At 47.6% G+C, this 72089-nt stretch overlaps 1 protein-coding gene and 1 non-coding gene across 2 annotated transcripts; both read left to right on the forward strand.

Annotated features, from left to right (window-relative positions):
• The first annotated feature begins 9529 nt into the window (after nucleotides 1–9529).
• On the forward strand, nucleotides 9530–33139 carry SAC3C (SAC3/GANP/Nin1/mts3/eIF-3 p25 family). Its single transcript, XM_048714821.2, has 8 exons — nucleotides 9530–9834; nucleotides 10023–10123; nucleotides 28305–28526; nucleotides 29091–29312; nucleotides 29420–29505; nucleotides 29735–29831; nucleotides 32615–32707; nucleotides 32816–33139. The coding sequence occupies exons 1-8, from the start codon at nucleotides 9639–9641 to the stop codon at nucleotides 32969–32971; spliced, it is 1173 nt and encodes a 390-aa protein (XP_048570778.1). The 5' UTR covers nucleotides 9530–9638; the 3' UTR covers nucleotides 32972–33139.
• A 2076-nt stretch (nucleotides 33140–35215) lies between these two features.
• LOC125555163 (small nucleolar RNA snoR99) lies at nucleotides 35216–35316 on the forward strand. The gene has a single exon (XR_007304593.1). It is a non-coding gene; the product is annotated as a small nucleolar RNA snoR99 (small nucleolar RNA).
• The last annotated feature ends 36773 nt before the right edge of the window (nucleotides 35317–72089 follow it).

A 72089-nucleotide genomic window follows, 5' to 3' on the forward strand; every position in this document is an offset into this window, starting at 1 on the left:
AACAGTGGCATCCGAGCCTAGGTTTTATGCGTTGATGCAATATGCACGAGTAGAACACAAGTGAATTGTGGGCGATATAAGTCATACTGCTTACCAGCATGCCATACTTTGGTTCGGCGGTATTGTTGGATGAAGCGGCCCGGACCGACATTACGCGTACGCTTATGCGAGACTGGTTTTACCGCCGTGCTATTCACACAGGTGACTAGCGGGTGTTAGTTTCTCCAACTTTAGTTGAACCGAGTGTGGCTACGCCCGGTCCTTGCGAAGGTTAAAACAGCACCAACTTGACAAACTATCATTGTGGTTTTGATGCGTAGGTAAGAACGGTTCTTGCTCAGCCCGTAGCAGCCACGTAAAACTTGCAGCAACAAAGTAGAGGACGTCTAACTTTTTTTTGCAGGGCATGTTGTGATGTGATATGGTCAAGACGTGATGAGATATAAGTTGTTGTATGAGATGATCATGTTTTGTTGAAGTTATCGGCAACAGGCGGAAGCCTTATGGTTATCTCTCTATTGCATAAGATGCAAGCGCCAAATAATTGCTTTACTTTATCCCTATGCGATAGCAATAGTTGCAAGAGCAATTGTTGGCAAGACAACCATGTGATGACACATTGATATAGATCAAGATGATGGAGATCATGGTGTCATGCCGGTGACGATGGAGATCATGACGATGCTTTGGAGATGGAGATCAAAGGCACAAGATGATGATGGCCATATCATGTCACATATTTTGATTGCATGTGATATTTATCTTTTATACATCTTATTTTGCTTAGTTCGACGGTAGCTTTATAAGATGATCTCTCACTAATTATCAAGGTACAAGTGTTCTCCCTGAGTATGCACCGTTGCGAAAGTTCTTCGTGCTGAGACACCACGTGATGATCGGGTGTGATAGGCTCTACGTTCAAATACAACGGGTGCAAAACAGTTGCACACGCGGAATACTCAGGTTAAACTTGACGAGCCTAGCATATAACAGATATGGCCTCGAAACACGGAGACCGAAAGGTCGAGCGTGAATCATATAGTAGATATGATCAACATAGTGATGTTCACCATTGAAACTACTCCATCTCACGTGATGATCGGACATGGTTTAGTTGATATGGATCACGTGATCACTTAGAAGATTAGAGGGATGTCTGTCTAAGTGGGAGTTCTTGAGTAATATGATTAATTGAACTTTAATTTATCATGAACTTAGTCCTGGTAGTATTAGCATATCTATGTTGTAGATCAATAGCTCGCGATGTTGCTCCCCGTTTAATTTTTATATGTTCCTAGAGAAAACTAAGTTGAAAATGTTAGTAGAAATGATGCGGATTGGATCCGTGATCTGAGGATTATCCTCATTGCTGCACAAAAGAATTATGTACTTAATGCACCGCTAGGTGACAGACCTATTGCAGGAGCAGATGCGGACGTTCTGAACGTTTGGCTAGCTCAATATGATGACTACTTGATAGTTTAGTGCACCATGCTTAACGGCTTAGAATCAGGACTTCAAAGACGTTTTGAACGTCATGGACCATATGAGATGTTCCAGAAGTTGAAGTTAATATTTCAAGCAAATACCCGAGTTGAGAGATATGAAGTCTCCAAAAAGTTCTATAGCTAAAAGATGGAGGAGAATAGCTCAAGCAGTGAGCATGTGCTCAGATTGTCTGGGTACTACAATCGCTTGAATCAAGTGGGAGTTAATCTTCCAGATAAGACAGTGATTGGCAGAATTCTCTAGTCACCATCACCAAGTTAGTAGAACTTCGTGATGAACTATGATATGCAAGGGATAACGGAAACGATTCCCAAGCTCTTCGTAATGCTGAAATCAACGAAGGTAGAAATCAAGAAAAATATCAAGTGTTGATGGTAGACAAGACCACTAGTTTCAAGAAAAGGACAAAGGGAAGAAGGGGAACTTCAAGAAGAACGGCAAGCAAGTTGCTGCTCAAGTGAAGAAGCCCAAGTCTGGTCCTAAGCCTGAGACTAAGTACTTCTACTGCAAAGAGACTGGTCACTGGAAGCGGAACTGCCCCAAGTATTTGGTGGATAAGAAGGATGGCAAAGTGAACAAAGGTATATTTGATATACAGATTATTGATGTGTATTTCACTAGTGTTCGTAGCAACCCCTCGGTATTTGATACTGGTTCAGTTGCTAAGAGTAGTAACTCGAAACGGGAGTTGCAGAATGAACAGAGACTAGTTAAGGGTGAAGTGACAATGTGTGTTGGAAGTGGTTCCAAGATTGATATGATCATCATCGCACACTTCCTATACTTTTGGAATTAGTGTTGAACCTAAATAAGTGTTATTTGGTGTTTGCGTTGAGTATGAATATGATTTGATCATGTTTATTGCAATACGGTTATTCATTTAAGTAAGAGAATAAATTGTTGTTCTGTTTACATGAATAAAACCTTATATGGTTACACACCCAATGAAAATGGTTCGTTGGATCTCGATCGTAGTGATACACATATTCATAATATTGAAACCAAAAGATGCAAAGTTAATAATGATAGTGCAAAGTGCATGAAGAAACTCCATGCTGATGGAATTTTGGAATCACTTGATTATGAATCACTTGATGCTTGCGAACCATGCCTCATGGGCAAGATGACTAAGACTCCGTTCTCTGGAACAATGGAGCGAGCAACTGACTTATTGGAAATAATACATACTGATGTATGCGGTCGATGAGTGCTAAGGCTCACAGCAAGTATCGTTATTTTCTGACCTTCATAGATGATTTGAGCAGATATGGGTATATCTACTTAATGAAACACAAGTCTGAAACATTTGAAAAGTTCAAAGAATTCCAGAGTGAAGTGAAGAATCATCATAACAAGAAAATAAAAGTTTCTACGATATGATCGCAGAGGTAAAATATTTGAGTTAAGAGTTTGGCCTTCAGTTAAAACAATGGGAAATAGTTTCACTACTCACGCCACCTGGAACACCACAGTGTAATGGTGTGTCCGACCGTCATAACCGTACTTTATTAGATATGGTGCGACCTATGATGTCTCTTACCAATCTACCACTATCGTTTTGGGGTTATGCATTAGAGACAACTGCATTCACGTTAAATAGGGCACCATCTAAATCCGTTGAGACGACACCGTATGAACTATGGTTTGGCAAGAAACCTAGGATGTCGTTTCTTAAAGTTTGGGACTGCGATACTTATGTGAAAAAGTTTCAACATGATAAGCTCGAACCCAAATCGGAGAAGTAAATCTTCATAGGATACCCAAAAGAAATTGTTGGGTACACCTTCTATCATAGATCTGAAGGCAAGACATTCGTTGCTGAGAATGGATCCTTTCTAGAGAAGGAGTTTCTCTCGAAAGAAGTGAGTGGGAGGAAAGTGGAACTTGATAAGGTAACTTTACCTTCTCCCGAATTGGAAAATAGTTCATCACAGAAATCAGTTCCAGTGATGTCTACACCAAAAAGAGAGGAAGTTAATGATGATGATCATGAAACTTCAGATCAAGTTACTACAGAACTTTGTAGATCAACCAGAGTGAGATCCGCACCAGAGTGGTACGGTAATCCTATTCTGGAGGTCATGTTACTTGACCATGACGAACCTACGAACTATGAGGAAGCGATGATGAGCCCAGATTCCGCAAAATGGTTTAAGGCCATGAAATCTGAGATGGGATCCATATATATAAGAACAAAGTATGGACTTTGATTGACTTGCCCATTGATCGGCGAGCCATTGAGAATAAATGGATTTTCAAGAGGAAGACGGACGTTGATAGTAGTGTTACTATCTAGAAAGCTAGAATTGTCGCAAAAAGGTTTTCGACAAGTTCAAGGTGTTGACTACGATGAGAGTTTCTCACTCGTATCTATGCTTAAGTCTGTCTGAATCATGTTAGAAATTGCCGCATTTTATGAAATCTGGCAAATGGATAAACAAAACTGCATTCCTCAATGGATTTATTAAAGAAGAGTTGTATATGATGCAACCAGAAGGTTTTGTCAATCCTAAAGGTACTAACAAAATATGCAAGCTCCAGCGATCCATCTATGGACTGGTGCAAGCATCTTAGAGTTGGAATATACGCTTTGATAAGTTGATCAAAGCATATAGTTTTATACAGACTTGTGGTGAAGCCTGTATTTACAAGAAAGTAAGTGGGAGCACCACAACATTTCTGATAAGTATATGTGAATGACATATTGTTGATCGTAGATAATGTAGAATTATTCTGCAAAGCATAAAGGAATGTTTGAAAGGAGTTTTTCAAAGAAAGACCTCGGTGAAGTTGCTTACATATTGAGCATCAAGATCTATAGAGATAGATCAAGACGCTTGATAAGTTTTTCAATGAGTACATACCTTGACAAGATTTTGAAGTAGTTCAAAATGGAACAGTCAAAAAGGAGTTCTTGCCTGTGTTACAAGGTGTGAAGTTGAGTAAGACTCAAAACCCGACCACGGCACAAGATAGAGAGAGAATGAAAGTCATTCCTTATGCCTCAGCCATAGGTTCTATAAAGTATGCCATGCTGTGTACCAGACCTATTGTATACCCTGCCCTGAGTTTGGCAAGGGAGTACAATAGTGATCTAGGAGTAGATCACTGGACATTGGTCAAAATTATCCTTAGTGGAATAGGGATATGTTTCTCGATTATGGAGGTGACAAAAGGTTCATCGCAAAGGGTTACGTCGATGCAAGTTTTGACACTGATCCAGATGACTCTAAGTCTCAATCTGGATATATATTGGAAGTGGGAGCAATTAGCTAGAGTAGCTCCGTGCAGAGCATTGTTGACATAGAAATTTGCAAAATACGTACGGATCTGAATGTGGCAGGCCCGTTGACTAAACTTCTCTCACAAGCAAAACATGATCACGCTTTAGTACTCTTTGGGTGTTAATCACGTAGCGATGTGAACTAGATTATTGACTCTAGTAAACCCTTTGGGTGTTGGTCACATGTCGATGTGAACTATGGGTGTTAATCACATGGTGATGTGAACTATTGGTATTAAATCACATGGCGATGTGAACTAGATTATTGACTCTAGTGCAAGTGGGAGACTGAAGGAAATATGCCCTAGAGGCAATAATAAAATTATTATTTATTTCCTCATATCATGATAAATGTTTATTATTCATGCTAGAATTGTATTAACCGGAAACATGATACATGTGTGAATACATAGACAAACAGAGTGTCACTAGTATACCTCTACTTGACTAGCTCATTGATCAAAGATGGTTATGTTTCCTAACCATAGACATGAGTTGTCATTTGATTAACGGGATCACATCATTAGGAGAATGATGTGATTGACTTGACCCATTTCGTTAGCTTAGCACTTGATCGTTTAGTTTGTTGCTATTGCTTTCTTCATGACTTATACATGTTCCTATGACTATGAGATTATGCAACTCCCGTTTACTGGAGGAACACTTTGTGTGCCACCAAACACCACAACGTAACTGGGTGATTATAAATGTGCTCTACAGGTGTCTCCGAAGGTACTTATTGGGTTGGCGTATTTCGAGATTAGGATTTGTCACTCCGATTGTCGGAGAGGTATCTCTGGGCCCTCTCGATAATGCATATCACTTAAGCCTTGCAAGCATTGCAACTAATGAGTTAGTTGCGGGATGATGTATTACGGAACGAGTAAAGAGACTTGCCGGTAACGAGATTGAACTAGGTATTGAGATACCGACGATCGAATCTCGGGCAAGTAACATACCGATGACAAAGGGAACAACGTATGTTGTTATGCGGTTTGACCGATAAAGATCTTCGTAGAATATTGGGAGCCAATATGAGCATCCAGGTTCTGCTATTGGTTATTGACCGGAGACGTGTCTCGGTCATGTCTACATTGTTCTCGAACCCTTAGGGTCTGCACGCTTAAGGTTTCGATGACAGTTATATTATGAGTTTATGAGTTTTGATGTACCGAAGGAGTTCGGAGTCCCGGATGAGATCGGGGACATGACGAGGAGTCTCAAAATGGTCGAGACGTAAAGATCGATATATTCAACGACTATATTCGGACATCGGAAAGGTTCCGAGTGATTCGGGTATTTTTCGGAGTACCGGAGAGTTACGGGAATTCGCCGGGGAGTATATGGGCCTTATTGGGCCATACAGGAATAGAGGAGAGAGGCCAAAAGGAAGGAGGCACGCGCCCCCCCTCTGGTCCGAATTGGACAAGGGGTGCAGCCCCTTTCCTTGTTCCTCTCCCCCTCTTTCCTTCTCTCCTACTCCAGCAAGGGAAGGAGGAGTCCTACTCCGGGAGTAGGACTCCCCCCTTGGCGCACCCTCCTCCTAGGCCGGCCGTCTCCCCCCTTGCTCCTTTATATACGGGGGCAGGGGGCACCCCAGAGACACAACAATTGATCATTGATCTCTTAGCCGTGTGCGGTGCCCTCCCTCCACCATAATCCTCGATAATATTGTAGCGGTGCTTAGGCGAAGCCCTGCGACGATAGAACATCAAGATCGTCACCACGCCGTCATGCTGACGGAACTCTTCCCCGACATTCTGCTAGATCGGAGTTCGGGGATCGTCATCGAGCTGAACGTGTGCTAGAACTCGGAGGTGCCGTAGTTTCGGTGCTTGATCGGTCGGGCCATGAAGACGTACGACTACATCAACCGCGTTGTTATAACGCTTCCGCTTTCAGTCTACGAGGGTACGTGGACAACACTCTCCCCTCTCGTTGCTATGCATCACCATGATCTTGCGTGTGCGTAGGAATTTTTTTGAAATTGCTACGTTCCCCAACAGGGAGCGACCGAGCGGCCATCCCCTGCGTGAGCGTGCATGAGAGACAGAGAGTAAGGGAGAGGGAGGAATACGGGATGGGGTAGGGCACGAGGCTACGTGGTGGTGTCGGCGCTCGGACTCTTCGAGCGGTAGGGCAGGACGACGGAAATGAGATTAGGCGTCCACATTTGTTTGCGGCCATTGGATAATATTCGATTACAAATTAAATAGGTATATAAATACTTTAATAATAAGATAATGTTCCATTACAAATTAAGTAGGTACATAAATGCTTTAATAATGAGATTTCTTAAAATTGGTTATTTGTTTTCTAATTAATGTGATGAACTGCCCCGTAACGCAGTTCCCTGTGCAATACCTGGGTCTACCTCTCTCAATCCGCAAGCCGTCTTCGTCCAGCCTGCTGCCCATCGTGCTCAAGCTCGAGCGGAAGTTATCTACATGGCGCGCATCCATGCTCTCTTGTGGTGACCGGCTGGCTCTCGTTCGCCATGTCCTTTGCGCTATCCCTACTCACTTCCTCACGGCCATCGCCTTCAACCATACCATTCTCAAGAAGGTCAAGCGCATCATCCGTGGATTCCTCTGGGCCGGATGCAAGGATGCCAATGGCGGTCAATGTATGGTCAACTGGCAGCGAGTTTGCCGGCCTATTCATCTTGGCGGGCTGGGCGTTCGCGACCTACAGCGTGTGGGCATCGCCCTCCGTGCTCGCTGGCTTTGGCTTCAGGGCACCGATCCCTCGCGCCCCTGGAGCCACTTGCATATCCGGCACGATGCCACTGTCGGCGCCATCTTCCGTGCCTCGACCACTTGGAGCGTTGGCCGAGGTGACAAGTGCATGTTCTGGACTGACCACTGGATTGCCGGTCGTTCGGTCTCCGAGATCGCTCCTCAGCTCTTTCAACTGATCCCGAAGAGATGGCGCAAGATTTGCACGGTCCGAGATGGTCTATCCCAACGCTCCTGGGTTCATGACATCCACGACGCTCTCGATCCGAAGGCCATGGTGCAGTATGTGCAGCTTTGGCGGGCGCTTCGGCACTTTCAGCTTACCGACTCTCCGGACACCATCCGTTGGCGCTGGACCTCTTCAGGCACCTATTCTGCCAGCTCGTGCTACCAGGCCCTTTTCCGTGGTGCCTGTGAGGAACCACACTGGAAGCTCACGTGGAAATCATGGGCTCCGCTTCACGTCAAGTTCTTCATGTGGCTTGCCCTCCAAGATAGTGCTGGACGGCCGAACGTCTCGCGAGACATGGCCTGCCCCATGAGCCCGCCTGTGCCCTCTGCGACCAAGAAGATGAGATGATGCAACACCTGCTGGCTGGCTGCTCCTTCTCCCGCCAGGTGTGGTACGATGTTCTTGCTTGGGCTCGCTTCCCCGCTGATCTGCCGACCGGAGACACCGACTTCCTTACCTGGTGGGCCTCCTCTTGTGCTCTCGCGCCCGCGGCCATGCGAAAAGGACTATCCTCCCTCATCATCCTCACCGCTTGGTGGATCTGGAAGCATAGGAACAGATGCACCTTCGACGGGGACTGACCCTCTGTCTCCCACCTGTGCTCCACCATCAAGGACGAAGCGCGCCTCTGGGTCCAGGCCGGCGCCGCCGCGATCACCAACATCATCCCTGAGCGATAGGCTTGAGTTTTCTTGGGGATGAGCAACCCCGTCTGTTTGCTCGACGTCCACTTCCATGCCTCCCTTTTGTGTACATGGCATAGTGGGTCATCCTAATCTCATGCTGTAAACACTCTCCTTCTATCAATGCAAAGATACGCATCCTTAGCGTATTCGCGAAAAAAAATTAATGTGATGAAACGATTTAAGGTAATTAATTTAAATTTGATTTTTAGAGATTGATCGTGATTGATTCTTTCACATAAAGATATTACTTAAATAACTTACGTCGGTATGAAAAGTTCTGATCTATTCAGATTTTTTTCGTTGTGTGATAGGACATGCGAAACTAAACAAATAGAGTAGGGAAAGGACGAAAAAAATCAGCGAAATAAAATGGTTGAAAATGATGAAACGAAAATAAACCATGAATACTATTGAACCAACTCAAACATTAGAAATTAGAAATAGAGAGCAGTACACACACTCATGGTACTCGAGAAAAAGCTCGTCCGCGCCAGCGAGTTTTCGTCGCAACCACACACTACACTCAGTGCATGTACAATAATGCTATCTTAGGAGTGCCACGTAGGATAAATGATGAGGTGAAGGAGAGAGAACTCGTAAGAAAAGACTTGTCTTCTCTTATTTAAAATAAGACAAGAAATGATCTTTTAGCATAATTTGTCTCACCATGTTTCAAGGAATTGCTAGTTATTGAAGATAAGGCTAAGATATAACCCATTATAGACATACTTTTTTGTCATCTCTAAATTACATGCAAGACTTAAGATAAGATTGTCTTATCAACCACAGCCTGTTTGGTAAACACTTGGGCAAGGGAATGGGAGTTTGCACAAGAGTGTTTATGAAGGGATTAGGCATGAGAAGTAGATTTTTACTCCCATTCTCTTGTTTGGCATATGATGGAAATTGACGTGGGATAAACTCTCCTCACGAATTAACAAGGTACTCCCTGGAAAAAAATCGATGGAAATTGGCTTCCCCAACTCCCAGTCCCCTTCCCACTTAAACTCCCATTCCCTCTAATCAAACAGTGATTTTTTAATCTCCTTACTCCTTAATTCTCATTCGACATCTCTAATTCCCCTGAACCAAACACGCTGCCCTCAGCCAGCGTCGCGTTTCCATGGGTGACAAATTACCGAGCTATCCCCGAGATCGCGGCACGGGGCGAAGCTCCTTCTCAACCGAGCATGGATCGGCGCGACGGGGCGGGCAATCGGGGCCGGAGCTACGCGCGCGGCAACGCCCGAGGCCGAGGATGGCCGGGCCGGTGTGAAGACCGCGGCCGCCCCTCCACACAACCTCCTCCCTCCACCGCCCCCGCCGCCGCGGTCATCCCCAGCGACGCCCAGCCGATCGTGGGCACCTGTCCCGACATGTGCCCGGGTAACACCCTTCGTCCAATTTCTCTCAGCCTGCACGGAGCCGTTGACCTGTTCGGAGAACCGAAGCTCCCCACCGGGTTCTCGCGGAGCTGACGCGCACCATCTGTTCGACGAAATTACGCGATCAGTGGTCTAGCTTCATCAATTGGTTGACGTTTAAACTCATTGTTGCTAATGTTTCTGTTGCAGCTACAGAGAGAGCGCAGAGGGAGCGGCTCCGAGATCTGGCCGTGTTTGAGCGTGTGAGCAGCGACCCCATGCGCACGTCCCATTCCCTCGCCGTCAAGAAGGTGAGCCGTCCATGATCTCCAATTATCCATATACGCGTGGAGGTTATTCCTGATTTATACATGCTGTTGGTTCAGCCTGATGCTTTATGGGTAGTCCCTTTTGGTCCTTATGTGCTTGGATTGTTTCTATGATGCAAATGGTGAGATTAGTTTTGTTCCATGTGGTAGTTAGCCTGGCATGAAGTTTTGCTTAACTGAAAATTAGCGTTGGCAATGATAGGCTGCAGGTGAACAGTGGACTCTTTATGTTAGTTGTGTACAATTGCTGCGCACACCTGACCCGCATTCTTTTTGTCCAACCACTGCCGGAATACACACAGGCTGAATTTGCGATCGTCCTGAGATTGCGCCTGTAACACAGTTAGACTTGTACTCCCTCTAAAGAAATATAAGAGCGTTTAGATCTTTATGGAGGGAGTATTGTTGAGGGAAGTGCACATTACAATCCTGAACTCAATGCCGAGTTTAAGTTACAACCCCAAACTTCAAGGCTTGTTAATGTTAAGTATATTATATCTCCTCTTCCTATCAGATCGGTCTTGAGAGCGGTTTTTTGTAGCGCGAGCTACGCGGTACCCACTATCTTAGGCGTTCAATATGGGCCTCGATGCATAGAGATGTGTGCCCAGGAACGGAAGTTTAGAAGCTGTGTCTGGCGCTCAGCGCTTAATGGTCTGGCGCGAGTCAGGGTACTGTACACGACATGACGGGTCCGTCAGACTAGTCTGGCATGCTTTTGTCCATTCTTGTGTTGTTTGGACCCGTGGATTCCATCACGCAGTAATAAATGGAGTTGATCCTAAGAACGTTTCAGCGGGATCCTCTGTGAACCACATGAGAAGCCACATCGTCATCTAGAAAAAAATCATGGTCTCAAAATTACTGCTGCCTTATATCCCTTGCCTCCTCCCTCCGAGAGAGATATGTAGAGAGAGAGTTGGTATTGCATCATATATTTGACACAATAAATTGTGGGGATTTTATAATTTCTATTTAGCATATAAATTCAGTACATCATATATTAAGCATATAATTTATAATTTCTATTCGGGCATGTGGTGAGAGATGTAGAGGTAGACATTTGATTGTCAACATGAAACTTTTTTCCTCATTGTAATTTGCAACAAAATATTCAGATGATAACCTAGTCCAACTTCTCGTACAAAAGAATGAAGAAATGTGTTTTTCTTTTCTATAGAATGTGATACTCTAGTACAAAAGTATTATAATAGTTGCAACTTGCATGGGAGCTTGATGCTGGACATCAGGTCAACTAGTATGAGTTTGTCTCATAGCAAGAAAGCCTGCTGCTGCAGCAACGTTTCAGTTCACGGACATGACAAGACTGGACCGCATCAGCTAATGAAAGTGCAGCGAACAGCTGCGCGCTCGTGATTCTGCTTTCCTGCACAAATCCTGAGGCAAACGAACGGTAAAGATAAGAGGGACCGTGGAGGCCAAGCTAGGAAGGAACTTCGCGATCGGTCTTTCCTGCACATCGGCAAGCTCGACGACAGGAGCACTCCGGGAGTCTTCATCGGCTACGCGGAGGGCTCAAAGGCCTACCGCATCCTCGACCCAAAGACACAGCGTGTGCGCACGGCGCGAGACGTCGTGTTCAACGAAGGGCGAGGGTGGCAATGGGACAAGGCGGTGGACGACGGCGCGACGCCGACGTATGACGACTTCATTGTCGAGTACGCTCACTTCAAGGAAGCCGGGGGAGCAAGCAGCTCCTCTCCGCCGGGCACGTCTACCCCGGCCCCCAAAACTACATCGACTCCGGTGCCCGCTACGCCGACGGCACCACAACTGGCGACGCCGCATACTCCAGCCCCGGCGGTCACCACTCCGGGTTCATCTTCATCAGCACCAGCTCACGCAGAGCACAACCCGATGAAGTTTGCTTCCCCGCTCACTCACGACGAGGAGCGGGTCGACGCGTGGTATGGAGGCGAAAAGCTGCGGTATCGCACGATGGATGACCTACTCGGCGACCAGCCGGTGCCGGGACTGATGCCACGTGACCTGGAGGCGCAGCTACAACTCGCGTGTGAGGACGGCGAACCACGGTGCTTTGTAGAGGCCGAGAGAGATGCGGCATGGCGCGCCGCGATGCAGTTGGAGATGGATGCGGTCGAGCAAAACCGCACCTGGGAGCTCGCTGACTGGTCACCACGCAATCACCCTTAAGTGGGTGTTCAAGCTGAAGAGGGATGGAGCCGGCGCCATCATCAAGCACAAGGCTCGCCTGGTGGCCTGAGGCTTCTTGCAGCAGGAAGGAGTCGACTTCGACGACGCCTTCACTCCAGTGGCACGGATGGAGTCCGTGCGACTTCTCCTTGCGCTAGCTGCCCAGGAGGGCTGGCGTGTCCATCACATGGATGTCAAGTCGGCATTCCTCAACGGTGACTTGAAGGAGGAAGTCTACGTGCATCAGCCACCGCGTTTTGCGATTCCCGGCCAGGAGGGCAAGGTACTCTGCCTGCGCAAGGCCCTCTATGGCCTACGGCAGGCACCTAGGGCGTGGACGCCAAGCTGGACTCCACGCTGAAGAAGATGGGCTTCGAGTAAAGCCCGCATGAGGCCGCTGTCTACCGACGGGGCAGTGGAGGAAATGCCCTGCCGGTGGGCGTCTATGTTGACGACTTGGTGATCACCGGCACCAAAGATGCAGAGGTGGCGACATTCAAGGAAGACATGAAGGCCACCTTCCAGATGAGTGATCTAGGGCTCCTCTCCTTCTATCTAGGGATTGAGGTGCACCAGGATCACTCCGGGATCGCGCTTCGACAGTCCGCCTATGCCAAGCGCATCGTTGAGCTAGCTGGGCTCACCGGCTGCCATCCAGCTCTCACTCCGATGGAGGAGAGGCTGAAATTGAGCCGCGACAGCACGACGGAGGAAGTGGATGCTACGCAGTACCGACGCCTTGTGGGGAGCCTTCGCTACCTCACCCACACACGGCCGGACCTAGCATTCTCCGTCGGCTATGTCAGTCGGTTCATGGAGCGACCGACGTCGGAACACCAGCAGGCAGTGAAGAGGATCATCCGCTACATAGCAGGGACCCTCGACCACGGCCTCCACTACCCTAGGTGTCCGGGGGCAGCACACTTCGTCGCGTACAGCGACAGCGACCACGCCGGCGACATCGACACCAGCAAGAGCACGAGCGAGATCCTCTTCCTCGGCAAGTGTCTCGTGAGCTGGCAATCAGTCAAGCAGCAGGTGGTGGCCCTGTCTAGCTGTGAGGCTGAGTACATAGCGGCCTCCACCGCCTGCACTCAAGCGCTTTGGCTCGCTCGACTGCTTGGTGATCTTCTCGTTCAAGACACCAGAACGGTGCAGCTCCTGGTGGACAGCAAGTCCGCCCTGGCCCTGGCAAAGAACCCCGTGTTCCACGAACGGAGCAAGCACATCCGGCTGAGGTACCACTTCATCTGCAGCTGTGTGGAAGAAGGGAGCATCGAGGCGAGCTACATCAACACCAAGGATCGGCTCGCAGACCTGCTCACCAAGCCTCTTGGGAGGGTCAAGTTCCTCGAGCTTTGCTCCAGGATCGGGATGATTCAACACTCCCACAAGACGACGTACAAGACTTAGGGGGAGAATGTTGGATAAGTCTGTGTACTAGGGTCGTTGTGGGGCTGCAGCACATGGTCCTTGTGGCAGTTAGGATAGAGTTCCTGACCATCAAGGACTGGCAGTTAGGATAGCATCTTAGACTGGCATCTTAGACTAGCATCTTAGACTGGCATCTTAGTAGCATCTCAGCATATGCTTGGCTGGCTAGCAGCCTATAAGTATGTAACCCCAACCCCTCAGGTTGGCATGGCATTGTGTAAGAAATAAACCAACGAAAATTGTCCCAACTCTCCTAGTGTCATCCACAACTATCAATGCTCAGGTTCAAAGGTCTAACATATAGCAGCAAGGTGGAGTTGCTCCTCCACAACCTTTGTGCTGCTTCATTATCTCAATATTACCTGCCATGCTAGTTCCCATTTGTTTGATTGCTAATTTTACTTATGGCAGATCTATCTCTGTCGTTGTTTCCATCACTTCCACACTGAACAGGAGCAACACCTCTGCACAGCTAGGGGGAATGTTATCGGCAGGGATCAACGGGTATTAAAAGATCGGTGAGCAGAGGGGGTGCGGAGGGATGTCAACGTGGCTCTCTCCCCAGCTTCCATCTTGTAAGCATCTGCAAGGGCTTTCCAACCAGGGCAACCAAAGCAGGTGCAGTTTGCATCGTTAGTGACAAGACAATTGAATTTTTGGGCCGTCAGCATCTTCATGAGGGTGCACTAGAATGTGATGGTGGCATCAACTGGAACTTTAAACTTCTCTAAGAAGTCATGCCTTGCCCCGCAAGGGATGACCTGAGCAAAATTGAAAGAAAGAAGTAACTAGCTAGTTACACAATTGTCTTGTCATGCATGAAACTCAATCAAAACATGTTCAACTAAAACATACCGTCCTAGTGAGGAAGTCATTCGGCTGATCTATGAAGAACTTCTTATCCCTTCGGCATCTCACCGAACCACAGGTCTCACATGGGGCATCCATCTACTGCTTTCATGCATGAAGTTGAGAAAAATAAGCATACATAATTAAGATGCACACAAATATAATGCAACATAATAAGCAGTTAGTACGAAACCAGCGCTATCCGCCCACTAGTTATTAACACATACGTACTTGTAATAAAACAGTTCTACAAACCATGCGTAGTTCAAACATAAAACATGCATAAAGTTAAACAGTTCATATGAAATAGGTAGCGCGCGCTAAGCTAGTGGCCAGAGGGACCGGCCTCGTGGTCGTGCCTAGTCGACCTACGACGACACCCCTGCTGACCCTCCTCACGCTCCAAGGCATCCTCCTCTGCGCTCTTCCTGGCTGCATACTGAAGTAACATCATCTTGTTGGCCTCCACGAGTTTGTCATCTCTCGCAAGCTCGCTCACCAATGGGTCGAAGAACTACATCTCGGCCTCTTTGCTCTCCTTCTCCTCAACCCTAGTGCATATCCTCATGTCCTTAGGCGCGAGGAACATCGCGAACTCACGACACTCAGGGAAGTTCAGATTCGCCCCTTCCTGAAAGAACTCTCCTGCCATGGCATCATAAGCGCGCGCCACTAACTCCGTGGTGTCCCAACGGCCAAGTTCGTGGACGACATTGTCCTTCCTAATGGTGGCATAGTTCTTATTTCCCTTTTGTCGCACACCACGAAACTTCGGTGCCATCTGTGACGATGCATATATATATAACTAAACAAGTTAGTAAAAAATGGGCATATTAACGAGAAATACAATAGTCTACAACTACACTATACATTCTTTCACCACAAGTACACTACTAGAAATACAATAAAATTACACTATCTAAAATCATAGTCTACAACTACACTACATTATTTCACCACAAGTACACTACTAGAAATTTAATAAATTACACTATCTAAAATCATAGTCTACAACTACACTAAAATTTTACACTACTCGTATACACAAAATTCGATAATTTTCTACACTACTATTACACTACACTAAGTAGAACTCACCAACGGCGGCGGTAGACGGCGAGGAGTGGATGCGGAGGCGACGACGACGGCGACGGGGACTTCGGCGGTGGAGGCGACGGCAATGGGGACTTCGGCGGTGGAGGCGGAGGCGGTGGAAGCAGGGGAGGCGAGGGCGATGGGGGCGGCGGTGATTTAATGGAGATCGACGGTGTGGGTGTTGGGGGGGGGGTGTAATTTAATCAATATCTCCTGCGGAGGGCGGTGGGGTAATTGCGGCTGTGGGGTAATTGCTGGCATTGGCCTACGAGGCCAACGCCATTACTATCTTCTACACATATTGTTTTTTATATGTATATGGATGTTTAGTTTATTATTTTATTGTTTTATTTTCCTATTGTTTATTATATTGTTATTTTTACTAATTATTTTATTGTTTTATTTTCCTATTGTTTATTATTTTATTGTTTTATTTTCCTATTCTTTATTATTTATTGTTTTATTTTCCAGCATCAATCGATCTCATTAATCTAGCATAGATACATAATAGTTGAAGGATGAAAATAATAACACACACACACACACACACACACACATATATATAAACTTCTAGTACTACAGTGTACACACTCTTGATCTTAGACTAAGAACATCATCAGTGTAATGATTCCCATGAGAAAAAAAGCTGCCACCGATCCAGCAGGGAGAACGAGGCCAAGCATAACACTAGCTAAAAGGGCATATCGAAGCATCTTGAATTTTTGGATTTGGCCGCGCATCACATCAGTCTTCAGCTTGTCTTAGTTCACCAATGGAGTACTCGAGCAACTCACTCATATCCATGTGTAGCAATATTTTGTCCCTGACGCCTATGGATCACAATACACACACACACACACATATTAATGATCGCGAATTGTGCAAATTAGCAGAATATCGAGGTATTTTCTGTCATATATATTACGTACCTTTCCACGGTTACCGCAGATGTAGAACTCTCGCTCTGGATTACTTTGTGTGTGCGACATATGCTTATTAGCAGGGCGTCCACAACCGCAAAAAAGCAGCACAGGTGCCCTCGCTCGATTCCTGGCAGCTTCGGCGCCGGTGGCATAGCTGCCGGATCATCGAAGGGACGTCGCGCAGCGGCATGATTCGCCAGACAGGGCTGGCCGCATTGGCCGTGACGAGCGCATGTCGTGGCTAACGGGGCCCGATGAGAGCTCGGCCAAGGCGGTGGAGTCCCAAACTTGCGAGCCACGCCGACGTGGGCTCGAATGGGTGGCTCGTGCCGATTCGACAAGCTCCGCTGGGTCCATTGTCACCAAAGCAGCCGACTAAGAGGGAGTAGAATTTTGTGGAGAATGGAAGTGAATGTGAAAAGAAGGGGCTGCCAACATATATATAGGCACAACTTAGTGCTGGTGTTTCGGGCGAAGACACGACAACACAATGTAAAGTATTTATGGCGTGTTTATAAATCACACGACACCAATATGCTGCAACTGGTCACGACAACTGGGCCCGCATAGTAGTGGCGTAGGATGTATTGCCAGCGTCAGCAATAGCAACTTATAGTTGGCGTACCAATTTGGCAGACACCAGCACTATTTGGAAAAAATAGTGCTGGCTTTGATGAAAAATGGCGCGCCACAAACAGAAGTTGTGGCTAGCCGTTTTTCCACTAGTGATAAGGCGTCGCAAGGCTGGGTGGGCGTCACCATTGCGAACGAAGAAGATGGGAATTGCGGGCGTCGGTTAGGACTGCACCAGGTGTCAGCTTTGAGCCCTTATCTTTTCGACCTGGTGATGGATGAGGTCACAAGGGATATACAAGGAGATATCCCATGGTGTATGTTCTTTACGGATGATGTGGTGCTAGTCGATGATAGTCGGATGGGGTTAATAGGAAGTTAGAGCAATGGAGACAAACCTTGGAATCCAAAGGTTTTAGACTTAGTAGAACTAAAACTGAGTACTTGAGGTGCGTTTCAGTACTACTAGGCACGAGGGGGAGGAGGAGGTTAGCCTTGATGGGCAGGTGGTGCCTCAGAAGGACACCTTTGGATATTTGGGGTCAATGCTACAGAAGGATGGGGATATCAATGAAGATGTGAATCATTGAATCAAAGCCGGATGGATGAAGTGGCGCCAAGCTTCTGGCATCCTCTATGACAAGAAAGTGCCACAAAAGTTAAAAGGCAAGTTCTATAGGATGGCGGTTCGACCCGCAATGTTGTATGGTGCTGAGTATTGTCCGACTAAAAGGCGACATGTTCAACAGTTAGGTGTGGCGGAGATGCGCATGTTGAGATGGATGTGTGGCCACACAAGGAAGGACCGAGTCCGGAATGATGATATACGAGACAGTGTTGGGGTAGCGTCGATTGAAGAGAAGCTTGTCCAACATCGTCTGAGATGGTTTGGGCATATTCAGTGCAGGCCTCCAGAAGCGTCAGTGCATAGCACACAGCTAAAGCGTGCAGATAATGTCAAGACAGGTTGGGGTAGATCAAACTTGACATGGGAGGAGTCCGTTAAGAGGGAAGGACCGGAGTATCACCAAAGAACTAGCCATAGACAAGAGTGCGTGGAAGCTTGATATCCATGTGTCAGAACCATGAGTTGGTTGCGAGATCTTATGGGTTTCAGCTCTAGCCTACCCCAACTTGTTTGGGACTAAGAGCATCTCTAGGAGACCCCTTAAACCGCAACCCTTATAACCGGGTTAAGGGCCGAGAAAAGCGCATTTTAATGGCCGAAATTGGCTGCGGCCGAACAGATCCTGCAAACCCAAGCGGTAAAAGAGAATATCGGGGCTCTGTTCCGCAAACCCGCTCTGGTTTGCGGGCTGGATATTCTCTTTTACCGCTCTGGTTTGCGGGCTCTGTTCCGCACGCTGCCGATTTCGGCCCTCAAACCGTAAAACCACACAATGCAATTGACGGCGATTTTGACAAATAAAACAGAAATTTCGAGAATTCAAACACAATTTTGGCGACATTTGAACATAGTTTTCGCGCCACAACCCAAAAGATATCGCACCCATCATCACTCCATCGTCATCATCATCACAAGATGAAGTCTTCACCGCACCATTGCCACCACCACTTGCCGAACCACCGCCGAACCTTGCCACCGCATGGCCTCTTGCGGCTAGCCTCCTCATCTCCAAGATCTCCAACCTTGCCATCATGCCATTCTTTGGTGACCTCATTCATCTCATTTCGATTCATGATCATGATCTTGTTCTCCTCTTGAGGCTTTGTTTGGTAGGAGTGGATTTGAGAGGTTTGGGGAGGAGGGGATTTCAGGGGATTTGGTGAATCCCCCTCTTCTACTCATTCCCCTCAGATCCCCTTGAAACGTCAAATCCCTCTCCAGCCACAATCCCCTTCATATAAAACAGGTAGGCAGAGATCGCCCTATTGAGTTAAAATGGTGTAAAACAGTTAAAAATCCAATCTTTACAGGTTAATTAGCATCATAGCTAGACAAACTTGCTATAAAATTGTGAATGACACCTAATAAAAATGTGACAGCAGTTCTTCACATCAAGAACATAATCTCTCATAGCAGCATGACTTGAAACCAATAATATCTTCATAGCAACATGATCTTTCACAACACCAAACACAACGCTATACAGGGTACTTTTGCAATAGCTCACAATCAATTACATATTTACAGACCAAGCAAGGATGAGAATGATGTTGTCATACAGATGAATTGCTCTTACGATGTCATGATCATCGAGTTTTTGAATGGCCAAAAGTTTGTCCAGATTGCTTCTCTAGTTGCCAAAGAGCCTACTAAAACAAAAGGAGATGAGTTTTTTAAATAGGCCAACAAGTCAGACAGATGACTAGTACAAGAAAGCTAAATAGGCCAACCGATGTTCTAGTACTCTGCTCATAACAGTTCGCTCAGCGAATTACAACATACAAATACACACAGATGCAACGACTAGAAGTCATCGTTCAAAGCAAGAGCATTCCCATACCCAAAAATGAGCAGGATTATCCCTTCATATACGAAACATTGGCGAGGATAGCGAGGACCTGGACACGTGTGGCGCCACTAAGCAACATGATAAGGACATCTACAATAGTTCAGACAATTAATCTCTCCATGTCACCTACAGACAGTGATATATACAAATCATACAGTAATCTATCTATGAACAACAAGATATACTAGTACGTACGTGGAAAAAAATAAGTGCAGAAATCTTGCAAGCAAATATGCTTAGACACGAAACAACCAGATTAATTAATCATGTCAAACAGATATGGAATTTAAACTTAATATTCTTCTAGAAAATTGACGGGGTGCTCTGCAAGCAAGTGATAATGAAAAAAGTTACATGTATTATGTATTATCAAAAAGACCTCACTATTACATCCAGACTTGATGGAACAATAGCATCCATCAAGAACAGACTTGAGCTTACAAACTGCAATTGGTTCATATCCCTAGATAGGTCCAAAGAATCCATCAGAATAAAAAGCAAGAGTATTAAAACTACCTCTATCAAAGACATTAAGAAATACAAGAATCAGACCAACAACTTGACTACCACATGACAAGTAACAAAAACAGTAAATGTCTATATGACAAGAAATTGAAGAAAAGAAACAAGTAATTTGCTTACTATTGTTTAGTCCAAGAAAACTTACCTCTAGATACAAAGAAAGAAGTGTGCAATTACTACAAGTGAATGTTTAAGTCAAGTACTTTCTCCGTTGCAAGATCCGAATTCCGTTTCACAAACGGAAGCCGATCAGCCATTTAGATCACCGTAGTCTCTATTCAGAAGGAAATTAATTAAAAGTGCACATGCATTCAGAAAGACACATCCACACCAGTATCCATTCACTCAATCAGAAAGAAAGAAAAAGGGTCTGAAGAAGAATGAATCCTTTCTCCATTAATTTCATTCACACGTGATTGACAAATTCAGGTAATGATAATCCATGAATTGAAGACAATTAGACAGACAGTCACCAGATATATACATAGGGACACGACCAATTAACAGTATGAGGAACAGAGCAGTATACTCACAGGGGCGCGATCAATTAACAGGGGAGCAGATGGAGATGCAAGGGAATTGTGCAGCAGCAGCAGAGGCAGAGGGATGTGGACGCTGCTCCATGCTGCTCCACCTCTACTACAAGTCCGGCAACTCCGGCATCGAGCCCTACATCGTCGCCCACGACTTGGTGACGACCGGTTTGGACGAGGCGGGGATCAAGCACCTCGGAGACCGTGTGGCCGGGGAGGAAGAGGCAACAGCCATGTTCGATGGAAAACCCTAGACGACGAGGGGAAAGGAGGGGAGGTGAGGACTTACCACCGGGGAGAAGTCTAGTACGCCGTGGAGGTACACCGGCGTCGAGGCGTCGGGCGGCATCTTGGGGAGGCGCATGGCGGTGGAGTCTTGGAGAGGAGTCGGGCGGCGGCGGCGTCTTCACGAGTCGAGCGGCGGCGTCTCCAAATCCTCGAGCCCCCCCTCCCCCCCTCGAGGGTTCTGAAGTGCGTGGGAAGACGTGGATCAAACAGGAAGCGAGAGGGTTGGGCCCATGTAACGTCGCGGACCAAACAGGCCGACGAGGTTTTGTGGGGATTTTGGACTCGCGGGGTTAATCCCTTGAAAACCCCTCCGACCCACACGAAACAAACGAGGCCTGAGGGAGCTTGGCCATGGCTCTTCTCTCATTGGCGGGCCTTGCGCACGGTCTCCTCCTTGAGTAGTTGCCACTTCTCTTGCTTCTCTTGAGCCTTCTTCTCGGCCAACTCCTTTCTTGCCTCCAATATCTTGATCATCAATACCTCATTGAACTTGATCATGTGATCTAGCTTGTCCCGCAAGCTTGATGCCTCCGCTTCCTTCTTGATCTTGTCCTTGGCCTTCTTGTTTCCATCGGGCTTGTTCTTGTTTTTGGGCCATCGTCATCTTCATCATCATCATCCATCTTGGTGAGTGCACCTCTCTTCGGTGGGGATTCTTTGTCAATCACCTCCACTTCTCGCTATCTTTAAGAAGTTCCCAACCATAGTAGCCTGGTTCGCGGGTCGGTGGCGCGTCCATGTCCCGGGGTCGATCGACCCCGATCGAGGGTCGGGGACGACGCCGGGTCGAGCTGGATCGATTGCCGGATCACGACCCCGATCGGTGGACGCTGACCCAGACTGAGGTGCAAGACTCCAAGAAGCAGAATGCAAGATTGCTAGAAACACATACGAATTCATGGGGAACTGATGCTTACCAGGCAATCTCACTAGGCACTGCAAAATACTGAACTCCGCCAGTAGCCGGCCTGCCGGAGTCCGACCTTCCGCGATCTCCTGCTCGCTTGCCGGCATTCGAGCTATCCGCCGCCGTATGCGCATCTCCTGTCTCGCACTTACGCAAGCTGCAAGCCGCTTGGATTCCGACGTCGACTAGGAAAGTTTGAGGCAGAAGAATGGTGGGAAGGGCAAACAAGAGAACGTGGAGGCGACGGTGGGAGGCTCGGATCTTGATCCTTGCCGGACCGGGATTTGGGGATAATTGGTTGACAAACTCTTCGTGGAAAGTAATAATGGCAGATGAGAAAAATCACGCCATAAGGGCTGACTTGGCTCATTTAGTAATCTTTTTGTTGCGGAATTTTTCCCTCCGCAATACAAGGAACCATATCAGATCGTAAAGGGGATTCTTTCCCTCCAACTTCATCGGGATTGTCTACCACGAGTCCATGACCCATGTATCGTACCGAGGTCATCGACCTGAATCCCTTTGGATTGCGATCCGTGTCCTGATGTCGCTTGAAGCTACGTCGGTATTTCCCCAAAGAAGAAGGGATGATGCAGCACAACGGTGGTAGGTATTTCCCTCAGATACGAAACCAAGGTTATCGAACCAGTAGGAGAACCAAGCAACACAACGTAAACAGCCCCTGCACAGAGATAATAAATCCTCGCAACTCGACGTGTTAAAGGGGTTGTCAATCCTTTTCGTGGTACGACGCCTCAAGATAGGCAAACGGACGTGAGATAAATTTGTAGTAGATTGATAGATCGAACGCCAAATAAAATAAATTAGGGAAAATTGCAGCAAAGTATTTTTGGGTTTTTGGTTTAGTAGATCTGAAAATAAAAGCAAATAAAAAGTAGATCGCAAAGGCAAATATATGAGAAAGAAGACCCGGGGGCCGTAGGTTTCATTAGTGGCTTCTCTCAAGAAAAATAGCAAACGGTGGGTAAACAAATTACCGTTGGGCAATTGATAGAACCTCAAATAATTATGACGATATCTAGGCAATGATCATTATATAGGCATCACGTCCAAGATTAGTAGACCGACTCCTGCCTGCATCTACTACTATTACTCCACACATCGACCACTATCCAGCATGCATATAGTGTATTAAGTTCATGGAGAAACGGAGTAATGCAATAAGAATGAGGACATGATGTAGACAAGATCTATCTATGTAGAGATAGACCCCATCATTTTATCCTTAGTAGCAAAACGATACATACGTGTCGTTTCCCTTTCTGTCACTGGGATCAAGCACTGTAAGATCGAACCCACTATAAAGCACCTCTTCCCATTGCAAGATAAATAGATCAAGTTGGCCAAACAAAACCCAAATATCGGAGAAGAAATACGAGGCTATAAGCAATCATGCATATAAGAGATCAAAGAAACTCAAATAACTTTCATGGATATAAAAAGATAGGTCTGATCATAAACTCAAAATTCATCGATCCCAACAAACACACCGCAAAAGAGTTACATCATATGGATCTCCAAGAGACCATTGTATTGAGAATCAAGAGAGAGATGAAGCCATCTAGCTACTAACTACGGACCCGAAGGTCTACAAAGAACTACTCACGCATCATCGGAGAGGCACCAATGGAGGTGGTGAACCCCATCCGAGATGGTGTCTAGATTGGATCTGGTGGTTCTGGACTCTGCGGTGGCTTGATGAATATTTTGTTGACTCCCCCAGGGTTATGGGATTTTGGGGGGTTTTATAGAGCAAAGAGGCGGTCCGGGGGCACCCGAGATGGGCACAACCCACCAGGGCGCGCCTGGGCCTCCTGGCGCGTCCTGGTGGGTTGTGCCCCCCTCGGGGCACCCCCTAGGCGCAGCCAGGGCCCGTTGTGTTCCTTTTGGCCCATAAAAATTCTCCGTAAAGTTTCGTGGCATTTGGACTCCGTCTGATATTGATTTTCTGCGATGTAAAAAACACGGAAAAAACAGGAACTTGCACTTGGCACTATGTCAATATGTTAGTACCAAAAAATGATATAAAATGACTATAAAATGATTATAAAACATCCAAGATTGATAATATAACAGCATGGAACAATAAAAAATTATAGATACATTGGAGACGTATCACGTCCCTGATTAGCGTTCCGAAGATGTATACCCCTTGTCAAACCATGTTCCGGAGGGGTGTTGACCCGCGACCCTCGACCCCGTTCCTCGACCCGGGCGACCCGGATTCCTGGTAACTATGTTCCCAACAACGCTCTAGTTGAAATGCCTTTTTACCAGAAGCTTCCACATCCTTGTACCTTTCTTGCGCAATTTTGTCCTATACAAAATGAAAACAATGTCAAATTATGCAACCACTCCGATGACTACAAAAGATTTGCACAACTTGCGACATGAAAACAAACTCACATAATCGGATTCAATGGCACCACTTGGAGGTTCATTGCGGACTTGCGTCAAGCAAGCAGCCCAACGGCTACAAATCAGCTTGATCACGTCCCAACGACCTTGGAGAGACCGAAAGGTGCGTGGCGTCCTGTTGGGATACTTTGCCATCATGCGGAGGTACTGATCCTCTATCATTTGCCAATACCACTTGGCGGTTTGGTCGGTGTCGGTGCACGCATCAAGAGACACCGATTCCCAAGCCTTGATCAAGATTTTATCTTCCAATGGCGTGTAGTTCTTCATCTTGCGCGTGATTTTGCTTGCACTTCGTCGAACACCCCCTCATCAACCTCCTCCACATCATCTTCTTCCTCATCATGACCGTGCACGCCACCATCCATCTCATTGTAACCATAATCAGCGATCGGGGCTTGATCGATGTCGACAGTGTTGTCGTCCAACATTTGCACGAAATCGGCAGTCGCATCATGCAAACCAGCGCTACAATTTCGCTCAACAAGTCACGAACACGCGCAATGGAGAAAAGTGAAAGAAGTGCAAGAAATCGAAGCATCAGACCTCGCGCCCATTCCGTTGAACACCTCGGGGGTGGCGGCAGCAGCGCCGTCGGCGGGCATCCTGGGGGTAGTTCTTGCCGGGGCAATCGGGGGAGGTGTTGGCGGGGTAGGTCTTCTGGCGAGCTTCTTGCGTTTCGCATCGAAAACCTTCCCTTTCTTCGTCGGTGGGTGCCCGACCAAATTCGCATCGGAGGCGGCGGGTGCGCGTGCCTTCCCGGCGGGTGCTGTGGGAGCGCCGCCCTGGACGATGACGTTGCCCTGCCGCTTGCGGGGTGGCGCGGTGGACCTTTGAACGGCGACGGGCGCGGCATGGCCGACGACGAGATCTATCGTAGGGGGTGGCGCGTGGATGACATCCATGGTGACGGCCGACGGCTGGGAGGCTTCCATAGCGGCGGAGGGAAGCCGGTGAAGGTGCTTCTGAGCGGGCGGAGGGAGGTGGTTGGCGGCGGAGGGAAGAGGAAGCGGGACCAACCGCGTGGAAATGTCCCTCCCACCAAATCTCACAACCGATAGGGGTCGAGCTCGGATCGGCCTCCCCCTGTGAATCTAAAGGTTCAGGGCGAAGATTTTCCGCTCCCTGCAATTTTTTTTATAGGTCGCGGGCCGATACGGTGTCTGCTCGGGCCACTTTTTCGCCCGAAACTGTAAACGAGCGGTTATTTTGCGGGTTGGCGCGTTTTTAGGGGTCTGCTAGAGATGCTCTAAAAACTTTGTTGTTGTTGTTGACTTGTTGTTAAGGGACAGAGGTAATGGGTAGAATGACCTGCTTTCCGGAGAGATAGAGGGAAGATGATTCCAATATGGCATGTGGGACTAACATTTTTTTAGTTCTTTGCTGACCGGAATGGTACGTCACAACAAAACCACCTTCCAATCACCTCAAGGGAGTAAAATAGATGGTTTCATTAGTTGGGACTGTGTCCTAATGTAACACCCAATATGCGACTATATCCCACACATGTTGAGGCACGACTTAGGGGCATAAGCGCATATTGAGCCCGTCACAAGAATGGTTATATCTTCGCACATATCATTTACTAAATAGATGAGAATACTAGGTAGAGGCTTACACTCGCCACATGTCTACAACATATAGTGCAATCATTCATACATCATCCAAATGAAGACAGGGTCCGACTACAGTCGAAAACAAACGATAAAATGACATAACCGACCCTGCTACAGACCCCGAGATCTATCCGACTAAGAGCGACTACTTATCGTCCGAAAACGAGACGTACATACGCCCACGATCCTCGTCAAACTCCCACTGGAGCTCTGTGGCATCACCTATGTCTGTCTCATAGGTACCTGCAGCTGTATTTGTAGTAATCTGTGAGCCACGAGGACTCAACAATCTCATTCCATGATATCAAGACTACCAAAGCTTATGGGTATGGCAAGGTTAAGTGGTGAGGTTGCAGCAAGCACTAAGCATGTATGAGTAGTTAGCTTACGAGTGCAAGAATAAGATGAGTGACTACGCATATCGGTCGCAAATTAACATGATCAAGAAGTGATCCTGAACTACCTACGTTTCAATCATAACCCCACCGTGTTCTCTTCCCGAACTTCATCGAAAAGAGACGATCACGGTTACACACACGATTGGTGTATTTTATTTGATTTAGTGTCAAGTTCTCTACAACCGGATATCATAAATTTCCAAGTCGCCCATAACCGCGGGCGCGGCTCTCGAAAAGATTAAACCCTGCAGGGGTGTCCCAACTTAGTCCATTATAAACTCTCACGATCCGCGAAGGAAAATCTCCATCTCGGGACAACCCGATCAAGCTCGGAATCCCGGTGCACAAGACATTTCGACAATGGTAAAACAAAACCAGCAAGACTTCCTGACGTGCCGACACCCCGATAGGAGCTGTGTGTATCTCGTCTCAGGCCACGATCGGATGGGACAAGCTACGAGTAAAACCAGACCTCGAGTTTCCCCGTGGTGGCCTGGTAGGCCGCCCGTTTTGGACCTGGCCCGGTTTGTTGATTAACAATCCTCGGGTTAATTACTCCCTATGCAAATTTTAGTTGTTATTAGGCAAATGGTAAAACCAAAGTTGGGCCTTGTTGGAAGAGTTTTATTCACATCGAACTGTCAAGGGGGGCCCATAAACCTTGTCCGTGTAAGGAACGCAAATCAAGAAACATAACACCGGTATGACGGAAACTAAGGCAGCATGAGTGGAACAAAACACTTGACAGATGTCCGTGTAAGGAATGCATCTACCGGATCCTGCGGGCCTAACCGTCCCAACAATCCCGAGCAAAGGGTCACCGGAACTTCGCCGGAGACCATGCCATGGCGGAAGTGCCTCGGGCTCCGGTCGATTCACACGAGATAGGGAGAAAACGAGGGGGAAAAGCGGTGCATGGGAAGAGCATGCTCACCACAGGCACGCTGTGCGCCTGGACTGACGAGAGGTGGTCGGAGGCGACCGGAAACGATGGAGAAGGTGCGGCGTCCGACGGGGAAGAAGAGGATGACAGGGAGGTAGTCAAACGAGGTCGTGGAGGTGTCGCGGAGCGTGTGGAGGAAGAAAGGGCCGGCGTTGAAGCTCTCCTCGGCCATGGCGCGGGCGGCGGCGGTAGAGGATTTGGTGTGGCTTACCTTGGCGGCGGCAGGAGGAAGAGAAGGGTGGAATGGAGGGAGGAGGAGGTCTAGGGCACCGGGGTGGTCTTATAGCAGCCTAGGGACGCCTCCGGCCGTCAAATCAGAGGAGGTGCCGACGTGTCCCTGCTGGATGCTCTGCCGTACGAAGGGAAGAAGAAGAACATGGGATCGGCGCTGGTGGGCTGCTGCGGGCTGAGATGAACAGGTAAGTGGGCAGGTGCTATCTGGGGCTGGGCCGGCTAGGGAGCAACACAGGAAGGCCCAGGGTGCTGTAGAAGGATGCCCTCTCTCCAGTCTGTTTTCTTTTTACACATTTTCTCTCCATGCTGTTGTTGAGGAAATCGTTAACTGGTAGCTGCTCGGTTGGCTAGCGAGTAGGGGATTAATAGGCTAATCGGCAAGTTAATCAATTAGTTGGATGATTAATCAGTTTATCGGCTACTCGGTGACCCTACGAGTAGGGATTAATCGGCAAGTTAACTGGTTAACCCGACGAATTCTTAAACAGAGCGTAACGCATACAAAGTTAAGTGACACATTGTTGACACTGGCTAGAAAATCATGAACTGTCTACTATGTGAACATTGTAAACTATCTACTGTAGAAAAGCAACATGGAGCCAATCTAGCCACCAAATACATTCTTACAAACCTTATCTATGCTTTTTTCTGTTTGTCTGGATGACTTTGTTGATTATATGTAAAGAGGTTATTAATAAAAAAAACTAGCAGGAGTCTGTGATTTTTAATCCCCTTCTAACCCTTGGTTTCCTGCTAGTTTTGCAGAACTATCTCCTCTACCGGCACACAGGCATCAGATATACGCCCTCTTCCAGTCTTACGAGAAACGATGGATTATCTTTTGCATTTACTAAATTCTTCAGAGTACCCATTTGAGATTGTTCATGATTTCATATTTGATAGAACAAGGTCTGTGAGACAAGATCTTAGTATACAGAATTTGGTGAATGATCAAGCTATTCGCATATATGAGGACGTGGTACAGTCCAATCCCGATTCCTTCCTCACATCTTTATCTTGTTACTTTTACCAGTTTTCATGGTACTTCGGCTCAAATGTTCAATTATGTAACACAAGATTTTGATTAGTTTAGATTATTATTCCTAGAAGCTAATTTTGGTGTGGTAAGGTGGAACTAGTTTTTGCTTTGTGTGATCTTTCTTAAATTAGATGTTCAGTGCTTACAGAGCAACCATCTTTTCTTCCGTCTAAAATGGCAGCCTTGTTTACCTAGACTTTCATATGCAAAGGAATCAGATAGAGTACATTATCCAGCCAAATGATTGTTTAGATTCTCTTTATTTTCCAGAGTTGTTTAAAAAAATATATGTTCCTTCTCCAACTATGCTTAGATTAGTTCTCATGCATTTTCTTCATTTGTCTTAGCAATTAAGTGTCTTTTTGTACTTTAGATGCTACTATCTTCCATAGCTATGTTTCCGGGCATCAGTTCTGTTTCTAGCTGGAGGAATATAGTTGTGTGAATTGTAGACGATAGTATTCTTGCTCACAGCATTTATCTAATGCTTGCCCACTTCTGCAGATAAAGTTTCATATTCTGTCCCATCAAAGACTTGCGAGGTCTTGCCAGAATTCTGATGCATCTTCCTTGTGTTACCTGAACACGGAACAAATGATGAAATGCCTTCTTTCTCTGTTTGATATGTATCATACAATTCATAAAATCAATTCCCAAAGCAATAAAGAGGCCGGGTATTATTCCTTCTTTGTGCTTCTACATTTGGGTTGCAAGATACCCAATATGGTATGTTTTTCATTCTTATGCCAGCTAGATATCTGATTTGCATTATTCGCCTATGCATGATCGTTATGCTTTCCGTTACCCTAGCCTAATTTTCTATTTATCTCCAGGCAAACTCACTCTCTTTTTGGTACAGCCAATTACCAGCTTCAATAGTACGATCAAAGGAAATGATATTTGCTAGAACTATATTGAGGTAACTTACACATGTTATGTCTCATTGTGTATGACCTTTTTGGTGCATGCTCCCATATCTGTTCGTGTAACTCGGTTCAGGATCTTCATGGCTTTCTTTTCCTTTTCAATCTCCATTATATGATTGTGGACATCTAACAAGTGTCAATTTCACATTCACAACTAACTTCTTTCATGTCCTTTTTGTAAATAACTGAAATGATGCACGTCTCTTTTGTTCCTTTCTGTAGATGCTACCACCTTGGGAATTTCAAGCGTTTCTTTTGCATGATAGCAGCTGAAGCAACCGAGCTTCAGTTGTGTTTGGTAGAACCTTTCCTCAATGAGGTAAGTACAGATGAATCCTTATTCTTTCCCATCTGCATTGACTTCCGGACCCGTTTTATTGATGCAGCATTCATTTCTAACTTTTAGAAGCATGTTTACTTATTACTAAGATATGCATTGCTGTGGCTTTTGATGCATATTTACATTTCTGTTTTCATCCTTTCAGCAAGGAAAAAAAATACATTAAGTTTGTCGTTGTGTCATTGGGAAAGGCATATCAACATGCAAGGCTGAGTGTTTGAGTTTTAAGTTGTAGGTACTTGTGCATTTTGTAAAATTCTCAAAATTTTCGTGAATGTGCACCATGTTTAAAAGAAAAGGCTTTGCAGCCTATTACATAGGTTCAAGTGAACCAGAAACACAGGGGGGGGGGTGTCACTGTAGCACACCTCTGGCGGCTAGAGTTTACAACCCAATTTACATAAGCATAATCTGAATGGAGGGGAAGATGAGGATTTATAGCCATTACAACCAAGAGCAGGTGATAAAGCGTGCCGGACGTTGAACGGCGACGTGGAAGCTTCAGGGAGACGCCCGATGCAAGATCGACGGTCGAGAGTGACACCAGTTGGCGATCCAAAGTTCATGGATCCAAAGTCAACTAGAGGAAATAGCAAAAGGTAGTTGTTCCCAATCCCTAGAGGAATTGAGGCCTTGAGAGGTAGTCTTCTCCAATCCCTAGGGGAGGAGGCCTTGATATCCACTTGGGTGTCTTCTCCTAGGTCTTGATCTCCAAGAGGAGTAATAGATGAGCAAAGCTCTCTCAAGATCTAATAATATGCTTTGCTAACCCTACTAGAGTATTTATAGTCTAGGACTAGATGGGAGGGGGGGGGGGGGGTAAGAAAGGGATACATGGGCACTTGGGCCGAATTGCACGCAGGCAAGCCCGGACGATCCAAGTAGGTACCCAGATTGTCCGGCAGGGTTGTAGCCGCAGACAGGAGGCCGGACGTCCGGGCATCTTCCAGATGATCCAGGCAGGTTCCCGGATGATCCGGCTTCGGGCTCGGCCTTCAGGTGCCTCCGGGTCGTGTAGCCGGATCATCCGGACAGGAGTCCGGATCGTCCGGGAAAGAGTCTGGACATCCGGGCATGTGCAGGATTTGCCCAACTTGTTGTTCTTCTTGGCGTTCCGCTTGCGTCAATACTTGGCCTTGGTCCTTAGCTTCTCCATGGTTGTTTCCTTGGTACCTGAGCATGCAAAGTTCATGGATCCAAAGTCAACTAGAGGAAATAGCAAAAGGTAGTTGTTCCTAATCCCTAGAGGAATTGAGGCCTTGAGAGGTAGTCTTCTCCAATCCCTAGGGGAGGAGGCCTTGATATCCACTTGGGTGTCTTCTCCTAGGTCTTGATCTCCAAGAGGAGTAATAGATGAGCAAAGCTCTCTCAAGATCTAATAATATGCTTTGCTAACCCTACTAGAGTATTTATAGTCTAGGACTAGATGGGAGGGGGGGGGGTAAGAAAGGGATACATGGGCACTTGGGCCGAATTGCACGCAGGCAAGCCCGGACGATCCAAGTAGGTACCCAGATTGTCCGGCAGGGTCGTAGCCGCAGACAGGAGGCCGGACGTCCGGGCATCTTCCAGATGATCCAGGCAGGTTCCTGGATGATCCGGCTTCAGGCTCGGCCTTCGGGTGCCTCCGGGTCATGTAGCCGGATCATCCGGACAGGAGTCCGGATCGTCCGGGAAAGAGTCTGGACATCCGGGCATGTGCAGGATTTGCCCAACTTGTTGTTCTTCTTGGCGTTCCGCTTGCGTCAATACTTGGCCTTGGTCCTTAGCTTCTCCATGGTTGTTTCCTTGGTACCTGAGCATGCAAAGTGTTTCCGCTTGAGGTAGTAGCCACGTCCCAAGTGCATCGAAGTGGAAATCACTAAGGAGAGAACTCACCTCGGTCTCGATAGCTCTTGCACGTGCTCTTGTCATCGGTCCACTTGGTGCTTGGAGAGTTGGTGTACTGTCCATGGGGATGACCGTAGGGTGCTCCGCACGAGTAGGTTCCCACCAGAGCCGCCCTGGGAGATAATGCGGGGGTTCTCTCCAAACTTTCCTGGGGGAGACTTGTATGAAAAACTCATATTTAGACATTTCAAAAAAAATCTGAAATTATTTGACAACATTCATGTGGGGTATGTTTACAGCTCTGAAAAAAATCAGCTCAAAACTCAAATGTACATTTAGGATTCAAAAAAGACAAATTCGTATGTGAATAATAGCAGCTTTGGGTGAATAGTACTTTGACACTATTCACATTTGATTTTGTCCTTTTTGTTTCTATTAATGTAAGTTAAATTAGAAACTGAAACTTTTTAAGGTTGTACATCAAATATTGATGTGTGTCTACAAAAAATTTGAGAATGTTTGGACATGTATTTTTTTTTTCAAAAACATTGATCTCATAGATCTCATCTGAGAGCTCATGATTGATAAGTGATGATTTATCAATGTGCACCATGTTAAAATTCTCGACCTGTAAAAAAGTGGTGCGGGTTTACTTGGTCATACTTTTGCATGATTGTTTGTATGTGCTGATGTTATAGCATGATGTGTGTTTCTGCAATTAGATGTTTCTAATTAAGGAAAAGCAAATGTACATGTTTGCTCCACCTCCATGTTGCCTTGTTTATCGATTTGTTTATAATACTTTATGTACGATATTCCTTGTGTATAAAACGGAAATGGGTGCTGCATATTGCCTTGTTCACAAGCCGACATATTGGTACATGCCTGGTTATGACATATCAACTTGTATTTATCCTGCTTTGCTGCTGAAGGTCCGTGCTAGAGCATTAATACACCTCAATCATAGCGGCTACAAACTTCAGCACTATCCTTTGACACATCTGTCAGATATCCTGATGATCGAGGTATTAAGCTGGAATATCCAATTTCTTACTGCAGCTGAACATTTAGCAAAACACTAAAGGTGTACTCCTACCATGAACTGACCATTGAAGCTTATTGCCTTCCTTTAGGAGTTGGAGCTGGAAGATCTCTGTAGAATATGTGGGCTTGAAATTAGCAGAAGCGGGGATACTAAAGCGTTTGCTCCCAAACAAACAACCTTCAGCCTACCTACGCCATTATCTAAAAGTACTGGCATTTACATCTCGAGGGAGATCGAAAGATGATAGAGCATTGTTATGTATGTTTAGTAGAGTGCACATCGGATATACAGTGCATGTGGCACTTGTTCTGCTGTAATTCTGCTGCGTGTAAAAGTTTGTAACAAGAACACGAAGGCAATTAATACAAGAGAAATAGAGGCTAATAATTGCTCTGCTGCGTGTAAAAGTTTTTATGATTTTACTGTTCACCGGGATCAGATGAGCCCGGGAGTAAATGTGTCGGGTGTAAGATGTGTATTGGCCTTCGGGCTTCGGCCATGTATCAGCTGTGGTGTTAGTGTTGTTTTGGCTGGATACCTAGTGCCTGTTGGGAAGCTCTCCAGTCTTGTAACTCCACTCCGCATGAGGAGCTGGGTTCGATCCGCTCCCTGCAATTGTGCTGGCGCTCCCTCCACTCCGGGAGCTGCAGTTGGGGAGCTGGGTGTATCCGAACAGGGCTCTAGACTCGGTTGGTGTGCGCTGTGTTCTGTGCTCTGTGGGGGTGCCTATAAAGGCGGTATGGTTGCTCTGTATGTGCTCTGTAGGTGTACCCCAGTGTTGCAAAGTTGTGGACAATGTTACTGCTGCTTCGGTTGCTTCTGTTCGGTGGCCATGCTCCAGGGTGCTTCTGGTTAATTTCCCGAGCTGGAATGTTAGGGTCTTGCCTCCAAAAGACAAAGCTCAACAATGTCGTGTGCCTTCCAAGAGAAAAAGCTCGACAATGTTGATCAGTTCACAGCCGCCTTCTTGGGTGGGCATAGGCTGTGTAGCTACGCGCAACGGCCGGCAGATGATACTAGGGGAGGAATCTTGCTGCTTTAGGATGATCTCCTGGTTGAGGTATCCAACATCACCAATACATTGTAAAGACACTTTCTTTGACGAGCTTCTAAGCCAGAAGCCGCCTTCAGGGATGGCTTGGCTTCCCTTTGGAGATTTCAATCAAGCTAGCCATACCCGTGTGGCGGCACGCCGCGCCCGCCGTTACGTTATGTATTGATACATTATCCTTGAAAAACATCTCTTTTTTCTCACGTGGTAGTAGTGTCTGCTTATATGGTAGTAGTAGTGTCTGCTTATAGATGATAGTATATATGTTATTATATCTATATATATTTCTATGTTGATGTAGTGTCTTTGTTTATGTCTTGGACGATTCAGAAGGGGTTGGTTGGATGTATGGCATCGTACCTGCTAATGCTGCACCTGACCACGGTGCCACGCTCCTTGGACTAAACAATTCAAATGGGTAAAAAAATTGTCAGGAAAATCTGCAAATTTCTAAAATTTGCCACTGAAAATAAGAAACTTTGCTAGTTGCATATATTTTAAAGCATGAGCATTAATAATAATACCTCTCCGTATTCTCATCCAAGTGGGCTGCTACACCAGTGCGTGTTCATTCAAAATATTCAGATAAAAACTTGACAACACATTGCAAAACAGAAGGAATTTTTCAAGGAAAACTCCTTGTCAATAAGACAAACAAAATACCAAACAATCATAAGATGTGGAGTCATAAAAGTAGCATAGGGAAAAAGAAGAAATATGAAGAGAACAGGAAATTTTACTGGGTGGTACTCGTTGATCCATGCTGAAAATGAAGACATGGGAACTTCGAGCTTCATGAAGAAATTACAGATCATAAGACTGTGGATCAGTAAGCACCAACCATCAGTTTTTGTACAAAAAGGGCACTATCCTGTAGCAAAAACAACTCAAAAAAAGATCATATCAAAAGGGGAGGAGGACATCTTCTAAACTTCAATTGTAGATGCAGCAAAAGGAGAGGAGGATATCTTCTGTACTCATTGAGGTGCCCATGCCCGAATAAGCAGCAGTGCATGTAAAAAAAAGGCATCTAATCTACTTTTTGCATACCATTTCATACCAGTCAGATCTCTAAACCGATTTAATTTAGAGTATAATTTTCAAATTTACAGCGGAATTTCAAAGAACATGTGGCAATCTGGAACCCAAAACCTGCATTATGACTCGTATGTATCGCTTCTGGCTTCATACAGTGTCTTATTCCACAAAAAGGTATGTCCTGGAATTCAATAAAATGACTTCACCATGCATATGAAATGAACATAAAGAAGATATAAAACATGACTTCACTTGAACTTGCATCCCAAACAGAGAAGACATGAGTATCACACCAACCTCCAATCCACATCTAAAAAAAATGTATCTAAATCCACAATAGTATTTCGCCTACTACGATCTAGAAACATCCTTGGCTTATCTAATCTGAAAATAGTGAAACCGCCTCTGGGAGTAAGCAGTCCCTTGCACCTGATATCTCTTCTTCACTTTTTCTGCTAAAACCTTCTATTTTTAGTTGATCATTAATGGATGGAATATTTATATATAAGCATCTTCTTCACTTTTTGTTTGCTAAAACGAACAGTTTCTAGCTGATCATTAACTGATGTGAACATATTAACAAACAGATAGAGATCATGAAATAACACCATCAAGAATACTACGTGTATATCTCTACTCCTAATGTCTCACTTGGTAGGACTAGTTAGCGTGCACGTGCAACGCACGCCTTCACAAATCACAATACATGTATTTAATTTCTACATTTTTGTTGAGTTATATTTGTATAGCTTTTGTTCATCACTATCCTTTTTTTGATTCAAAATGCTAAAATTTGGTCCTAAAGATGCTCATATTTTCTCAATAAAACCGAGCATATTTTTGTCCGCCACTCTGCAATGTATGTAGTACCATTTTACATATGGTGAAAGCCAGAAATTATCAATGAATTTGCAACGTGCAAAGTTGTCCAAATCCAAGATATTTGGTGTAGAAGGAAATACAAAATGTTTCATTAAACATAAGTGTTAGTCCAAACAATATGAATGGTAGAAAATGTCCAGCACAGTTAGTCAATATTGTCTGATAAAAAGAAATAGTTAGTCAATATTAACCAAAAGTCACGCAAAAAAAGTCATGAAAATGTCCAACAATATGAGTAACATAATTTTAATGGATGAGCGGTGTTGTGATGTCACTCAAGTTGTGTGTTCTTAAAAGTGGGAGTCAATGGCGTAGCTAGGGGGTGGAAATTTTCCTCATAGCCTATATATTGGCTAGGAAAAAGTAATTCTTGCAAATACATAGATTTACATAAAAAAAATTCTTTGTTGGACCACCTCGACTCACCGAGCTAGCTACGCCACTCATCATTGTGATAATATAGCTGTATAAAGATAATTGATGTTTCATTCGGCCTGTGTACTGATAGGTTGTAAAAGAAGATTAAATGTAGTTCCTATTGGAAAGCCGCTTTGCATTATCCCCAAATCGTGTCCGAATGGTGATCTAATCCTGCAAATGTTAGCACCGAAAACCATATTCTCAAAGCACATAATATTCGTTACAACTACTGCGCCAATATAAACATCTTTAAAAGTTATTAAAATTCTCAAAAGTTCTCTCATTAAGGTGATAAATGCTAATGAAAAAAAATCATCAATCCAGGTCGTCCATCTTGTTGCCTGGCTCAAGGATTTCGCCTCTCCGCTCCAGCAATTGCACCATCAGTAGGCTTGCAATGGGCGTGCTGACACAAGCAGGGACGGGGCTGACAGCACGGCCATCAAGGCAGGTCAGATCCTAGTTTGCACCATTGTCATGGAGTAAATTCACATCAAACATTACAGAGAGGCGATAATCTACAAATTTTTTTGAAAAGGAGGATATACCCCCGGCCTCTGCATCTGGACGATGCATGCAGCGATAATTTACATGCATTAAGAAAAGTCATTGTTGATTTTATACTACAGTGTGGTAGTATATTGAGAGCAATGAGGCCAGCAGTATCATAAATATGGAGTACTAACCAAAGTTCACATGAAAGCAATTGCCATGTGATTTTTAAGTTATATGTCTGGAGAGTCAGAAGCATGGGCCAGAGACATCATAGAGTCACAAGCATGGGGAAAGGATGCCCAACAAATGACCGAAAAACAAAGTGCAAGGAAGAAAGACGAACAGACTAACAGATGACTGGATCAGCTATCCATGTTGATGTTGTGAAAATATCTAGAATTGGGGAAATTGTGGTTAATACCCACCGGCATGTACTCAATTTATATGGTGTTAGACTTGTACATCAAGCACACACAGCCAATCAGATCAATCTCTGATTGATACAATCAGATCGTAGGATCTCTGATTGATACTACATATCATCTAATAACTACAGCAGATCGACAAGGGATATGTTAACAATCTGCACAACATGATAATCTTAACACTCCCCCTCGATCTCATCCTGCAAGATTGAGATCGTTACAGAGTCGCCTGAGTTGTTGTGCATTGTCGGTTTTGTCAGTCCATCAGCTAACTGATCATGAGTTGAGACAAACCGAATCTGAAAGTCCTTCTGAGCCACTGGTTCTCAAACAAAATGGAAATCGACTTCCATGTGTTCTGTTCGAACGTGGAACACCGGGTTGACTGACAAGTACGTAGCACCCAGGTTATCACAATAGAAGACGGGTGTCTGTCCTTGAGCAACGCCTAATTGACGAAGTAATGACTGAAACTAGATAATTTCTGCAGTGGCCTTGTGCCTCTTGGTCCTGCTGGCAAGCATCGGTTCGGGAGCAGCCGTGTCGGCGAACTCAAACGCTGGCTCCGGATGTGGCCAGCAAAACGCCGGCGAAGGCAGTGACAAAGCAAGGGCTGGGATCCGGCGAAGGCCGGACTCACCGAGGAGGTCCGTGCAGTCCACCGACAGGGTGAATCCACAGGCCCCTGGGTGGACAAAAAGGTACGACTGCAGGATATTGGTGCTGTATGAATTTAACGTTTATCTCTAGTACCAGCCCATTACTGTATGTCGAGCATATATTCAGCGCAAACACCATTACTGTATGAGGTCCGTGCAGCCCATTACTGTACTTCCTTCTAATAAAGATCGGCCAAGAGCCCTTCGAGTATTCAGCGCAAACACCTAGTGCTGTAGGATTTAAACTTTAATGTCTGGTGCCTACACATTACTGGGTGCTGAAATAAAAAGTTCAGAGGTAGATTAGAGTGTCTGGGTTTCAGTCAATGTAGGGTTAGTACAAATGGATCGTGTGCATCTGAATCGTTTGGAGCCTTGGGCTATCATTTCAATTCTGAGTTGTGCTGTCCTGGTGTCTGACTTTGGTTATATATAGAACAGAGAAAACCGCAAACAGATTGAAGACTGCTAATGGCGTTGTCGAGAACTACAGGTTATGGCTGGGTTGTGCACCACCAGATCGGACGCCATGCCCTTCCAGAATGATTGCTATGGAGAAGACCATTCGCAAATACAGGGAGGAGCTAGCAAAGAGTGTAATAAGGCCTGAGCTTGGAGCCAACAAAGAGTGTAATAAGGCTTGAGCTTGAACTGAATTGAAGCGACGGTGTACAATGTCACGGAAGTAGAGAAGATGAGGAAGTATGTCACAGTGCACAACAACGCAGCAAAAGGGGAGAAATGGAGCAGGGTTGAGTACGAGGTGAACATAAGTGAAGACAAAGAAGAATTTATGAGTGAATGTAGACAGTTCGAGCACACTGGAATGTTGTGCTGCCATGTTTTAAGGGTAAATTGACTTATCAACTCCGTTCGTTCGAAAAGAAAATGTATCCGTGAGCAAGAAAACTAGAATGTTTTTGCACTTTCGCAGGTGATGGAAATACTTCATGTTGAGGAGATCCCTGCTAAGCATATATTGAAGCGGTGGACATACTACCCGTACTAGAGAGATAATCCAGTTAACCTGTCATTCACGTGTAGGCACTCCACCTTGTACTTGAAAGCCATGGAGGTAGTACGTTTGGGTGATGCAAGTGCAAAGGCTTTCGATCACATTTAGGCTTCATTTGGTAGGAGTGGATTTGAGAAGTTTGGGGAGGAGGGGATTGTTAAACCAGAATATTGGGCAACTGCTCGACACCCTTAGGGGGGTGCGGCTATGTCATTATATATAAGTACCAAAGGGTACAAGTACAAGGTGTATACACAAGTCTACGTATAAACAAGTCTACGTATACATATACAGTCTAACACCACCCCTCAATCTTAACTGTGGCCTGAAGTACAAACTAGGTTAAGATTGTGCCTGCAGTCTACAAACTGTGGTTGTGGAAGAGGCTTCGTGAAGATGTCAGCAAGTTGATCCTTTGATGAGATGAACTTGATGCTAAGTAGCTTCTGTGCAACACGCTCTCGAACGAAGTGATAGTCAACCTCAATGTGTTTCGTTCGAGTATGAAACAATGGATTAGATGACAAGTATGTAGCACCAATGTTATCACACCAAAGCACTGGAGAATGAGCCGAAGGGACTCTCAACTCTCTCAAAAAAGACTGAACCCAAATGATCTCAGCCGTCGCATCAGCAACTGCTTTGTACTCGGCTTCCATACTGCTGCGAGACACCGTAGCCTGCTTGTGAGCATTCCAAGCGATCAAGTTAGAGCCAAGAAACACTACATACTCCCCCGTGGATCGCCGGTCATCAGGACTACCAGCCCAGTCTGCATCTGAAAAGGCTGAGATCTCATAAGACGGCGCAGGTTGGAGGAGCAAACCATAAGACGCAGTGAGACAGATATAACGCATGATACGCTTCACAGCTGACCAACGAGATGTCCTGGGTGCATGGAGAAACTGACAGACACGATTGACTGCATAAGAGACATCTGGTCTGGTGATAGTAAGATACTGCAGGCCTCCAACAAGACTGCGGTACTCAGTGGCATCATCAGGTGGGAGAGGATCTCCATCAAAAGCAGACAACCGATCAGTGACAGACATCGGAGTACTGGCAGGTTTACACTTCAGCATACCAGCACGACGCAACAAATCCAGAGAATACTTCTTCTGAGTAAGAGTTACGCCAGCAGAAGACCGTGAAACCTCCAGACCAAGGAAGAAGTGCAGAGCACCTAGATCCTTGACAGCAAAATCACCACTCAACGCAGCCACAAGACGATCTGCCGCAACATCTGAGGAACTGATGAGGATGATATCATCAATATAGACCAGTAAGTACATCGTAACCTCAGGACGCTGAAGAAGAAACAACGATGTGTCAGCAGTGGAGGGAAATAAACCCAAGCGCCCTCAAAACAGAGCCAAGACGTGCGTGCCAGGCACAGGGAGCCTGCTTAAGCCCATAGAGCGCCTTAAAAAGACGACAGAGATGATGAGGACGTGCAGGATCCACAAACCCTGGCGGCTGACACATATAAACCTCCTCCTCCAGGATTCCATGCAAGAAAGCGTTCTGCACATCAAGTTGACGGAGAAACCATCCTCGAGTAACAGCAAGGGACAGCAGCAAACGAATGGTAGTGGGCTTGATAACTGGACTGAACGTGTCTTCATAATCAAGACCATACCTCTGTTTGAAGCCCTTAGCCACTAGCCTTGCTTTGTAATGCTCGATGGAGCCATCAGCATGTCTCTTAACTTTAAACACCCACTTAGAATCAATGATATTGACCCTAGATACTGGGGGAACAAGCTGCCAGGTGTCGTTCTTCAGCAACGCTTGAAACTCTGTTCCATCGCGGCACGCCAGTGAGGAATGCCTAGTGCAGCCTGAAAATGGCGAGGCTCAGCACTGGGATCCTCAGCAGCATGAGCCATGCACGTGGCGAGCCACGCGACAGTCCCATCTGTTCGGATATTAGGCTGAAAGACACCTGTCTGGCTGTGTGTGCGAGGTCGAGGAGCAGCAGGCTGTGGTTGCAGCGTCGGGCTTGATGCAGGCAACGACAGAGGCGAGGCTGAGTCGCCCAGGCTCACGCCAGAGCCATCTGGCGCTGGAGAGGCGGGCGGTGTTGGGCCCGGCGAGGCCGGCCCATCAGGAGCCGAAGCCGGCGCGCGTGGGACAGCCCCTGGGCCAGGAGAGGAAGTGGCCGGCCCAGGAGAAGCCACCCGCGAAGCAGCCTCGGGCGACACCCGCAAGGCGGGCGAGGGCGATGCCCGCGAGGTGACTGCGGGTGAGGGCGATGCCCGCGAGGTGGGCGAGGGCGATGCCCGTGAGGCGGCTGCGGTGCAGTTCCCGCGGGTTGCTGGGTACCGCCCGGTATGCATGCCCCATGCACGCGATCATCCTCCAGATTCGGAGCGTGCGTCGGTGCCTGTTCCTCAAGGAGCTCAAGACGAGCACCACGTCCAACACCTGTAGCATGGTTAGGAAGCAACACAGGAGCATTTGCAACATCCACAAATTGATCAGGCGTAGGTGTGGTAGAAGAAACGTCTGACATAGGAGTGATAGAGGTGTTCGGAAGTGCATGAAAGGGAAACACATTCTCATCAAATACAACGTCACGAGAGATGTAGACGTGATTGGTGGGAACATGTAGGCATTTGTACCCTTTGTGAAGGGAACTATACCCAAGAAAAACACACTTTTTCGACCGAAACTCTAGCTTAGGTTTGTTATATGGACGCAAATGAGGCCAACATGCACACCCGAAGACTTTGAGAAAGGTGTAGTCTGGGATTTCATTGAGCAAGAGTTCAAGCGGAGTTTTCATATTCAGTAGTCGTGAGGGCAGCCTATTGATCAAAAAACAGGTAGTGGAGAAAGCATCACTCCAGAACCTAAAAGGTACGGAGGCATGAGCTAATAAAGTAATGCCAGTTTCTACAAGATGACGATGCTTACGTTCAGCAGTCCCATTCTGCTGATGTGTATGAGGACAAGACACACGATGTGCAATCCCAAGTTTGTTAAAGAACGAGTTGAGGTTGTGATATTCACCCCCAGTCGCTTTGAACATGAATAATTTTCTGGCTAAGGAGACGCTCAACATGTGCTTGGAACTGTAGAAACACATCAAACATATCAGATTTTTTCTTAATAAGATAAAGCCAAGTAAACCGACTATAAGCATCAATGAAACTGACATAATAATTGTGGCCACTGACAGACGTTTGGGCATGACCCCATACATCGGAAAACACAAGTTCAAGAGGATGTTTCACAACACGACTAGACTCTGAAAACGGGAGTTGGTGACTCTTGCCCTGCTGACAGGCATCACAAATAGTTTCAGCAGTTTTATTTGGCACAACCGGTAGTTCATAACGATGCAACACATGACGGACTATGGGAACAGCAGGATGACCAAGTCGCGCATGCCAATGTGTGGGTGAGACACGAACACCACTGAACGCCTGAGGAGAAAACTGCATGGGAGGTGCAGTCGGCGCGTCAAGTGCATACAAGCCACGGCGAAGACGACCGCTAAGCAGAACGGCCCTCGTGTCCCGATCCTTGATAAAGAAACAAAAAGGGTGAAATTCAGCAAGGACATTATTGTCACGAGTAAGTTGTGGAACAGACAACAAACTATGCGTAGCAGTGGGAATACGAAGAATATTAGAAAGATGCAGTTTTCGCGAATTGTGTGCAAGAAGGGATGCCTGACCAACATGGGAGATGCGCATACCTGCTCCGTTTGCGGTGTGCACCTGATCATGGCCGCGATATGGCTCCTGAGTGGAAAGCTTGCCCATGTCGTTGGTGAGGTGGTTTGTAGCTCCCGTGTCCATGTACCATGTAGGATCAATCGAGTAGGATGGAGTACGTCCGTGCTCATGACTCACGACCGCAGCGGCCGCCTGTTTTTCATTCCCCTTGCCATTGTTGCCTAGGCCAAGGAAATCTTGCTTGTAGCGGCGATGACAGCGAGAAGCTATGTGGCGCTCAATGCCACACAGTTGGCAGGCCTGCTGAGCGCCGCAACAGGGGCAGCAAGCCACCGGTCGTGATCCGCCTATGATGGATGGCGCGGTGCCCCGCGAAGTCTGCTGAGATGGAGCCGCCGGCTTGGCAGGGAGCGACGGCTTCTGTGATTTGCCACGGGTCGCGGCGTTAGCGGAGGCAAAACTCGAAGCAGTCCGACGCGCTTTGATGCGCTGTTCGCGACCAAGAAGACGCGCGTACAGTTCCCGTGGCGGGATAGGCGCCTCGCGACCATGGACGTTCTCAATAAGATTATCATAGTCATCATCGAGGCCATTGAGCACATGGGTGGTGAAATCCTCATCTCCGAGGGGCTGGCCAATTGAGGCCAACGTATCTGCAAGACCGGACATCTTGTTGAAGTACTCCGTGATAGTGAGGGCATCAAGCTTGGCCTCCCCCAACTCAGTGCGGATAGAGTGAGCACGCGCCTGAGACTGAGAGGCAAAACTGTTGTGAAGCGCAGACCAAGCATCCCAAGATGTCACAGCGAAGATGACAAGCGACGATACGCTCGGAGTGAGCAAGGACTGAATGGCAGAAAGTATCGCCTGGTCTTGAGCCACCCACACATGATGAGCCGGATGATACGGCGGCGAACACGGGATGGAGCCATCAACATAGCCCTCCAAGTAGCGACTCCGGAGGAGGGGTAGCACCTGCGCTCGCCACGACAAGTAGTTTTCCGGCGTAAGCTTCACCGGAAGGAGATGCAAGAAGTAAAACGGCGATGGCGCCGGAGCATAACCCGCAGGAGCATGTGTCGGTGGCGCATGAAGGCCCATCATCGGATCAGCAACATGAGGAGCAAGCGCCAAAGACGCCTCATAGCCAGGAGCAGCTGGGGCATCGACCGGATCGTGCGGGATTCCCGAGGACACGACGGGCGCAGCACCGTAAGCCGCCCCATAGGGCTGCAGATGCGACGGAGCCACCTGAGACGACGGAAGCGCCGACCCGTAGGGTGATGCCGGCCAGGCAGGGGGCAGCGGTGGCGCAGCGCCATAGGTTGATGCAGGGGCGCCGTACCATGGGGCGTAGGACTGGGGCGTGCCATAGGGTTGAGGGGCGCCGTAGGGCGGAGGGGCGCCGTAGCGCTGAGGGGGAGCCACCCCATAGGCAGTCGGCGCAGGGCCACGAAGCGGCGGCGGCGCCAAGGCGATGGTCGAGGGAGTAGCGCCGCTGGCGGCGATCGGCGACTGCAGATTGCCCTGCCAGCCCTGCTCCTGCCCGCCCTGCTTGACCAGAGGGCCCGCGGAGGGTCCGCCGGGCAGCGGAGGCTGCCGCCAGGTTGTGGCGAGCGGGGGCGATGCAAGGAAGGGTGATGAGGGGGCGATCGGCGCGCCGGCGGTGGAGGCAGCCGGGGCGGCGGGGTTGGAGGAGGCCATCGCGGCGGCGGCGCTAGGAGGTGCAGCGGAAGACACAAAAACCTTAGTCTGATACCATGTTAAACCAGAATATTGGGCAACTGCTCGACACCCTTAGGGGGGTGCGGCTATCTCATTTGGAAGAGGCCATCGCGGCGGCGGCGCTAGGAGGTGCAGCGGAAGACACAAAAACCTTAGTCTGATACCATGTTAAACCAGAATATTGGGCAACTGCTCGACACCCTTAGGGGGGTGCGGCTATCTCATTATATATAAGTACCAAAGGGTACAAGTACAAGGTGTATACACAAGTCTACGTATAAACAAGTCTACGTATACATATACAGTCTAACAGGGATTTCAGGGGATTTGGTGAATCCCCCTCTTCCATCCAATCCCCTCAGGTCCCCTTGAAACCTCAAATCCCTCTCCAGCCACAATCCCCTTCATATAAAACATTGTTTGGTAGGCAGAGATCGCCCTATTGAGTTAAAAAGGTGTAAAACAGTTAAAAGTCCAATCTTTACAGGTTAAATAGCATCATAGCTAGACAAACTTGCTATAAAATTGTGAATGACACCTAATAAAAATGTGACAGCAGTTCTTCACATCAAGAACATAATCTCTCATAGCAGCATGACTTGAAACCAATAATATCTTCATAGCAACATGATCTTTCACAACGCCAAACATAATGCTATACAGGGTACTTTTGCAATCGCTCACAATCAATTATATTTTTACATACTAAGCAAGGATGAGAATGATGTTGTCATACAGATGAATTGCTCTTACGATGTCATGATCATCGAGTTTTTGAATGGCCAAAAATTTGTCCAGCTTGCTTCTCTAGAGCCTGCTAAAACAAAAGGAGATGAGCTTTTTAAATAGGCCAACAAGTCAGACAGATGACTAGTACAAGAAAGCTAAATAGGCCAACCTATGTTCTAGTACTCTCTACTCACAACAGTTCGCTCAGCGAATTACAACATACAAATACACACAGATGCAACGACTAGAAGTCATCGTTCAAAGCAAGATCATTTCCACACCCAAAAATTACCAGGATTATCCCTTCATATGCGAAACATTGGCGAGGATAGCGAGGACCTGGACACGTGTGGCGCCACTAAGCAATGTGATAAGGACATCTACAATAGTTCAGACAATTAATCTCTCTATGACACCTACAGACAGTGATATATACAAATCATACAGTAATCTATCTATGAACAACAAGATATACTAGTACGTATGTGGAAAAAAATAAGTGCAGAAATCCTGCAAGCAAATATGCTTATACATGAAACAACCAGATTAATTAATGGGGGTGCTCTGCAAGCAAGTGACAAGCTGAAAAAAGTTACATGTATTATGTATCTCTACTCCTAATGTCTCAGTCCGTAGGCCGTTCGTTGGTTTCGTTCGTTTCCCACCAAGCGATCTCCCTCCCACCGATTTTCCCCCTCCCTCCGAAAACCAACAACGGTTTTAATTCATCACCAAACCCACACGTCCCATGTTAAAAAAAACCAAACCAACCCTTCCATCCTTCCAGCGATCGCACCCTTCCATATAAGGCACCAATCAAATCAAATCGAATGGTGGGTTTAAAACCTTCCATCCAAAACATATCGCATCACGAAAAGCTTTCATAAACAACAACAATGAAATCGCATTGCAATCAAATATTTTCGCTGTTTCTGTAGAGAATGATTTGGTGCGTCGATAATTGATTGATCGTGCACTAGGCACATATATATAGGTACAAGGGGTGCGACCGGTATCTTATCTCCTAAGATACACGTACATACAGAGGAGACAGATACAACAGGCACTGCATACAGGACCCAGACCTACGTACATGTACACATGTTCAACACCCCGCGCAGTCGAAGCGTCGCCGGTGACACAAAGACTGGACCGAAAGCCCTCGAAAGTCGAGGTGGGTAGTCCCTTCGTCATTACATCGGCGAACTGCTGATCGGTGGGCACATGTAGAACACGAACACGACCAAGTGCAACGTGCTCCCGGACGAAGTGGATGTCGAGCTCGATGTGCTTCGTCCGTCGGTGATGGATAGGGTTGGCAGCGAGGTACACCGCGGAGACGTTATCGCAGTAGACGAGCGTCGCCTTGGTGACCGCACATAGCAACTCCTGAAGTAGCTGTCGTAGCCATGAACACTCCGCGACGGCGTTGGCTACGGCGCGATACTCGGCCTCGGCGCTCGATCGTGAGACCGTGGGTTGTTGTTTAGATGACCACGAAATCAGAGAGGGCCCGAGGTAGACACAGTAGCCGGAAGTGGAGCGTCGAGTGTCGGGACACCCAGCCCAGTCGGCGTCGGAGTAGGCGACAAGGCTGGTGTCCGGCGAGGCCGTCAGGGTGAGACCCATGGCTGTGGTGCCACGTATGTACCAAAGTATACGTTTCACGAGAGCCCAATGGGTGTCACGAGGAGTGTGCATGTGAAGGCACACCTGCTGGACAACATACTGAATGTCCGGACGCGTCAGTGTGAGGTACTAAAGCGCACCGACGATGGAGCGGTAGAAGGGAGTGTCGGACGCTGGAGAGCCCTCGACGGAGGACACCTTAGCCTTTGTATCGACAGGCGTGGAAGCAGGCTTGCAGTTAAGCATGCCCGCTCGCTCCAGAAGCTCATAGGCGTACTTCTGCTGGTGCAGGAAGAAGCCAGTAGCCCGACGCACGAACTCGATGCCGAGGAAGTAGTGGAGAGCCCCCAAGTCCTTGAGGGCGAACTCGGTGCCGAGGCGAGCTGTGATCTGCTGAAGAAGCGCTGGCGAGGACGCAGTCAGGATGATGTCATCGACGTATAGTAGGAGGTACGCGGTGGCAGGGCCCTAGTGGTAGACAATCAGGGAGGCATCGGACCTTGTGGACCGGAACCCCTGCTGCTGGAGGAAGGCCGCGATCCGCTGGTACCAGGCCCGAGGCGCCTGCTTCAACCCGTATAGAGAACGGGAGAGCAAGCACACGTGGTCCGGATAGGCGGTGTCGACGAAACCAGTCGGCTGCTAACAGAACACCTGCTCGTCGAGATGACCATGCAAGAAAGCATTAGACACGTCGAGCTGGTGAACAGGCCGAGCGCGAGAAACAGCAAGCTGGAGAACAACGCGAATCGTGCCCGGTTTGACAACCGGGGCGAAGGTGTCGGTGAAGTCCACGCCGGCGCGCTGGCGAAAGCCGCAAACCACCCAACGCGCCTTGTAGCGCTCGAGAGAACCGTCGGGGCGAGTCTTGTGGCGGAAGACCCACTTGCCAGTGATGACATTGGCACGGGGTGGCCGCGGGACAAGCTGCCATGTGCGGTTGCGCTGTAGGGCGTCAAACTCCTCACGCATCGCAGCTAGCCAGTTCGGATCCCGAAGGGCTGCGCGAGCAGAGGTGGGGAGCGGGGACGGTGTCGAGGTAGAAGTCGCGCACGCGTACTCGTCCGACGGGTGGCGCGTGCTAGGACACAGCGTCCCAGTCTGAGCCCGAGTGACCACACCGGTGAGGGGTGCGGCCGCGGTGCCGGGGGCCGCGGCGACGGGAGCCACGATGGGGGCCGCGTCGGGGGCAGCTGCGGGAGCCGCAGCGGGGCCGACCGAGGGGGCCATGGCGACGGGGGCCGCGACGGGGTCCGCGGCGGGGGCGGCCGCGAGAGCCGCAGCGGGGCCGTCCAAGGGGGCCGCGGCGACGGGCGCCGCGACGAGGTCCGCATCGGGGGCCGCGGCGGGGGCCGCTGCGTCGGGGGCCGTGGCAGGAGCCAGGGGCCGCCGGCGCGGGGAGCGCGGGCAGGGCCGGACCCGGGGCGCGGCTGGGCGGTCCGCCAGAGGTGGGGGCAGGGACGAACCGCGCCGCAGAAGACTCCAAAGGTGACGGTACCTGCTGAAACGGGAACACGTGCTCATCAAAGTACACATGCCGCGAAGTGAAAACGCGGTGGGAGACTGGATCATAGCACTGGTAACCTTTGATGTTGGGAGGATATCCAAGAAAGATGCAAGGAAGGGACCGGGGCGCGAGTTTGTGAGGAGCAGTGGACGCGGTGCTAGGATAACAGAGACACCCGAAAATGCGAAGACCATCATAAGATGGAACCGCACCAAAGAGGAGCTGATGAGGGGTGTAGTTCCAGCGGGAACGACAGGGGCGAATGTTAATGAGTAGGCTGGCGGTCGTGAGCGCGTCCGGCCAGAACCGAGGAGGCCCATAGGAGTGAAAGAGCAACGTGCGAACACAGTCATTTAGCGTACGAAGGACGCGCTCGGCGCGACCATTCTGCTGAGACGTGTAGGGGCAGGTGAGGCGAAAGATGGTGCCGTGGGACGCAAGTAAATTGCGGACGGCGACGTTGCCAAACTCCTTGCCGTTGTCAGTTTGCAAGGCGAGAATAGGACGACCAAACTGTGTGGTGACATATGAATAAAAGGCGGTGAGTGAGGCAAGAGCGTCGGACTTACAACGGAGAGGGAAGGTCCACACATAATGAGTAAAATCATCCAATATCACCAGATAGTATAAATAGCCCGTGTTGCTAGCAACCGGGGACGTCCAAACATCACTATGCAATAACTGAAACGGAAAGGTGGAAATGTTTGTAGACTCGCTAAAGGGAAGACAAACGTGCTTGCCAAGACGACAAGCTTCACAAGTGTGATCGTCGACCTTATTACATGAGAAGGAAAAACTCTGAAGAATCTGACGCATAACGGTGGAGTTGGGATGACCAAGACGGGCATGCCAAAGATCGACACTGGCGGCGAAGGCGGCGGGGCGACGGGTGGTGGCGGCGCCGGAGGGATGCACTGGGTAAAGCTCGTCCGGGCTATCACATCGGTGGAGCACTATCCGTGTACGGGCGTCCTTCACAGAAAAACCGATATCGTCAAATTCAACAATTATAGGATTCTCACGAGCAAGGCGACGAACAGAAACGAGATTGGTGACTAAGTCAGGAGACACAAGAACATTAGACATATGCACAGGAGTGGAAGTAGAAGGAAAAGACATATGACCAACGTGAGTAATGGGTAGGGAGGAACCGTTACCAACGGTGATACGAGTGGGAGTATGAACGGGAGTGGCAGACGTGAGGTTACCGGGATGAGCAGTCATGCGAGCAGTGACGCCCGAGTCCATGTACCAGTCACCACCGCCACCATAGGAGCTCGGTGACGGGGCGGAGTGCAGGGCAGCGAGCAAGGCCGGGTCCCACGGCGGCGGCACCCGAGGAGGGTAGGACCCTCCGTAGGCCGGCGCGGGAGCAACCTCGAAGGCCGAAGCGGCGGCGCCATAGGCGGGCGCGGCCCCATAAGCCGGCGCGGCGGCGGCACCATAGGCCGGCGCTGGCGGGGGATGGCACCGTAGCCGCTGTAAGGAGCGGCGTTCTGCGCGGCGAATAGGGCCTGGTGGCCCGCCGGGCGGGGCCCAAGGATGCCCGGAGCCGGAGCCCGAGGGACCGGCATGGAGTATGCGTGGACGACGTCGGTCCACGGGTTGGTGCCGTACATCCATGGGGAGTCACCTGCTGCTGCTGCTGACGAGGCCCCCCCCCCCCGACGCCTGTTGCTGCTTGCGGCCGCCCCCGCGGCGGTTGCCGCGGCGCCCGCCACCCGACTGTTGGGGGGCAGCGGGAGGGGCGGGAGGCGCGGGGGGCAGCGGCTGCTGGCGCGACGCGGATGGGGCGGCCGGTGGAGGAGCGCCGCGTGAGGTACCGGCGGCGAGGGCGTGGTGCTGCACGCGCTTCTTGACCCCCTTCATCCGGCGCTCCTCCAACCTCAAGTACGCCACAAACTTGGGGAAGGAGGGCTCCGGCATCAAGGTGAGGTTGGAGGCGGCGTTGCCGAAGTCCTCGTTGAGTCCGGCGGTGAGCGTGCTGAGGAGGAGGTCGTCGTCCACCTTGGCTCCAATGTCAAGGAGCTCGTCCGCCAACGTCTTCAGGCGGCGGTAGTAGTCATCAATGGACTGTTCATTCTGGTGACAGTCAAAAAATTCCTACTGCGAAAAAACACGGCGCTGAAGCTTGTTGTCGGTGAAGAGGCCGTTCAGCTTGACCCACAGGGCGCCATCACCGGCGCTCACGACCGTGTGGAACAAGTCCTTGGAGATGGTGGTGAAGAACCACCGGATGACCGTGAAGTCGATCGCGGTCCACTCGGCGTCATCCACCATGGCGCGGGAGTCCATGGTGCCATCCACGTGGTCCACGAGATTGTTCTCGCGGAAGAGCAACATGAAGTACGTTTTCCACGCGAAGTACGTGGAGTTGGAGGTGTCGAGGATGACGGGGACGCGTGCGTGGACGTTGATGTTGCCGATTTCGACGGGGTCGACGGCGAAGGGGTTAGAGTAGGTGGAGGCGTTGGACGACATGGCGGCGGGATCGTGGGAGGGAGGCGGCGGCGCGGCTGAAGAGGAGCGGCGCGGCGGCGGGAGGTAGGCGGCGCGGCAGGGAGGGGCGGCGCGGCGTGTGGAAGGAGGCGCGCGGGGAGGAGAGGTGGAGGCGGCGGCTTGGGGCGGCGGCGGTGGCCCGAGGCGGCGGCTAGGGTTAACGAAAGCTGGAAGATCGACTTGCGATAGATACCATGTAAAGAATGATTTGGTGTGTCGATAATTGATTGATCGTGCACTAGGCACATATATATAGGTAAAAGGGGTGCGACCGGTATCTTGTTTTCTAACATACACGTACATACAGAGGGAGACAGATACAACAGGTACTGTATATAGGACCCAGACCTACGTACATGTACACATGTTTAACAGTTTACATCACAATCAAACATATACCGATCAAACACACTCTTTTCATAATGGGTGTGTTTAAGGCACATCTAGATGTGTTCTATTTATTGCACATCTAAATGAATGAATCAAGTATAAAGAGAAAAAGAAAAAAGAGAGAATATTCACACGAATCTTAATGTAAAATTAATGACATATGACTTAAATGTGCAATACTTATGGCATATCTAGATGTGCTTTAGCAAGACTATTTCATAATCTCTCTCTACTCCTAAAGGAGAAGTCTACGGTCATGATGGTCTCTACTCCTAAAGGAGAAGTCTACGGTCATGATGGTTGGTTTGTAAGTTGTCGTTCATTCATCTCGCCCTCGCGTCGTTCGTTTGTCTAGCCCTCCCCCTCTCATTCCACTAGCGATCTCGTATGTACATAAAGAAAGAAAGTTTCCCGTGATAAGTGGAACTTACCTCTGATCATGGTCTTCCCCCTCCTCACATTCCTCACAATTTCCCACTCGCCGCTACCCGTGCCGCCTTTGCCCAGGTTTCATACCTGTGCATGCCAGACGGGGCTCCCCAGTCCTCTCCACACGGCGCCTCCTCCCCTGCCATGCCGCCATGGTCCCCACTGGTGGCTCACCGGCATCAACCTCTCCACACAAATAGGATGGGGATCATGCACTTATTTGGATCCATACGGTGACATCGACCAAGCGCAGCAGCTGATCGATCTTGCCGGACGGCCAGAAGCAGCTGGATCGTTTTCGATCTGCCGGTTGCAGCATGCACGAAACACCCACGCACATGTACGGCTGTACGCAGGAGACACAAGCTGTTTTATGGGAAAAAAAACTCTACGGATCCACCTTCTTTTTGTCGTTGACGCTACTTGCATGTCGTCGGTCATGGCCATGGCACCTCTCGCCGTTGAGGTTCAAGGACGAGAAAATGATTATGGCCACCGGTGCAAACCTTTTGATCGACGTCAAGCTGCAGCCATATATGATTCCTCCGCCTGCTTTGTTGTCGCATGCTGCAACAAGCGCTCGCCTCGAAAGCCGAACTTGGCTGACCTCGGCAGCGGCAGCGACCAGGGTGGACGGCGCGAAGGAGGCAATGGCCGTACGTGGCGCGACAACTAGACGAGGACGGCGTCGAGGTACGACCTATCGATGAGCTTGTCACGGCCGGCGTCGTCTGTCGGGCCCTCGATGGCGTTGATGCTGTTAGAAGAAACAGTTTTGCTAAAGCACATCTAGATGTGCCATAAGTATTGCACATCTAAGTCATATGTCATTGATCTTACATTGAGATTCGTGTGAATATTTTCTTTCTCTTTTTTCCTTTTCTTTTTATACTTAATTCACTCACTTAGATGTGCAATAATTAAAGCACATCTAGATGTGCCCTAGACACACCCATGTACCATAAGTATTGCACATCTAAGTCCTATGTCATTGATCTTACATCGAGATTCATGTGAATATTTTTTTCTTTTCCTCTTTGTGCTTGATTCACTCACTTAGATATGCAATAACTAGGGCACATCTAGGAGGCCAAAGGCCAGAGTGCAAAAGGCCAAAGGCCACCATAAATATAACTCTAACACCCCCCCTCAAACTCATGGTGGATCTACGACACTGAGTTTGAAGAGGTAAAACCCATGCTGCGCTCTAGTTTGGGCCTTCGTGAATAAGTCTGCCAGCTGTAACTCGGAAGACACATACTGAAGAGCAATAATATGGTCATGCACACCAGCGTGGACAAAGAAAGTATCGACACCAATATTCTTGGTAAGCTCATGCTTCACAGGGTTCCGTGCAATACTGATAGCACCTGTATTATCTGACAATAGTGTAGTAGGTGTAGTAACAGTAACACCAAAACCCTCAAGTAACCAGCGTAACCAAGTCACCTCTGTCGTGAGAAGAGCCATAGCTTGCAACTCAGCCTCTGCACTCGAACGGGAAACTATCGTCTGTTTCTTCATCTTCCAGGCAATGAGAGAACCACCAAGAAAGACACAATAAGCAGAAAGTGAACGGCAATCTGAAGGACCACTAGCCCAGGTAGCATCCGAAATAGGCTTGGAGCTGTAGTTAGCTGGAATGAGGAAAGAAGAGACGGTGAGAGATCGTGGCACGAAGATATCGTAGAACATGAAGAAGATGACTATAGTGAACCGAAGTGGGAGAAGAAACAAACTGACTCAGGATATGGACAAGATAGGAGATATCTGGATGAGTGCCAACATGATAGACAAGACTCCCAACAAGATGACGATAACGAGTCGGATCAGACAAGGGCTCACCATCAGAAGCACGAAAGTGAACATTAAGCTCCATAGGAGTCTCAACAGGGCGCTCATCACTAATAGCCGCACGAGTAAGAAGATCCTGGACATATTTTTCTTGGGAAATAAAAAAGCCAGGTGGAGGAAATCTCAATCCCAAGAAAGTAACGAAGAGGACCAAGATCAGACATAGAAAACTTTGCATTGAGACGAGCCTCGACAAAGGCAATGTACTCAAGATCATCACCAGTGATGATCATGTCATCAACATATAGAAGAAGAAGAGTGCGACCACGAGCAGAAAGGTGGACAAACAGCGCTGGATCATGAGCACTGGGCGAAAAACCAGCTGCAGTGACCACAGAGGCAAAAAGCTCAAACCAAGCGCGTGGGGCTTGCTTAAGGCCATAAAGAGAGCGACCAAGATGACAAACCATGCCATCAGGAATTGAATACCTAGGTGGTGGCTGCATATAAACTTCCTCACGCAACTTACCATTAAGAAATGCATTCTTAACGTCAAGCTGAGACAAGGACCAGTGGCGAACAGAGGCCATGACGAGAAGTGTGCAGACAGTGGTCATATGGGCCACAGGAGCAAAAGTCTCATCGTAATCACGACCATGCTCCTGCTGGAAGCCATGAGCCACAAGACGAGCTTTATAACGCTCAAGAGAACCATCAAAGCGAGTCTTGATCTTATAGACCGACTTACAAGTGATGGGACGAACATGGGGTGGAAGAGAAACCAGATCCCATGTGCTAGTGCACTCAAGGGTAGCAATCTCCTCTGCCATTCAGGATGAACAACAACATCTCGATAAGAAGTAGGCTCAAGAACAGTCGAAAGACCATATCGAGAAGGAGAATATCGGTCAGGGGGCGGGCGAGGCCGAGAACGAAGACCATAAGTCGGTTGAGAGGAGGAAGATGGCACACCAGAAGTCGAGGGCACATCAGTAGACTCATCTACAACACGTGGACGCGAGTATAATGGAAAGGAAAGGAGGGAAGAGGTGGAATCACTAGAGGTGGAGACGGGGAATGTATCGGTGATGAAGGTGGAGAAGAAGAAGGTATCGGTGACGAAGGTGGAGAGTCATGCGATGAGGGAGGAGAAGAAACCGTAGGAGAGGACGAAGAGTCATGTGCTAAGGTAGGAGAAGAAACCGTAGGAGAGGACGGCGTCGGATCTGGCACAGTGGGACGAGGAGTAGAGATACTGGGCGTAGAGGGAGGTGTACTCGGGAACGTAAGAAAAGAGATGTCCTCCATGGAAAAGGCTGAGGAGGATGGACGTGGGTAGAAGGGACATGACTCATCAAAGGTCACATCCCGGGAAATACGCATCTGGCGACCGACATGATCCCAACAACGATAGCCCTTATGCTCATCACTGTATCCGAGAAAGACACACTCAACAGACTGAGCGGTCAGTTTGGTACGTTCACGAGGGGCAAGAAAAACATAGCAAACAGAACCAAACAAACGAAGCGCCGAATAATCAGGAGAACGACCTGAAAGACGCTCAAGAGGAATACCACCCTGTAGAGCAGCAGATGGCTGAATGTTGATGAGATAGGTGGAAGTGGTAATAGCCTCAGCCGAAAAGTGAGGAGGAAGAGAGGCGGCGATCATCATTGCACGCGCCATCTCAAGAAGGTGACGATGCTTGCGCTCAGCCACACAATCTGAGCATGAGCACCGGGGCAAGAGAACTGTGCAAGAGTACCTTTCTCAGCAAGGAATCCTCGCAGCACATGGGAGATATACTCACCAGCTGAATCTGCTCGAAAAACACGAATAGGAGTGGAAAACTGGGTATGAACCATGGCAGCAAATTTTTTGTATATAGATAAGACCTCACTACGAGAAGACATGAAATAGATCCAAGTGTATCGGTAAAAATCGTCTATAAAGATTATATAGTAGCGATGACCCCCTTTGGAAGCCAAGGGAGCTGGACCTCAAACATCAGAGTGAACGAGATCAAAAGGGCGCTCGGACACCGACTCACTTTGAGGGGGTAGCTGAATCTGCTTACCAAGCCTACAACCCAGACAATCCAACGAAGCATTACCAGAGACAGACCCCAGAACATCACGATGAACCAAGGACGAGAGACGAGAACCACATAAATGGCCAAGACGATGATGCCACTGCTGAAAAGAGCTGGTAGATGCAGCAACAGGGGCCGCGAGATTGGCGGCGGTGGCAGTGGAGGGAAGACGAAGCTAGTCAAGCTCCCAGAGGCCATCAGAGCGTCGAGGTCCAGCACCAAGTAGAGCGCTCATGTGACGATTCTGAACAGAACACGAACCAAAGTCGAGAATGACCCTACAACTAGAGTCAACAATCTGACCACCAGATATGAGCTGCATGGTAAGTCGAGGGACATGAGCGACAGAAGGAACATGAAATGGAGAAGTGCTAAGAGTGCCTCGACTAGCTACAGGGAGGAGACTGCCATCAGCCATAAGAACACAAGAGGAGACTCAAGAGGTCGAACAAGAGGTCAAAGTGGAAGAATCATAAGTCATATGAAAAGACGCTCCAGTATCAAGAATCCATGGGGATGTACCTGAATGGGTATAAGGTGGTCTTTCAGTGCCAGAAAAGTCAGTCGCAGAACCTATAGAACCTGTCGATAAAGAATCCCAAGCAACAAGTATGTCTCGAAGTTGCGCCGCCTCATGCGCAGATAGAGATATGGCGGTAGAGGTCGGGGTAGAGACATCCTTTGACGAAGAGCGGACGCCACCATGTGTGGAAGTTGAGTGTAGAGTCAACAAAGAGCAACGACTCGATGTAGAGCGGCATGTGAAAGCCACCCGCGAAGTCGGCGTAGATCGACCATCACCATGTACGGAAGCCGCCGAATAAGTCGATGTAGAGCGGCCACCATCACGTGCGAAAGCCATGAAATGAGTCGACGTAGAGCGGCCACCATCACGTGCGGAAGCCATGAAATGAGTCGATGTAGAGCGGCCATAACCGTAGGTGGAAGCCGCGTGAGGAGTCGACGTAGAGCGACCACCGACGCGTTCAGAAGCCGCGGAGTGAGTCGACGAAAAGCGGCCATAACCACGGACAGAAGTCACGAGAGGAGTCGATGTAGAGCAGGATGGATAAGCCACAATGGGAGTCGACGAAACAGGCAATAGGGCCCGCGGAGGAGCACCGAGCAGAGACGAAAGGTGCACATGCGAGGACGCCGGAAGGACGACCATCGTCACAAGTGTCTGCACAGACATGAAGAGGAACAACACCAGGCAACATAGTCTGTACTGATGGAATCAGATACAACAGACGAGGCCCAAAGGAGAATCACTTAGACGAGGCCGAGTTGAAATAATGAGAACACCAGCCCGATCGGAAACAGATCAGAGGAGACCGACGGACAGAGATGGCAAGCGATCAGAGGACCAAGCGAAACGGCCGGAGCGGCTCAAGCAAGGAAACCCGCACTAGCAAACGGGCGGACAACGACCGAATTGGCAGTCATCGACGGCGCAATCGGGCACCTGGGCCGGGATCTGACCAGGCAGCCACGAGGAAAGACGGCGGGCTGAAGCGGAAAGAACCAGCAGCAATTAGCGCGTCCAAGCGTAGCCAGTGGGCCGAACCCTCACGCGCTGAATCGGCCAGCGGCGGGTTGGAACGAGCCAGTGCTCACGCGCAAGGACCAGGGAGTCCCGACGGGGCTAGTAGCAGCCCGGGGATTGAATCTAGCTGGACGTGGCGGGATCTGGCGGCCGGCGGCGGCGATCCAGTGAGGAACGCGGCTGAGGGCGGAATCCAGGCGATGCGGCGAAGATCCAATTGAAGAGGAACAACAGCGGGGTCGTTCGGTGGAGGGATGGACAGCAGCGACCAGTGGTGGAGGCGCAGAAGAGCAGTGCCAGCAAGAGGAGATGAGCACGGCCAGCCAAAGAAAGGACGGCGGCGCTGAATTGGGATCGGATCACACGAGTTGCACGTGTGAAAAAAAACCTTTGCTTATGATACCATGTTAGGAGAAATAGCAACTTGATATTATCTAAAGGCAAAAATCGTCATATATACATATACAAGAGGAGGCAAAAGGCCAGAATGCAAAAAGCCAAAGGCCACCATAAATATAATTCTAACAGATGTTATGTAGTTAAGGACGTGGCGTTGGCCGCCGGCTTTATGGACTTGCCTGCCACGATCGGCAGGAGAGAGGAAAGAGGATATGCAAAATGGATTTTATGGCGGTGCTAGGCTAGAGCTGCCGGGAGGGAGATGCTCACGGGAGCTTCAACCTGACCAACCGCTTCAGGCCCTTCCTGGTTATCGCCGGCTCGGCTCTCATGTACATTACTCATCCATGTCCGCTAATTCCTCTTTTTTTTTTCATTTATTCACTTGTATTTCTACTCTCAAATCTTAATGCAAATTAATAGATCGCACTCTACTGAGAAAAGACCACCGCTAATTTGTAGTGTGAGAACTGAAACATGTATTTTTTTTACGAAAGTGATCAATCATGTATATTTTTTATGAAAGTGATCAATCATCTTGATTAGTGCAGACAATTTCTTTTTGCACACAGCTAAGTTTTCTCTTAAATCGCAGTTCATGTTTGATTGGATTCTCTGAATCTGGCTTTAACGCTCGCGCAGCTGTCACTTGTCAATGTCCAATGGAAAGAAGAAAGGGGGGAGATATTGTGAGTTGCAATCAGGATTAGATGGTTTTTTGTCTCTTCTGTAGATTGCCATACACATGTTATTGTTTGAACTACATCACACTGTGTGTGCCTTTGCTTTGTCCTTAATTCTGCTTGGAATGGTCTGACTTGATGCTACCATTCTTCTACTTTGCTTGTAGTGTTGTCTCGTGTTCTCATATATATATGCTAGAATTTTTTAAAGAAATATGCTAGAACATGTTGTTACCTCAATCTTCAAACGTCACTGATTCTCCTTTGTTTCTATGGTAGTGTCGGATGGTGGTGCTGCACCCCTCTCAGGCAAGCTTGTCATTAACTACAACGACATGTGTGCATCAATCAGGGCATTAGGCACCCATTATTTCACCAATGCATCCTTCCAACTTAGGTCAGAACTTCAAAAATATCACGAAGGATGTATGTGTTTCTATCCTTGCGAGACATATTATTCAATTGACATTAGGATTTAAGTTCATGTATCGGATATTTTGCACACCAATCTAATATAAGTTGGTTGTTTGAATTCATTTTTTGCGAGAAGTTTGAATTCATTTTTAATTGAGTTGATTCATGCAATGGTGATAAAGACCAATGTCTGTGGTGCTACTGCATTTGTAAGACTAACTGACAATTTATAAGGTAATTAGTACTCCATTCGTCTTAAAATAAGTGTCTCAACTTTACTACAACTTCTTATGAACTGCCAAATATATTCGTCTCAAGACAAGTGTCTCAATTTGGGACGGAGGGAGTATGTCACAACCCTGATATTGTTGCCAGCTATATTTTTCACTTGAAGTGTTTGTCGATGAACTGCCAAATAGGAAATCTTTGATCTTGATGTGATTTTGGAAGTTAGACATTCTTGTTTTACTGATAAAATTTAGGTATTATATGGGTTCTTGGATCGACAACATATAATGTGCAATATAATATTGGTGTCATATATCAAATGAATATTTACTATTTAGTATATGATAGTCCTCCATAAAAGTTAAAATGAAACATCATGCATTTTGTTGATTTTTATTTGTATGATTCTTAGAACGCCACTGCACGCTACTGTTTTGTAGACTAAAGAGAAGTGCCATAAACCCTCAAGAACATCAATTTAAATTTAAGAGAACTTGGAAATTTTGGAGGTATATGCTACTACGAATTATGGTTTGAAGAAAAATAATGGGATATTGTATGTAATCATGCTCTGTAAATTTGCTCTATGGCAAAGTACGGCCACGGGACATTTCTGTCAAGTGCTCCCACCCAGCATAACTAAGCCTTAAGTAGATACTGCTTATTCTTGGTGATTCCAAATTTGTTTCGTCTAGCTTGTGGAAGCTCGTAGATGCCCGAGGCCATATGAGTGTGAAGCCGTGAACAATTGTGCTAGCAAAATATTAGGAATTGAGTGTGAAAGTGATGGCTGTCGGCGATGGAGGCGAAGCTGGCGACCCAAGCAGGGAGCGACGTATGACAACATCCGCCAGTTGTAGGGTGGCACTGGCAGTGGAGGCAGGTGGGTCGTCAGGATGAACGATGAAAAAGTAGCACCGGGAGGAAGAAGAACGATATCAAAGGATGGTGGTCGTTGGTGAAGAAGGGGCAAGGGATTAACAAAATTGAGTGCGTTGGTACAGGGGGTCTCCGGAGGCAGAGATAGTGGCAGGGTTTAGAGGAATGGCTAACACAACATACTTCGGTATTTTGTTTGCACAATCCAGATTAAGCAATCATAGAAATATAAGAAATTTGTGAAATTATGTTAGTAAGATATCTTTGGGTGAAGAGACGAGGAAGAATGCACTGCCACATGCATCGTCTACGTATTGTGGCCATAGGCACGCAAATTATCTGTGTTGTCGCCCATAGCAACGCACGGACATTTAACTAGTTATCAAAAAGACGTCACTATTACATCCAGACTTGATGGAACAATAGCATCCATCAAGAATAGACTTTGAGCTTACAAACTGCAATTGGTTCATATCGCCGGATAGGTCCAAAGAATCCATCATAATAAAAAGCAAGAGTAATAAACCTGCCTCTCTATCAAAGACATTAAGAAATACAAGAACCAGACCAAGAACTTGACTAGCCACATGACAAGTAACAAAAACAGTAAATGTCTATATGACAAGAAATTGAAGAAAAGAAACAACAAGTAATTTGCTTACTATTGTTCAATCCAAGAAAACTTACCTCTAGATACAAAGAAAGAAGTGTGTAATTACTACAAGTAAATGTTTAAGTCAAGTACTTTCTCCGTTGCAAGAACCGAATTCCGTTTCACAAACCGAAAGTCGATCAGCCATTCAGATCACCGTAGTCTCTATTCAGAAGGAAATTAATTAAAAATGCACATTCATTCAGAAAGACACATCCACACCAGTATCCATTCACTCAATCAGAAAGAAAGAAAAAGGGTCTGAAGAAGAATGAATCCCTTCTCCATTAACTTTATTCGCACGTGATTGACAAATTTAGGTCATGATGATCCATGAATTGAAGACAATTAGACAGACAGTCACCAGATATATACATAGGGACATGACCAATTAACAGTATGAGGAACAGAGCAGTATACACACAGGGACGCGATCAATTAACAGGAGAGCAGATGCAGATGCAAGGGAATTGCGCAGCAGCAGCAGAGGCAGAGGGATGTGGACGCTGCTCCATGCCGCTCCACCTCTACTACAAGTCCGGCAACTCCGGCACCGAGCCCTACATCGTCGCCCACGACTTGGTGACGGCCGGTTTGGACGAGGCGGGGATCAAGCACCTTGGAGACCGCGTGGCTGGGGAGGGAGATGCAGCAGCCATGGCCGATGGCAAACCAGACGACGAGGGGAAAGGAGGGGAGGCGAGGACTTACCACCAGAGAGAAGTCCAGTACGTCGGTGGAGGTACACCGGCGTCGAGGCGTCGGGCGACGACATCCTGGGGAGGCGCCGGGCGGCGGAGTCTTGGAGAGGAGTCGGGCGGCGGCGGCGTCTTCACGAGTCGAGTAGCGACATCTCCTAATCCTCGAGCCCCCCCTCAAGGGTTCTGAAGTGCATGGGAAGACGTGGATCGAATGGGAGGCGAGGGGGTTGGGCCCATGTAACCTCGCATACCAAACAGTCACATGTCCCACTGCAATTTTACACTTTGTTATCTAAAACATGTAAAAGAAATTGCACAATCTCCGTCGTAACTTTTATTAGTTGACATTCAATCCCCTCTGTAATATACTCCAATGCCCCTTCCCTTATTTTTATCTCCTTGTTAAATGACTCGTCATTCACAACTATTAGAAAAATACTAAATGATCTTAGCTTGTTAGTGAATGTTGATTTACCATAAGTTGATAATTAGCATAAGTGAGGCCTAGCCTGCTACAAGGTGAAGAATGGAGGAGCTTATGTTAACACTGTGTTATGTGTAATTTATATTTCTTGAGAGGACCCAATGGATATCCATCGGGTATGGACATGGACACAATTTATCAGACATGGATTTTTTGTGGATGGACAAAGACTGTCTTCATGGGTATGGATATGGATTTAATATTGTTCAACCCGATCCAAACCCGACCCATTGCCATCCTTAGTCCGGATGTGGAGGCCAAGACGATGGGTGCGTGCATTTAAAGCATGCATGTCTACTCACCTATGGATACCGGTGGAGTGGATGGCTCAGCCTGGCTCAGGTAACACGCCGATCCATCGGTCCGGATGTGGAGGGCAAGAAGATGGGTGCATGCATTTTCGCAGTAATTGACTATTTTTCAGAGCACACGTGTCAGTAGACACACCAACTTCTGCCAAAATAGAAAATCTCTTGAATCGTGTACTTCTGAAGGCATACTTGGCAGTAGGCATAATTCGTTAATTCTCCAATATCTAATCAACGTTCTGCAAACAGAAATATCAAGAGCAAAAACAAAAAAGCAAAAAATCATCAGATAATAAAAGGTTATGAGAAAAAAGTGAGAACCAATCCATAACATGAATCCATGAAAACTTCATCATCGGATTAATTACTTGGCGTGTCGAAATTTTTTGGTACCTGTCCTGTCCCCGGGCTGGGGGTGTGGCCCCTTCGGTGCTGTCTGCACCGGCATTCTCCGATGAGGATTTTCCCCCGTTGGGCGGTGGCAGGAGGCTGGAGGTGGGGGATGAGGGTTCTAGAGAGGTGGGCCGCAAATTGGGCCCCTCTTTTAGGTTTAGTTTCGTGGATCTGGCTGCCCGCCCCCCTTCAGTTTGTGGGCCTTGTCAGTTCGGTGGGCCATCTCCGGGGCGAGGCCCTACCTTGCCTGGCCCGGCTCGGCGTACCTGTATTAAAAGGTGGTGGTGGGTGCGGAGGGGGAGTGTGATTTCCAGTTAGGGTATCCAGTAGCTCATTGGGACATCCGACGTTGGGGGAAGGCGGCGCGATTTCTCTCGGCGGCGGCTCCAGCGTTGGTGGCTGCAGGCATTCAGATGGAGAAGGAACGGCGTCTGCAGGTGCATGGGCGCAACAAGCGGCCTCGGGAGGATCCTCTAGTGGACGAGGGTGAGCTCGCCCGTGAGCAGGATCTTCGATCTCAGCTCTCCTTGCGCTCTGAGGCACAGACGCGGGTGGGGCGAGATGCGTCGCTGGGTCGCGGCTCGCGGTCGCCGCGGCGCTCGTCGTCTCATGGCCGCGGCTCGTCGCGGGAGGCCTCCCCTCCGCTTCCCCCTCCTCCCGGGCGCCCCCTGGCCATTCCTTACAGCCCTAGTCGGGCCGTCCTATGTTGCTGGGCGCATCTTCCGGGGCCTCGCGTGGAGGTGGGGTCGTGTTGCCCGGGGCGGCAAGGATGACCGCCACTCCTGGGACGGTGCGGGCGGGGCGGCTAGGCCGGTTCGGCATCAGGCAGCAGGCGAGAGGGATATCTCGGAGGTGCTCTACTTCAAGTGTGGCCGGAAAGGGCACTTTCAGATTGAGTGCGAGTTCGATCCGTTGTGCTTTGTGTGCAAACAAGAGGGCCACACTTTGAGCCACTGCCCGACTCGTCAGGCCAAGCCGGAGCTTGTCATGTACGGCTTTGGAGTGAAGGGGCAAGGGTTCTACCTGCTTGAGGGGGGATGGATGGATGAAGAAGTTGAGCTGCCAACAAATGCTACGTCTTTGGTGGTTACGTAAGGGCAAACTTCGGTGGATTCCATTCGGCGGGATTTGGATGACATGTGGGATGCATATTGGGACTGGCAGATCACGGAGGTGCGTAAGAACTACTTCTCGGTGGTATACCCATCCAAAGAAGTGCTGTGGATGGACAAGAAGAGCGGCACTATCACCCTCCTGATCAGTGAGCACAAGGCTGAGGTGGGGGAGCCGCTTCGAGAGCCTCATGCAATTTTGAGGTTGCAAGAATGCTTGGTGCGGGTCACCGGTATCCCTGACAAGCTGCAACAACCAAACCTGATGCATGAATTTCTCCGTGTGGTGGGCAAGGTTGTGGTCATCGACGAGTTGTCCATTGTCTGGCCGGATATGGGTGGCCACCGTGGAGCGCCAGTGAGGGCCAAGATTTGGTGCAGAGACCCTGCCGTGATCAATGGGCTATTTGAAATCTTTCGCGACCCCAATGGCTTCATGATGCGGGTGAAGCGTGAGCTCCGAGTCCCTCTTGCTCCGCCTCCCCCACCGCCCTCCCCTCCTCGCCCCCGGTCTAACGAGGATCCCAATGACAACGATGAATCGGCCCCGAGTCTGAACACGGCTGAGTGGGATGCGGCGGGGGCCAAGGCCAGGAAGTCCAAGGACGTCAGCTCTTCAGCGGTGGTCTCTACCGGGGTGTCGGGCCTGCCGGCAACGGCACCAGTGGCGGAGGATCCCAGTGCTCCCTTGGGCAAGGCAGCGTCTCCGTGTCTCCCTCCGGTGGATATCCCCCTCATGCTCAGGCGAGAAGAAGGCTTGCCCCTGCTCCCGGTCAACCAGAATGGCTCGAACCTGGCCCCCGGTGCTCTGCCGCCGCTGGCCTCCTCCCTCAACTCCCCAGCCCCTGCCTCGGCTAATGTGGGTGTGGAATCCCCGTCTTTGGGTTGTGGTGGCGCGCGTCCGTTGGGCTCGGCCATCACGACTTCTTACTCGCCCATCCTGAGCGCCTCATCGACTCCGTCCTCGTCGCCTGCGCTTCGCTCGGTGCCATCTGCTGCTGCCAACCCCTCTGCTGTGGCCGCTGCCCACGCTGCAGGGGTGAGCCCGGTGCAGCTCGCTTGCCGCTTCGAGGGCGAGGAGTTCGTCGACAATCTTATGGCGGTAGATGAAGGAAATATGCCCTAGAGGCAATAATAAAGTTGTTATTTATATTTCCTTATATAATGATAAATGTTTATTATTCATGCTAGAATTGTATTAACCGAAACTTGATACATGTGTGGATACATAGACAAAACACAGTGTCCGTAGTAAGCGTCTACTAGACTAGCTTGTTAATTAAAGATTGTTAAGTTCCCTAACCATAGACATGTGTTGTCATTTGATGAATGTGATCACATCATTAGGAGAATGATGTGATGGATAAGACCCATCCGTTAGCTTAGCATGTTGATCGTTCAGTTTTATTGCTATTGCTTTCTTCATGTCAAATACATATTCCTTTTACTATGAGATCATGCAACTCCCGGATAACGAAGGAATATCTTGTGTGCTATCAAACGTCACAATGTAACTGGGTGATTATAAAGATGCTCTACAGGTATCTCCGAAGGTGTTTGTTGGGTTGGCATAGATCAAGCTTAGGATTTGTCACTCTGAGTATCGGAGAGGTATCTCTGGGCCCTCTCGGTAATGCACATCATAATAAGCCTTGCAAGCAACGTGACTAATGAGTTAGTTGCGGGATGATGTAGTATGGAATGAGTAAAGAGACTTGTCGGTAACAAGACTGAACTAGGTATGAAGATACCGACGATCGAATCTCGGGCTAGTAACATACGGATGACAAAGGGAATAACATATGTTGTCATTACAGTACGACCAATAAAGATCTTCATAGAATATGTAGGAACCAATATGAGCATCCAAGTTCCGCTGTTGGTTATTGACCAGAGAGGTGTCTCGGTCATGTCTACATAGTTCTCGAACCCGTAGGGTCCGCACGCCTAACGTTCGATGACGATTTTGTATTATACGAGTTATGTGATTTGGTGACCGAATGTTGTTCGGAGTCCCGGATGAGATCACGGACATGACGAGGAGTCTCGAAATGGTCAAGAGGTAATGATTCATATATAGGACGATAGTATTCGGAGACCGGAAGTGTTCCGGGGGTACCGGCTATGTATCAAGTCACCGGAAGGGGTTCCGGGCAACCCCCGGCAAACTATATGGGCCTAATGGGCCAAGAGAGGGACAAATCAGCCCCTAAGGGGTTGGTGTGTGGCATGCGCCCCCTATAGGCCGAAATAGGAGGGGAAGGAAAGGAGGGAAGGGAGAAGAAAAGGGGAGGATTCAGCCTCCCCCTTTCCTTCCCCTTCCCCCTCTCTTTCCTTCCCCCTCCGATGCATAAGGAAGGGGGGGGGAGGCCGACTTGTGGGAGATGCCCAAGTATGATTACTCCTACTTGGGGCACCCCTTGCTGCCCCTCTCCCTCTCCCACCTATATATATGTGTGTGTGTGGGGGGGGCACTAGAACACACAACATTGATTCCTAGGCGTGTGAGGCGCCCCCTCCACAGTTTACGCCTCCGGTCATATTGTCGTAGTGCTTAGGCGAAGGCCTGCGCGAATCACTTCACCATCACCGTCACCACGCCCTCGTGGTGACGAAACTCTCCCTCGACACTTTGCTGGATCAAGAGTTCGAGGGACGTCATCGAGCTGAACGTGTGCAGAACTCGGAGGTGCCGTATATTCGGTGCTTGATTGGTCGGAACGAGAAGAAGTTCGACTACATCAATCGCGTTGTCATACGCTTCCGCTTTCGGTCTACGAGGGTACGTGGACACACTCTCCCCCTCTCATTGTTGTGCATCTCCTAGATAGATCTTGCATGAGCGTATGATTTTTTTTTTGAAATTGCATGCTATGTTTCCCAACAGTGGCATCCAAGCCAGGTCTATGCATAGATGATATGCACGAGTAGAACACAAAGAGTTGTGGGCGGTGATCGTCATACTGCTTACCACCAACATCTTATTTTGATTCGGCGGTATTGTTGGATGAAGCGGCCCAGACCACCCTTTCATGACCACGTTCATGAGACCAGTTCCACCGACAGACATGCAACTAGTTTTGCATAAAGGTGGCTCGCGGGTGTCTATTTCTCCAACTTTAGTTGAATCGAATTTGACTGCGGCCGGTCGTTGTTGAAGGTTAAAACAACAAACTTGATAAATCACCGTTGTGGTTTCGATGTGTAGGTAAGAACAGTTCTTGCTAGAAGCCCATAGCAGCCACGTTAAACTTGCAACAACAAAGTAGAGGACATCTAACTTGTTTTTGCAGGGCATGTTGTGATGTGATATGGTCAAGATATGATGTGATATACATTATTGTATGAGATGATCATGTTTTGTAAAATTCACTGGCAACCGGCAAGAGCCTTATGGTTGTCTCTTTATTGTATGAAATGCAAATGTCATGTAATTGCTTTACTTTATCACTATGAGTTAGCAATAGTTGTAGAAGCAATAGTTGGCGAGACGACCACGACACTACGATGGAGATCAAGGTGCCAAGCCGGTGACGATGGAGATCATGACAGTGCTTTGGAGATGGAGATCAAAGGCACAAGATGATGATGGCCACATCATGTCACATATTTTGATTGCATCTGATGTTTATCTTTTATGCATCTTATTTTGCTTAATACGGCTATAGCCAATGGCGGAGCTATGTGCAGGCAAAAGCGTGCCATGGCCCGCCCTGCCCATAAGCAAAAACATAAACTACATATCTTCAGTCCACTCCATCCGTGAGGCGTCAACAGCCTGGATGCTCACGAGCTGCTTTCCTCTGGTTAGTTTGCATGTGAACGAATGCCCAGCCCAATGTAGGTCTGCAGCCAAGTCCACAAGCTGAGCAGATTCAGCCACATCCAGTACTGCATCATGTAATTCATTCCCGATTCAGCCACCCTAGGATGGCCATTCCACGACTCAGCTGCACTGTTGCACATGCATTGTGCGCACAATAATTTCCTTTATTTCTCCTATTAGTTGTAGTTCATGGCATCATCTCATATTCCCAAGACCAATTTTTCTATAGGCTCCTTTCAAGAAAAGAAGGCTATATTGGTTTGAAATCTGCAGTTATCAATTTGTTGGCATGAATTATTCAATTGTTTTCAAAGTTCCACATATTGTAATTTATGCACTAAATAACTGGCCATGGGTAAGGTCAGTCAGCAAGAATTGGTTTGGTTTTCAAAGGAAAATGAGATGGTTCATAAGTTTTCGAGATGACTGGCACTGACTAATGCCTAGTACTAATATTGAAGTAGTATGGTTCAGAAATCAGAATACAATTTTTTTCCTCCTTTAGATTGGCCCGCCCAACTCTTTCTTTGTAGCTCCGCCACTGGCTGTAGCATTATAAGATGATCCCTTACTAAAATTTCAAGGTATAAGTGTTCTCCCTGAGTATGCACCGTTGCGACATTTCGTCGTGCTGAGACACCACGTGATGATCGGGTGTGATAAGCTCTACGTTCACATACAACAGGTGCAAGACAGTTTTGCACATGCGGAATACTCGAGTTAAACTTGACGAGCCTAGCATGTATAGACATGGCCTCGGAACACTGGAGACCGAAAGGTCGAATGCGAATCATATAGTAGATATTATCAACATAGAGATGTTCACCATTGAAAACTACTCCATCTCACCTGATGATCGGACATGGTTTAGTTGATTTGGATCACTTGATCATTTAGATGACTCGAGGGATGTCTATCTAAGTGGGAGTTCTTAAGTAATATGATTAATTTAACTTAATTTATCATGAACTTAGTCCTGATAGTTTTTGCATATCTATGTTGTAGATCAATGGCCCGTGCTACAGTTCCCTTGAATTTTAATGCGTTCCTAGAGAAAGCTATGTTGAAAGATGATGGTAGCAACTACATGGCTGGGTCCGTAACTTGAGGATTGTCCTCATGGTTGCACAGAAGAATTATGTCCTTGATGCACCACTAGGTGACAAGCCCCCTCCCGCTAATGTAGACGCTTTGAACGTCTAGCAGATGCAGTCTGATGACTACTCTATAGTTCAGCATGCCATGCTCTACGGCTTAGAATCGGGACTTCAAAAACGTCATGGACCATATGAGATGTTCCCGGAATTGAAGTTAATATTTCAAGTAAATGCCCGAGTTGAGAGATATGAAGTCTCCAACAATTTCTGTAGCTGCAAGATGGAGGAGAATAGTTCTGTCAGTGAACGCATACTCAGAATGTCTAGGTATCATAACCACTTGACTCAGCTGGGAGTTAATCTTCCAGATGATAGTGTTATTGACAGAGTTCTTCAATCACTGCCACCAAGATACAAAGGCTTCGTGATAAACTATAATATGCAAGGGATGGATAAGACAATTCCCGAGCTCTTTGCTATGCTCAAAGCTGCGGAGGTAGAAATCAAGAAAGAGCATCAAGTGTTGATGGTTAACAAAACCACTAGTTTCAAGAAAAGGGGAAAGGGAAATAAGGGGAACTTCAAGAAGAATGGCAAGCAAGTTGACACTCCCGGGAAGAAGCCCAAGTCTGGACCCAAGCCTGAAACCGAGTGCTTCTACTGCAAAGGGACTGGTCACTGGAAGCGGAACTGCCCCAAGTATTTGGCGGATAAGAAGGATGTCATAGTGAACAAAAGTATATTTGATATACATGTTATTAATGTGTACCTTACTAATGCTCATAGTAGCGCATGGGTATTTGATACTAGTTCCGTTGCTCATATTTGAAACTCGAAACAAGGGCTATGGATTAAACGAGGATTGGCTAAGGACGAGGTGATGATGCGCGTTGGGAATGGTTCCAAGGTTGATGTGATCACCGTCGGCACGCTACCTCTACATCTACCTTCGGGATGGTTCCAAGGTCGATGAGCATGAACATTATGTCTGGATCTTGTTTGATGCGAGACGGTTATTCATTTAAATCAGAGAATAATGGTTGTTCTATTTATATGAGTAATATCTTTTATGGTCATGCATCCTTGAAGAGTGGTGTATTTTTGTCTCGATCGTGGTGATGCACATATTCATAATATTGATGCCAAAAGATGCAAGTTGATAATGATAGTGCAACATATTTGTGGCACTGCCGTTTAGGTCATATTGGTGTAAAGCGCATGAAGAAACTCCATGCGGATGAACTTTTGGAATCACTTGATGCTTGCGAACCATGCCTCATGGTCAAGATGACTAAGACTCCGTTCTCCGGAACAGTGGAGCGAGCCACTGACTTATTGGAAATAATACATATAGATGTATGCGATCCGATGAGTGTTGAGGCTCGCGGCGGGTATCGTTATTTTCTGACCTTCACAGATGATTTGAGCAGATATGGGTATATCTACTTAACGAAACACAAGTCTGAAACATTTGAAAAGTTCAAAGAATTTCAGAGTGAAGTGGAGAATCATCGTAACAAGAAAATAAAGTTTCTACGATCTGATCGCGGAGGCGAATATTTGAGTTACGAGTTTGGCCTTCATTTAAAATAATGTGGAATAGTTTCACAACTCACGCCACCTGGAACATGATGTCTACTACAAAATTTTTCTTGTAGACGTTGTTGGGCCTCCAAGTGCAGAGGTTTGTAGGACAATAGCAAATTTCCCTCAAGTGGATGACCTAAGGTTTATCAATCCGTGGGAGGCGTAGGATGAAGATGGTCTCTCTCAAACAACCCTACAACCAAATAACAAAGAGTCTCTTGTGTCCCCAACACACCCAATACAATGGTAAATTGTATAGGTGTACTAGTTCGGCGAAGAGATAGTGATAAAAGTTCAATATGGATGGTAGATAAAGGTTTTTGTAATCTGAAAATATAAATACAGCAAGGTAGCAAGTGGTAAAAGTGAGCACAAACGGCATTGCAATGCTAGGAAACAAGGCCTAGGGTTCATACTTTCACTAGTGCAAGTTCTCTCAACAATAATAACATAATTGGATCATATAACTATCCCTCAACATGCAACAAAGAGTCACTCCAAAGTCACTAATAGCAGAGAACAAACGAAGAGATTATTGTAGGGTACGAAACCACCTCAAAGTTATCCTTTCTGATCGATGTATTCAAGAGTCTGTAGTAAAATAACACGAAGCTATTCTTTCCGTTCAATCTATCCTAGAGTTCGTACTAGAATAACACCTTAAGACACAAATCAACCAAAACCCTAATGTCACCTAGATACTCCAATCCCACCTCAAGTATCTGTGGGTATGATTATACAATATGTATCACACAATCTCAGATTCATCTATTCAACCAACACAAAGAACTTCAAAGAGTGCCCCAAAGTTTCTACCGGAGAGTCAAGACAAAAATGTGTGCCAACCCCTATTCATAAGTTCATGAGGTCATGAAACTCGCAAGTTGATCACCAAAACATACATCAAGTGGATCACGTGAATATCCCATTGTCACCATAGATAAGCACATGCAAGACATACATCAAGTGTTCTCAAATCCTGAAAGACTCAATCCGATAAGATAATTTCAAAGGGAAAACTCAATCCATTACAAGAGAGTAGAGGGGGAGAAACATCATAAGATCCATCTATAATAGTAAAGCTCTTGATACATCAAGATCGTGCCGAATCAAGAACACGAGAGAGAGAGAGAGAGATCAAACACATAGCTAATGGTACATACCCTCAACCCTGAGGATGAACTACTCCCTCCTCGTCATGGAGAGCGCCGGGATGATGAAGATGGCCACCGGAGAGGGATTACCCCCTCCAGCAGGGTGCCGGAACGGGTCTAGATTGGTTGTCGGTGGCTACAGAGGCTTGCGGCGGCGGAACTCCCGTTCTAGGTTTCTTTCTGGAAGTTTGGGTATATATAAGAGGTGTTGGAGTCGGGAACAAGTCAGGGGGTCCCCGAGGCGGCCACGAGATAGGGGGGCGCGCCCAGGGGGGTAGGGCGCGCCCCCACCCTCGTGGTTGCCTCGGGACTCCTCTGGTCCATCTCCGGTACTCTGTGGGCTTCTTCTGGACCCAAAACAATCTACGTGAATTTTCAGGTCAATTGGACTCCGTTTGGTTTTTCTTTTCTGCGATACTCAAAAACAAGGAAAAAACAGAAACTGGCACTGGGCTCTGGGTTAATAGGTTAGTCCCAAAAATCATATAAATAGCATATAAATGCATATAAAACATCCAAGATTGATAATATAATAGCATGGAACAATCAAAAACTATAGATGCGTTGGAGACGTATCAAGCATCCCCAAGCTTAATTCCCGCTCGTCCTCGAGTAGGTAAATGATAAAAACAGAATTTTTGATGTGGAATGCTACCTAACATAATTTTCAATGTAATTCTCTTTATTGTGGCATGAATATTCAGATCCGAAAGATTCAAGACAAAAGTTCAATATTGACATAAAAACAATAATACTTCAAGCATACTAACCAAGCAATTATGTCTTCTTGAAATAACATGGCCAAAGAAAGCTATCCCTACAAAATCGTATAGTCTGGCTATGCTCTATCTTCATCACACAAAATATTTAAATCATGCACAACCCCGATGACAAGCCAAGCAATTGTTTTGTACTTTTGATGTTCTCAAACTTTTTCAATCTTCACGCAATACATGAGCGTGAGCCATGGACATAGCACTATAGGTGGAACAAAATGGTGGTTGTGGAGAAGACAAAAAGGAGAAGACAGTCTCACATCAATTAGGCGTATCAACGGGCTATAGAGATGCCCATCAATAGACATCAATCTGAGTGAGTAGGGATTGCCATGCAACAGATGCACTAGAGCTACAAGTGTATGAAAGCTCAAAAAGAAGCTAAGTGGGTGTGCATCCAACTCGCTTGCTCACGAAGACCTAGGGCATTTTGAGGAAGCCTATCATTGGAATATACAAGCCAAGGTCTATAATGAAAGATTCCCACTAGTATATGAAAGTGACAACATAGGAGACTCTCTATCATGAAGATCATGGTGCTACTTTGAAGCACAATTGTGGTAAAAGGATAGTAGCATTGCCCCTTCTCTCTTTTTCTCTTTTGTTTTTGTTTTTTTGGGCCTTTTTTATGGCCTCTTTTTTCTTTCCTTTTTTTTCC

Source organism: Triticum urartu, chromosome 4A (assembly GCF_056163025.1).
Source record: "Triticum urartu cultivar PI428250 chromosome 4A, HENAU_Tu73, whole genome shotgun sequence".
Lineage (NCBI taxonomy): Eukaryota > Viridiplantae > Streptophyta > Magnoliopsida > Poales > Poaceae > Triticum > Triticum urartu.

Coding starts and splice junctions, on each gene's coding strand:
- SAC3C (XM_048714821.2), top strand. CDS start 9,639: ATGGATCGGCGCGACGGGGCGGGCAATCGGGGCCGGAGCTACGCGCGC. Junction 9,835..10,022: donor CTGTCCCGACATGTGCCCGG/GTAACACCCTTC, acceptor TTTCTGTTGCAG/CTACAGAGAGAGCGCAGAGG. Junction 32,708..32,815: donor CAGATATCCTGATGATCGAG/GTATTAAGCTGG, acceptor GCCTTCCTTTAG/GAGTTGGAGCTGGAAGATCT.